At 39.5% G+C, this 64,485-nt stretch overlaps 3 protein-coding genes and 1 long non-coding RNA gene across 4 annotated transcripts; 2 read left to right on the forward strand and 2 right to left on the reverse strand.

Annotated features, from left to right (window-relative positions):
• Positions 1 to 11,506: 11,506 nt before the first annotated feature.
• LOC131683964 (uncharacterized) lies at positions 11,507 to 14,939 on the reverse strand. The gene is given in 4 exon segments (XM_058966390.1): positions 11,507 to 12,336; positions 12,399 to 13,890; positions 14,017 to 14,166; positions 14,243 to 14,939. Coding segments are annotated over 4 exon segments (2,556 nt in total). The 5' UTR covers positions 14,927 to 14,939; the 3' UTR covers positions 11,507 to 12,106.
• A 16,900-nt stretch (positions 14,940 to 31,839) lies between these two features.
• Positions 31,840 to 59,187, reverse strand: LOC131680598 (uncharacterized). The gene is made up of 14 exons (XM_058961311.1): positions 58,903 to 59,187; positions 58,114 to 58,839; positions 57,949 to 58,054; positions 57,558 to 57,745; positions 51,650 to 52,098; positions 51,423 to 51,591; positions 51,219 to 51,365; positions 51,024 to 51,155; positions 50,544 to 50,958; positions 33,001 to 33,475; positions 32,774 to 32,942; positions 32,570 to 32,716; positions 32,374 to 32,505; positions 31,840 to 32,308 (listed from the first exon to the last, which is right to left on the reverse strand). Exons 1-14 carry the CDS (start codon positions 59,113 to 59,115, stop codon positions 31,898 to 31,900), a joined length of 3,879 nt encoding a protein of 1,292 aa, XP_058817294.1. The 5' UTR covers positions 59,116 to 59,187; the 3' UTR covers positions 31,840 to 31,897.
• On the forward strand, positions 34,159 to 37,856 carry LOC131683965 (uncharacterized). The gene is made up of 3 exons (XM_058966391.1): positions 34,159 to 34,711; positions 34,768 to 34,852; positions 34,908 to 37,856. The coding sequence occupies exon 3, from the start codon at positions 35,532 to 35,534 to the stop codon at positions 37,803 to 37,805; it is 2,274 nt and encodes a 757-aa protein (XP_058822374.1). The 5' UTR covers positions 34,159 to 34,711; positions 34,768 to 34,852; positions 34,908 to 35,531; the 3' UTR covers positions 37,806 to 37,856.
• On the forward strand, positions 39,953 to 42,618 carry LOC131683966 (uncharacterized). Its single transcript, XR_009304590.1, has 3 exons — positions 39,953 to 42,038; positions 42,095 to 42,179; positions 42,235 to 42,618. It is a non-coding gene; the product is annotated as an uncharacterized LOC131683966 (long non-coding RNA).
• Positions 59,188 to 64,485: the final 5,298 nt, after the last annotated feature.

Below are 64,485 nucleotides of genomic sequence, written 5' to 3' on the forward strand. Positions count from 1 at the left end.
ATAATTGATTCCTGAAAATCAATTTTTCTTTATTCATGTAAATTATACATACTTACAAATCTAACAGAAGATTCCTGATCATATTTCTGAATCATTAGTGCGAACATTGTGTAATTTGGTTAAGTACAATGAAAGTTACAAACTTTCCAAACTCGACCTTCTGTTCCTTCAGAAATATTGAAATGGGGTGTCTATATTAAACCGTTAGTCGTGGTCACAATAAAAAAAGATGGGTGGGTAATGTCTGTCACATAACCGGAGCGTCGTGATTTCAATTCGAGACGTTAATTTAAATCTAATAATATTCAACAGAATCACGTTTGAATGGGAAATTTTCAAATAATTCTCTATGGTAATAATGGTGGTTCTGAAAAGAACCTTTGGTATCGGCGTTGGTGTTGATGGTGATGCGCTGGATCGTTGGATATTTTTGGCATGATAGTTACGTGCCTGGCGAACTGTTTTGTAGCCTCGAACAAAACGATAAGACTGGCTTCTTCGGGTACCATTACGGCTGAACTTTATAAGCTTAGCTCGACTTTGAAATCTTGCACAATCTCACGAATCAGACACTAGTAGGGCCATTTTGTTTGCTACTAGCACGGAGCTGCACAAAAAAACCATTTAATGCAGTTAGTTCACGGGGGCTGCCAAAAAGCTTGAATAGAAGCATGCGACTTCAACGTTTCTCTTAAACACATGCAACGACACATTCGTTTTGGTAATACTGATAATAACAGTAGAAAGGAATGGAAAAGCAGTGCACGAAACGAGCGAGAGGATAATTTAAATTTTTGTTCCGTGTGCAAGCTACTTCTTTCCACACAACGTATTATGTTGCTTGTTGAAAATTTGCTACACACCTTAAAATGAAAGTTTCAGTTTAACTCTCACTAGAACACAATTGATTGGTCCTGAAAAGAACCGTAACGGTTGCTTTTATTGTAATTTACGCCCACTCCCACAAACCGACCAAGTAGGCATCACTGGCTTCATTACGGCTGAGTTTTGTAAGCGTAGCTCGACTTTGAAGTAATACACAACCTTACGAACCAGACGCTGGAATGTTAGCCAGCGGATTAGTTGCTCCGTTGCCCTTTAGTTGGGGCGAAATACTAGCACGGCGACAGTTCCTGATCGGTAGTTGATTGCGATGGGCCACCAGTAGCTGGGGCACTTTTGCGGACCGTCATCATCGCCAACTGCTTTCCTCCGGTGGACTGGCTGCTTGCTAGTGCTTGAACGAATACGAATGATGAGAAAAACCGACCGACCAATATTCATATATGAAAACACGAGAAAGCACTACTATCGCTCTCTCGCTCGTTTTCGTGCCATTCCTGTGCCTTTCCTTTCCGTTCGGCTACCAATACTAGCATAACCAAAACGAATATTCTGTCTTTCCATCGCCTTCAATCTAGTGGCCAGTGCTAGCAAACTTGCATGTTCAGTTTTTCAATAACAACATTCAAACAATATTTTCAAAGAATGCTGCAGATTTGAAAAGAAGGAAATGATTTTCACAAATTTAAATTCTTTCGTGTTATTTGTTAGCGCTGATAAAGGCTATTTAGTTTGCTACTAGCAAGGAGCTGCACAAACAAATCGATTTATGCAGTTAATCAACGGAGGCTGCCAAAAAGTTCGAATAAAAGCATGCGACTAGTGTACTTTGCACGTTCTATATTTTATCAATACTAGAGAGGATCAATAAAATAATTCAAATTGTAATAGCGACATGCAATTGTGGCAACACTGGCCAAGAGATGGTGGGGGAACACGCACATTCGTTTTAGTTATGATGGTAGTAGCAGCAGAAAGGAAAGGAAAAGCAGTGCACGAAAACGAGCAAGACAGGATAATTTAAATTCTCTTTCTTTCTTTCCACACATCGTATTTTTTATATAGCTTTCTGAAAATTATTTGTTATACACCATAAAATGTAAATTTCAGTTTAACTCTTATTAGAACACAATTAATTGGTCCTGTAAAGAACCGTTTATTGTTTTATTGCGGGAGCATAATTCAGACGCACTCCCCGCGGACACGGTGAGCCACAAAGCACTATTTTGCATCCTCGAACAAACCGACCAAGTAGGCATCGTTGGCTTCTCGGGGCATCATTACGACTGAGCTTTGTAAGCGTGGCTCGATTTTGCAGTCCTGCACAATCTCACGACCCAGACGCTGGAACGATAGCCTACTCTGTTGCCCTTTAGTTGGGGCGAAATTCTTGCAGGTCGACAGTTCCTGATCGGGTTGCGATGAGTCACCAGTAGCTGGGGCACTTTTTCCGCCGTCGTCATTGCCAACTGCTTTCCTTCGGTGGACTGGCTGCTTGCTAGTGCTTGAACGAATACGAATGATGAGAAAAACCGACCGACAGATATTTATATAATCGCGCTAATATGCACTACTATCGCTTTCTCGCTCGTTCTCGTGCCGTGCATGAGCCTTTCCTTTCCGTCCGGCTTCTAATGGCCTAACCAAAGGAATATGCCGTCTTTCCCCCACCAACTGCTCTCGTCAAGCAACCCAATGCGAATAACCATAGGAACAAACATGTAGTGGACCTATATATAAACTTTTCATTATTTTATTGTTCGGTTGGTCCACCATTTTGACGGCTCTGTGCGGGATGGGCTGAAAATTTTCATTTTTCCGAGTCGTTTTCGAAAGATTTTTCAAAACACAATTTTTTGTTATTAGTGCATGTTATACATACTTCAAATTTTAATACAGCATAGAGGAACATATTTGCAACAAATTGGCCTAAAAATCAAATCATTCTGTTAGGTATGATAAAAGTTATTAACGTTCAAAATCTGACGCGGCGCCGCAGCCGATATTTTGAAACGGGACCCCTATATTGAAAGCTTAAATGTATTCTACATTAAAAATAGATTGAATAGTTATTGGAGTGCACTGTACTTACAAATACAACTATGTCAGGCGTGGATTGCGTATCAACTTTATATCTACAGTATCTGGCACCACCTTGGTACCAAATAACCGCTAAATTTAAAAGCATAAAACAAATTTTGTTCGAGAAGCAAACAGCTGGTCCCACGTAAGGTCCCAGCATCCCAGTTCTGATTGGTCAATTAAACATGCCAAAATCGAAACCTGGGGGGGGGGGGGGGGGTTTAGGGGTTCAAACTCCTCCCATAAGGATTTTGCGTTATTTTTAAAAATATATTAACTTCCTGTTCAGTAAAAAATATATTGCGGGCGGCGTTGACACATACTCTAGAAACAAGTCATTGAAAAAACCAAGGAAGAAACCTTGCGAGGGTGGCTGGAAATGGTTGTAAGTCAAGTTGGTCAGCTTCTTTGGATCGGTCCACGTTTCAACAATTTTCGATTTTAGCACACAGCAAAGGAAAATAAGCGCAATAAATTGTCAGATGACGTTTCTCTTTCTTACTCAATTAAACTATTTTTTAACCTTGATTCAATTTTCATGAAATTATATGTATTCTTGAATTGGAATATGCACGCAAAGAGATCGGTAAAAGGGGCCACTTACTACACGCACAGAAATAATGACACAACTTTCCTAAATACAGAATAATACTAAACAAACACAGTAGTTTTTTATCTCGTTTCAAGTACTGATTTGATCCAAGAATCGTATAGCTCACCAATGACATCAATTATACTATCACACTGTCTAGAACAATATTGATTATAACAACTATTGAATAGAATAAAAAAAATTGCATGTGTCCGTAAAAAAAATAAAATTTTCATTATTTTCATTAGACGCTTTGGTTGTAGTTAGGATACTAAGACTACGTAGTTAATGAGAATTGTCAAGAAAGATCCGGTATGCGGTTACATTTACTCTTTCCGCATCGCACGTCCTGTCCCAAGTTTTGCCTGGTGCCAGAATTTAAAAATTCTTGCATCAACAACTCTGGCAAAGACGCTGCACTTCTAAATAGTCACAATCTTGAGATTCAGAAGTCATTATTGTGCATTTTCGCTAGTGGCAGAATCCTAAACTATTCAGTGTATCACTTCGTAGGTTTTTATGTCTTGTGCAACTATATCCGGAATTCGAGATACAGAAGGCCAAAAATGGCATGCTCACTAGCGCCACTTAATAGCAAAATATCGAACTCTTTTTCATACCACCTCGTTGGTTTTGATCTCCGAAACAACATTGCCTAAGCCATATATTGGTCGGTGTTAAGTCAGACCGGACTAAGTGACAAAATATTGACATCAAGAAAAACGAGTTAAAAGTTTCAATCGCAGCATCCTTTACATTATGATTGGAAATTTATTCTTGCCATAATTCTTGTTTATTGTTACATATTTCAAATCTGCCAAAAGTCGAATGTAGCTGACGATATTCTTTATCCAGAGATATCATTATCTCAATTTTTGATGTTTTGCGACTTAGTCCGGTCTGACTTAACACCGACCATATCAGCTTAAGAATCAAAAACTTTAGATACAGCGGATCGAAAAAAATAATGCTCACTGGCGCCGCCTGGCAGCAGAACTCCGACATATTCATTAGCCCATCCAAAAGGCCATAATCTACTGTCCAAGTTTGCAGAAGAAAGACTATCTGTGTTGTACAAAGTACAACGCGCGAGTACTCGTGTCGCAAAATTTGGCGCGAGTGCCGGTGGGTTAAAACAAAAGAAGTTCAGCGTGGCCACCGACATTGTGGGAGACCTTTCTAGAGGTTCAATACAATTAAGCGGATAAAAAAGTAGTCAATTATGTTTGCCCTCTACACCAGCCGGCCCCCTTAATATGATATTTTAAACAACTTTTCTTATGGTACCAAGCCATTTACTATTTTTGAACAGTTAGTTCTCCATAATTACTTCTAGGAGAAATAATCACTAGAATTTATATATCAAAAGGTGCGCTGTTTTGTTGGAAAATTTCTTCGAAGTTGTTAAACCTTCAAAGTTGACGATTTTGAAATTATGTGATCTTGACAGTTGAGAAAGTTTTCGGAAATTTGTCCCCCTTTAAAAGTTCACATTCGTTGACATCATTGACATATTATACAAGAAATTAATCTATACCTAGAGGTTTGAAAAGCTCGATATTGGTTCTCTTTGTTCGTAGGCTAAAATTACATTAAACATATTAAACATTTTATATTTTTATTCCTCACTTACCAATTTTCAATAACTAAAAATCATAACGTTGCATAAAGAGTATTGGTTTTAGGGGCAAAACTAAACCAATTTTGAATATCGGTGCATGAAAATACATCTACACAATTCAATGAATTCGACCCGGAAAACATTTCGTAAATTTACTCAAAATTCAATGAACAATTTCTCAAAAATCAATATGGGTCATTCCACGCGAAGTGATCAAAGCACTTGTAATCGACCTTCACGGACTTTAACCAAATTTGGAGGAATTGTTCATCTAGGGCCAATATATAATAACCCACCGCGGTGCACCGATTTGGAAATTTGCCAAAACCCTTGATTTTCTTTTGATCATATTTCCGGTTTTATTTACTCTAGAATCAAACCGCAAGATGACTTTTGAAGAAAATTGTCTAGGATCTAGGTCTAGGAGTCTAGAAAAAATATTAATTTTTGGCGACAGTGCTGCCAACTATGCAATTTTTTCAGTTGAATATTAAAAGTTAATTTTTCTCTCAATTCATATATTTTAATTTTGAAAATTTTAATACCATCGTGTTTCTCAGACATTTTTACATAAAATACACTTATAATCTCAATATAATTTGAGCGAATCCTGAGATACACAGTTTTAAAGAGAAAAATCGCAATAGACCTTTCTCGTCCGACCTAACCCCCTTTTTTCTTATTTTTATTTAAAAGACTGCACATTTTTAAGAATATTGCCGTTGAAATGAGACTATTTGGAGCTATCGTGATTTTTTAATGATTTTTTGAAATTTGAAAAATGCAAGAATGTTGAGTATTTTTTTCACCTTTGCAAGAATGGTGGGACTCAAAATGTGTGTTTAGGCAACACTGTTTTGTATATTTTTGCTTGAGTTCCTGGCAACGCGGCAAATGAAGTGGTGAGTCGCGGTACAAAGTTCACTGGTTATGTAAACAAACTAAAGTGAACCTCTCGGTGGAGAACATTGCATGATAATGTTTAACCTCACTTTTTTGACAGTTCAGAGAGATTGTTTACATGGTCTTGGAATTTTTGTTGATTTGATCATAGTATGAGAAACTTGGTTTGGTTCGCTGCCAAATGTTAACACTTTCCAAACAAGGTCGCTCAGCTGTAATTTTTTATTTGATGACGGCATCGTACATTGTTCCGTTAAATTTAACATTTTTACTTTTCTTGTACATGATTCATTGTAGAAGTAAGGAATTTCTAGCCAAACATTTGAAAAAGGCCCACTGCCAAGTGCAAACAAATCGAATTTTCATGTTCTCTATTAAAATCCTGGGACAAAACCTGTGGATATATGTTTTTTTTTCTTTTTTTTCTGATCATTTGATCTCTTGTCTTACATAGCCACTCTTTCTTTCTCACATATTTTAAATGGACTGGCTACATTTGACAGTTCCCCCTGACTGCATTTGACGGTTCCCTTTGGCTGCAATTGACATTAGGTTTTTTCGTATACACGTCACGTCCCAGTTAAAAACTATCTATCTGGCCATGTGCATAAACATAACGTAACAATGGATTATGAAGAATTTAGATAATGATTTTATAACAAATTATAAAAGGGTCCGGCTGGTATAAAAGTCCTAACTAGCAATACGCATATTATAAAATGATTATAAAGGATTATTGTAACTGATTCCAAAAGGATTATAAAGGCAGTGAAATACGTACTCAACGAATTAAGGGAAGTTTCTCATGTAAACAATATGCGTAATCAAACTAAATAAAACAGTATTAAATTTTTAAATAGAATTATAATGAATTCGACCAAAACTTCTTTTGCCTTTTCCCAAGGTTTACGTTGGGCAGTTAGACCCTTTTTAAATGTTTCAAATGTTTGGGTAGAATTTAGATTATTTTATCGTTGTTGCGATCAATTTTATTTGGTTTGTTTTGTTCACAATGTTAGTCGCAGAGCATTTTGGTGATCTATGGCAATTGATGACCTTTACACCCCATACTAGGTCTGCTCCTGTTGCAGCTGTCTCGCCCCGTCCGGCACCGATTCAACCGATGGTCCAGCCTGCGCCGCACTCGTCTGTCACTATGCCAGTGGCAGGGACTTGGATTAAAGGCTAAAAGGTCAGCTACGGCTACGGTTTGCCTTCGGCCACGTTGGACATTCGGCTAGCGGGAATATTCAGCGATTCCGATTCGAAGGAAGCAGCGCCAGTAGCAGACTGCTTCGGTTCAGCAATACGCTCCGGTATCAGACGAAGCTAACACTCCGGCAGGACGAAGGTTTCAATGAGGGGCTCAGGCATAAGTAGCAGAGTCCTTGCACTTACTGCTTGTTGAGTGAATAATTCCGACGAAACCACTGCCACTCTCGCCAAGCTTGATCACCGTCATAAGTGCGACGTCAGCGGTATAGTGCCAGGAATAGTCGAGAAGAGTGCCAGGACTGACTTGCCGAGATCTACAAGATTAAATAGCAGGGCGTTTTTAAAGTGACCGTAGTATAACGTAGAGGCTTTAGGCAGATGATTTATTCAGCAGAATAAGATAGCAAAATTACCCAAAACATAAGAGCTGGCTGCCGAAGTGAATCCACACACATCATCACCTACAGAGGCAAGCAATACAATTTTCATAGTATAATTTAATCGACCGAAATTGTAGTCCTCAGTCGAGAGAGAGACTGAGAGTAGCAGCAGCTAGGAATTTTCTTTCGAAAGCTAGCAGCGGTTTCGCGTATCTTGCGCTAAGTAGAGAGCGTTGCTATCAGATGAGAAAATACCTCGCATCTATGACCAGTACGACAAGGACGGTCTGCTGACCAACGGTTCTGTCCGGTACCACCATAACACACGGCACCGGCGACACATATATTCACAACATACTAATTACTTGTCCTTCCGAAAAAGTAAATAAATTGACTATGAAATTTATCATTCGCTGCCTAGTTATTTCGTGCCAATTTGAACAAGACAGCAGATAGCTTTATTGCGGTGCCAAAATGATGGCTACTCGGGATATAATATAAATATATCTATCTATCTATCTATCTATCTATATATATATATATATATATATATATATATATATATATATATATATATATATATATATATATATATATATATATATATATATATATATATATATATATATATATATATATATATATATATATATATATATATATATATATATATATATATATATATATATATATATATATATATATATATATATATATATATATATATATATATATATATATATATATATATATATATATATATATATATATATATATATATATATATATATATATATATATATATATATATATATATATATATATATATATAAAAGTCAATGTTTGTATGTATATGATTTATAGGCTCCCAAACGACTTAAGCGATTGCCGTAAAAATTTGTACATAGTAGGCATTTGTTATGGAGCGTGTTTGCGTGCTATTGGTTGGGGATTATCTACCCGCCAGATGGCGCTTCGGAAAAATTGTGTTTTCCTCATATTTCGTTGAAAGTCGCAGCAACGCGCGATGGGTATTAGCTAGTTTACATATAATTTCTCCTCCCTGATATTCTACCAGAATGTATAATAATAATGCAGAGCACTGCATTATTATTATCACTCCAATCAAATCCTTCTTACTCCTTATCGTCAGTGCCGAGCGCTATTTTGCATTTGCCGGCCAAATCAACGACAATGCGATAATCGACGAAACTTTTGCTGTAATGGAACTTGAACACGAATAATAAATAATTGTTCCATTCGAAAGCGATAACCTTGTTGTCCTCATGTTTGCAGCTGGTAGGCATTCTGATCAATGGAAAGGTTCTTCGATATGGGCATTGAACGATCAAAATCATTTCAACAACTTATCATCGACCGAATTCGTTACCTATAAAGTTCAGATAAACTTCACCACCTAAAAATGAATAATCAATCGGATCATCTTGTTAGGAATTAACCCACGAGCAAACAAACAAATGTGTACAAATCCTTATCCATCATCCAGAAAGCAATCGTTTTATAGCCCAATGCTTGATCTTACGATTCAGCATATGCCACCGGGTTTTACATCCAGCGCCGATTGGTCAATGTATGAACCAGGTTACCATTGTTCCAATCCTCATCCCTCTTGAGTTGATATTCTTTCAAAGAGCATCGAAAGTATTCAAGTAATGTAAATTTTAAAAGTCCGTGTCAACAAGTCTTAGGTAAACAAGCACACCGAACTGTCAGAAAAGTGAGGTTATACATTTTTCATACAATGCTCTATATTATTGACAGGTATATGAATGGATCATTTCAGCATCAGTGATGCCAGGTCTATTTAAACAATAGCCTGCAGTAAAAATATAAAAGTCTGCCGATTGCTACAAAAATCTTCAATAAATGTATATAATTTAAATGATCAAAAATGTTGAAGGCTGGTGTATAAATTGGCTGGCATAGGCTTTGTTCTGCTAAATATTTGTAATCTGCAAAAGATCTGCAGTGAAAATGCAAAATCTGCAGATTTACTAATATATATGCAGATCTGGCATCCTTTTAGTATTCCCCACAGGAAATTCATCCAAATGGTGTAAAAATATGGGGAAACAAGGCAAGATAGGTATTCAGAATATGGGGTTAAATGAGCAGCTTGCACTATTTTTGATTTTTTCAATAGTTAGAGGTACCAAATCATCGGGGCAATAGGCAGTAACGAATTGGGGATAAAAAAGGAAGCATCCTATCATATAAAATTTTTTAACGAGAAACGTCTATTCCCCATATAAAATCGCAAGCCTACAACACTAAAAAACCAACTTGAGTATTCTGAGTTCAAACATAATTGTTCGTGAAGTAGATGAGAAATGATGAAAAACTACGTTTTTGGTTTGCTTCTAGGAGATCAGGGTCGATTTTTATGACCGTTTTAAGATTTTCTCTATTTTGGCCAATAAAAATGGGTTTTTATATAAGAAAATGCGGCTTTGAGAAGATAAATGTATTTTTTTGTGTAAAAATGTCTGAGGAACACGATGGCATTAGAATTTTCAAAATTAAAATATATGTATTGAGAGCAAAATTAACTTTTAATATTTGACTAAAAAAATCGCATGGTTGGCAGCACTGCCGCCAAAAAGTGATATTTTTTCTAAACTCCTTAAACAAATTTTCTTCAAAAGCCATCTTGCGGTTTGATTCTAGAGTAAATAGAACCGACATAAAATAATCAAAAGAAAATCAAGGGTTTTGGCAATTTTCCAAAACGGTGGGTGCTCCCATGACCCGAGGGGTGGTTCAATTGACACAAAAATTTCGGTTTTTATATATTGGTCCTAGATGAACAATACCTCCAAATTTGGTGCAAATCCGTGAAGGTCGATTTCAAGTTTGCATCTTTTTTATCACTTCGTGTGGAATGACCCATATGAAAGTTCGCTGCAAAGAAAAAAGCCATTTTTTCCTATAGTTAAGGTTTTTGACTCTTGTATTAGGCAATGCGCTCAACCGAGAGTTTGATGTTCCATGTTATATGAATACACAGATCGTCATATAATCCTCCTAGCAGTGTGGTAAAAGATTTTCCATATACATAGTTCATACAGTATTTTGACTCTATAACTTCTAGTGACAAATTAAAACATACATGATTCTTCCTACGGAAATAATCCTATTTTTGCCATGTTTTAGTCATCACCCTATTCACACGAAGCCGTTCACTAGAGCAGCATCAGCCATTTTTGTTCAACGCATTGACTTAAATGAGCGATCGAAAATAAAATCGCAAGGACAGAACATGCTTCGTAAAGCTCATTTCAAAAATATTAAATATAAAGATTGGAAATAAACTTCAAGCGTGAAAATCGAACTCAGCATAAGCATCTATTGAAAAAAAAATTCACCCGTAAAACTAGGTAAGGATGAACCTCCAGTATAGAGATACCGGTTAAAAATAAATAAATCTTTCGCAGGAGCATACGTATATCGCGATGTTCATGAACTACTAAACTGAAACAACTACTTTGTAAAAATCGAATATATTTTTACCGATATTTATGCTGAATGATTGTTTTATCCAACTCTTACAAAGAAAAGTACCAAGCCGGTTTTTATGCTTGTAACTTATATCCGTTTTTTGTATTCTAATATATTTGAAGCGGCTTTTACGATGCATGTAGGGTAGGGTTCCAACTAAGTTTATTTCCAAATGATTGACGAATTAAAAACATATTCATCACAATCCATATTGGATAAAGGGTGTCCCACATCAAATTGCATCACGGAAAAAAACGCTGTAGAAAATAACCCATTGGGTACTGTGTTTTGAAAATATGAGTAGAAGTAGTTTAGAGGGTATTGTTTACATTTTATTTTTATTGCTGTCAGGTATTCGAAAATTGTAAAAAATGGCGTCACCCGAAAAGCAACGTTGCGAATTGATTTTGGGCAATTACCTGGAAAATCCTCAACTGTTTCATCGAAAAACAACCTAGAATCAACTGTGAGTCGTCTGATTAAACGTTACTACCAAACTCGAAGCATCGATCTGAAGAAGAATTCGGTTAGAATGGATATTCTATTAGTGATCAGGATCACTAAAGTGTTTAAGCGGAATCCCAATGTATAGGTAGGTTATAGGAAATTAGTAAGTTTCTACTCAACTTCACACTTATTTTTTCTGCCCAATCTCATCTTTTTTCACATCTTTTTCCGAGATCTCAACAGCTGAGAGCTCAGTAAACAATTTTTTGGCTGAGATCTCAGTAAAAGTGACGTTTCATAACTGGTACTCGGAAAATATTTCACCGAAAATCAGCAAACAAATCTAAACTTTACTGAGATATCAGTTTCAAAATTTGCTGACAACACGGCTGTAGGGAAATTGCCGAGCCGAATTGAGTGTGTTCTCATTTTTATTTGTGAAACAGTTTATTTATAATGGCAGTTCGATTATTGGACAAACTTTACCCTTCCTTGTAGCAAAAGTTACGTTGTTTTCCGCTCAACTCTGCATATTTCTGCTTCCGGCTGGAATACCCCCCTTTTCGCCAAAAATGGCAGCAAACTTTTCATCGCCTCAACGTATCGCTCGTTACTGTACATTAGTTTACGGAATCGCCTGCCTGCTTCATTGTTTTGATGCAAAACCTCAAAACTCGTGTCCTCGGATGGATCCATGAGACATAGTGCCATCACACCGAAAATGGAGGACGCACCTGAAAAGTAGAGTTGTATTTTAAAACATTCTAGTTTCAATGCTAAGCGCGGGAAAACGAACCATAGACTAGTCTATCGTAGAAGTCAAACTGTAACTGCTTCAATGTGGGAAGACGTTTACCATAACCAAGTAATGCCAAATTGTACACAAGTTTTTCGTGGTAATAGCGAATGAAGTAACTGAGTTTGGACAGTTTAATATCGTTTCTGACGGTGGAAAATAGGAAGAAATTCAAATCAAGTACCGGTGATCCATAGAAACAAACTTGAAAGTCTATTAGTTTACTCTGCTTCAAAATGTTCTTGTTGTCGTACTGAAACATAACATTATTACACCAGAAGTCCCCGTGGTTCAGAACGTTAAATCCATTCGGATCTACCACAAGACAGTTCAATGTTCGACTGAACGCTACTGGCTGCAGGTTTCGTAGGTCGTCTACGTGATCCTTTGCGAACGGAAACGTTTCAAGGGCTTCCAAACAAGCATTGTATGCTGGAGAGAACATGGATTCCATCATGGGAAGGTTCTTCCTGCTGTACAGTCCTTCTTTGTACGCTTCTGAATAATCACCGTGCAGTTCTCTGTACACCGCTGATGCGGCGTGAAATTGCGCGAGCTTTTCGAGAATTGACTCTACATGGATTGAATCCAATCCATCTTGCCGCTTAGCTACTCTATAGTTGACACAGCATAGGTCTTCCATAACGATGATATCACCGGGAACTGCTTTGCAAATTTTCAGACACCTTGGTCCAATCTCAACATTAGCAGACTTCTTTCTGTACAGTTCTTCGAAAGCTGGAATAATTCGGGTGTACATATCGATCTCTTTATCGAAGGGTTCTAGCTGTTGGCTGAAATCTTCAGCCAATCCTGTTGGACGAGTTTTAACAATAACTGAAAATGTATCAACAGAGGATGTTACTCTGTTCTCCACTTCCAATTTAGCTCGATACATGGTCGATCCGAAGTTGTCTCCCTTTTTGGTAGCAATTTCAACCGATACTCGGCGAATACTGAATTGTCCGGTTCGCAATTGGAGTTTCATTTCGACAACCTCGTTGAAAAAATCCTTTCGGAACCAGCCAGGAAGCGTCAAGAAATCACTAATAATACCACTGGGTGTTTGATAACCGCTGTGTCGAATATCGAACGCTCCGTGATCGAGTAAATATGGGAGTATTTCCGTCATTTGCTTTACAAAGGCCGGATTTCCGTACATTTTTTCTCGGTAAATGCGACCCCCGTCACCATCTGACATAAGCGTATCTATGGAAGCATTTTCCGTTTTCTCCATCAAACAAATCGGTAGCACTCCCATGCAGGCACCGGACGCATACAGGATCCGATCGATGTAATCCAGGTGGAGGTCCTTCAGACTTGGCCCTCGTTTCGAATAGCCTAGCAGTTGAAGATTTTCGATCAGATGCTGGTGGTAGAACAGGATCATGTTGTCTAGCTGGGGAAATCTATCTTCTCCTCTTACAGATGTGAAAATGAAGTAAATCAGATCGAGTACGGGTGATGACCAGATTCCCATTTGATAGTCTACCTAAAGATAATATAAATATAAGGATTTTTGTTTATTTTCTTTGTCTAAAGGTAGCATGCATGTAAGATATAACAACGTTTTATCGTTCTTAACGTAACGTAATGAATAATTCTCCACTGTACTTACAAACAACAATTCCTTGATAGAATTATCAGCATCGTACTGAAACATCATATTGTTACACCAAGCATCTCCATGATTAAGCACATTGAATCCGCTGACAGAAGGTTGAGTCACTTTCAGTAACTCACCGAACATAGAGAGTCCAAAATCGAACTGCCAAATAAAAAAAACAAAAACTCGTTTTCAAATATGTACTCTAGCTAGTAAACAACCATTCGACCAAACGAACCATCAAATCAGCGTAAAAATCACCATTCGGTCATGTGCGAGTCATTTTGGTTATTGTTTCCATCTGCGTTCTGAAATGCGCTGAAAACATTTGTTCGGATCGTTTGGAATACATTCCTTCATCGAATTTATCACTATATTGCCCATTCTTCTCATGGTACAGAGCAGAAGCTGCATGAAATTGTGCCAACTTCTTCAAAAATACTTTAACATGGCTTTGGTCAAGCTGCTCCCTTCGGTTTACCATTTTGAACTGTTTCTCATTCAAATCCTCCAACACCAGAACATCCGTTGGCTCGCGGCTATGTTTAAAGCATTTTGGCCCAAATGTCACGTTTACCCCCTTAGCACTGTACAACTGCTCGAATCCAGGCAGCAGTTTGGAGTAAACTTCCATCTCTTTGGGGAATACGTTCAGAATTTGAACAATCTCCTCGGTCATGCCAAGATCTGGCAGTGCCTTCACAATCAACGGCAGCTTTTGTACCGTACCATCACAGCAGCTAACGTCGATCGTTACGCGATAGATTTTTGAGACAAAATTATCCCCTGCTTCGGTGGCAGCTTCAACGCCGAGATCGTTTATTTTGAACTCGTCTACACTAAGTCCAAATTTGGTAGCTACCACGTCCTCAAAATATTCCTTAGTCATCCATGACGGGATTACACTCGCGCCTCCAGCCATCGTCACCGGCGTTCGATGTCCAACTGATTTGTCGCGAAATGCTGCTTTGTGTCCCACATAAGACGTTGCCACAAGTTTGATTCCGGACAAGTGATTAGACTCTAATCTATTTGGCACCAGTCATCCAGTGGTGAATTCAGGGGTGGGTTAAAATTAAAAAGCTAAAACGGCTGCGATGTCGAGCGCGAAAAAATCAAATTTGTAAAAAAACAGACTTCATACACCTGGCAGTGAGATGAGACATTTCTCACACATATCGCTGTTGTTCATTAGTTTACAGAACTCATGCGAAGAAATCACCTAACTAGAGATGTGATGAACGCAGAACTGAATAAATCATAGAAAATCAATAAAGCGAATGAAATTTAAAAACACAGAAATCGCAAAAAAGGTAAAAAAATATCGAATTCTTAATATGAGTAGAATGATCAATTAAAATCAAAATAAAAAAATAAATAAATCTAATTAGTCCATCTCATTAAATGAAAAATTAGAAAAGTGAAAATCAAATTAATAAATTAGATAAAATGAATCAAGAAAATGACTGAATCGAATTTTATTAATAAAATAAAGAAACAGAACAAAATGCATGAACTGAAAAATGTAATAAGATGAATAAAATGTAGAATATCAATAAAATGATTTCATTAATTGAAATAATAATAGTAAAATTAATTTAATAAAATAAACAAGTTAAATTAATTAGTTGAAATAATGAATTTAATTAAATAAATGAATTATAAGAATTAAATTAATGAAATTAGTCAAATAAATATAATAAATAAAATTTATTAAAGTAATGAAACTTATGAAATTAATAAAAAATATAAAATGAACAATATGAATGAAAGGAACAAAAATAATAAAATTAATACGATGAATGAGGTTTGATAGTAAAACAGTTATTTTATTTTGTTATTGCGATTTACGTTGTTTCATTTATTTCCTAAATCTAGAAGAAATTAACATTAAGCTTTCTTAAAAAATAATCTCTTGTTCTTTAGCGCAAAATAATCCCCACGTTATTTTGACCGTTGCACAATCCCAAATAACATGTGACCTATTGATGCATGGAATTTTTTAAATATTTAAAGTTATGTTTTTGTATGAGCTGACTGGAATTTTTTAAAAACATTTTTTTATCATTTGAATTATGTATCCTGCAATAAGCAAAGCCAATTTGAAATCACTACGCTTTTAGTTGGAAGTATGATTTGGCATAAAACGTTATTAGAAGAAAATGATGCATTATTGCATGTATTTTAAAAATACATTGTGAGTTTTTGCGGTTCCTATTCCTCTCGAATGAAAATTTGAACTTTGAGCATGATACCTGCTATTAATTTCTGCATAAGCTGCTAGTTAACATCATCGGCTGCTTTTTTACAATATCTAGTTATTGGAATAGCTTCCTTAGCCAATGCCATGTCTCCATTCTATGTATTTATAGAGTGTATAGATATGGATTAGGTGGAATTCCTGTTTCCGTCAAACTTGACCGCAACAACAATTTTATACTCCTTGGGATTTTTTTTTCCTTTTTTATTTCGACTAACATAAGTCACATTTTCTTTTTTACATTTTAACGACATTCAATTAGCTAGAGATTACTGGGTAGGGAAAGTTATGAAAATTAGAGTCATAGTACTCAAGTGAGAGCAAGGATGTGAAGTAAACAGATCGGAAATCTAGAAGTGGCAGAGTCATTAGAACAGGCTTAATATCGTACGGGCTTAATCTTTGTCGTCTGTTAATTTAGGCAGTATAACTACGAATCACCCGAGCTCACTGACATGCGTCGTGGTATCGATAGACGTATCCATCTTTACCGTGACAACCGACAAAAATTAAGCCACGCAAGATCACCACTGAAAACCTGTCGACGATTAGCATCAATCTTAATGATGATTGCTGCTGTTTATCTCTGTTTGCCTTTGCCTCCTTGGGAATATTTCAGTGATCTTTGACAACATAAAGTTTCTGGTCCGGAAGCTGTTTAAAGCCAAATAAATTGAAATACGTCACATCAGCCTTTTATTGCATTTATTGAATTTGTTCAGATCCTGATCTTACCTTGAAGACCAGCGATTTTGGCCGTAATACTTTGCTTTACGGTCCAGTTCGATTGCTTGATAGACCGATACTTGAAGAAAACTTCCCACACCCATGCCCGAATGTCCTGGATTAGCTTTGAAAGTCGTCATGAAGTCCTGACGCAGTTTCCGGAATCGCTTCGACGACACGATGGCACCTTCTGGACAACAGACAAACATTACTTGAAATCTGCACATATAGAGGATTGGCCATTATGATCGATCATCATTCCCGGGTTTTCATTTCTTTTGGGTAGAATTAGTTCTCTCTTTTTCCAACGAGTGACAATTTATGAAAACATCAACTTTTTGCAAATTTTTTGCACAAGGTCTCAAGAGAGAGACATTGATCACAAAGAGCACTGTACCAGATAAGAAGAAGCATAACAATTCTACATTCGCATAGCTTCAAATGATTCTAACTTGGACTTTTTTTTAAAAATTTTAGAATTAAGTTGGGAAAATTTTGTTAAAAATCGGAGTGGATCTCAACATACGAGCTATTTCGTTTTTATTCCACCTAACATTGTGATGAGACATTTCTTATGACTCTCTTCGGATAATATATCGATTAAGAATATTTAGAACTTTATATTTCGCGATGTTTTTGATGCAGAGAACCGAGAACTGAAAGTGCAGTTCTTGATATCACGCTACCTCTGAGCAATTCGAGAAATCGTGCTCACCGCAAGCCATAAGAAATAAACCGCGTTGTGGAGCGACGGTCACTACTCCGTTTACTAAAGCTATTAATATTTCTCAAATACTTTTTAATTTTTACAACCTTACTGGTGAAAGTTGTTTAATAAGCTTTTGTAATATTGTGTAGGAAAAACCTGTTTTAATCCACCTAGCGGTGCAATTGTGCCTTTCTCATTTCTCTAAACTATGGCACGGAGGCTTTTTATGTTCAACATAATCGTGGAAATGTCCATTACATTCTTAGTACACTTTGCACTTATACACAATGGCATGCCAGCCACGAACTTGATGAGCTACGTGTCGACGGTGAAACACTTGAAACAAAAAAATATCATACTCCATTAGCCTAATCAGCATTAGATCAATGTTATCTGCTTGCTAACTCATTTTGTCATGCGGGGGTGGGTATGTGAACGAACGACTCCCCAGCTTAAATTGGTATGCTTTGTGATATAGTGGTGGTTTAAAGATGATGGGGTTGAAAGGGAGGGGTATGAGGGCTGGATGGGGTGGTGGTCTGAGGGGTGATTTAAGGAGATTTTTAAAGGAGGGGTGCGAACAGTAGAGGGGGGGTGTAACCCCTCTCCGTAAACCATCAACTACGCCCCTGTTCAAATCCAGAAACCCTAAACGAGTCGAAAAAAAAATTTGGCCGGGATTAGGTTGACGTTTTTCAGAGTGATTGCATAACCTTTCTATATGAGAAAGGCAAAAATGTGCCAAAATCCAAAAAAGTGAATAGTAGTAAAATTTTTTTTTCGAGTTTGCATCAAATCTCGACGTTTCATGCACCTTGAACACATTTAGCATCAAAATTAAAAATTCTATTTTTAATTTTTCCTATAGTTTATATGAGAAATTTCTGTGTGGCCGCACTCTGAAACCCGTAATTCCGGAACCAGAATTCCGATCGATCCAAAATTCAATAGCAGCCGATGGGAAGGTTGCACCTTTCATTTGAGACTAGGTTTGGGCAAATCGGTCCAGCCATCTCTGAGCAAAATGAGTGACATTATTTGACACATACGCACATACATACACACACACATACACACACACATACACACACACATACACACACATACATACACATACATACATACACACACATACAGACTTTTTCCGATCTCTACGAACTGAGTCGAATGGGATATGACACTCGGCCCTCCGGGCCGGGATTAGGTTGACGTTTTTCAGAGTGATTGCATAACCTTTCTATATGAGAAAGGCAAAAATGTGCCAAAATCCAAAAAAGTGAATAGTAGTAAAATTTTTTTTTCGAGTTTGCATCAAATCTCGACGTTTCATGCACCTTGAACACATTTAGCATCAAAAATAAAAATTCTATTTTTAATTTTTCCTATAGTTTATATGAGAAATTTCTGTGTGGCCGCACTCTGAAACCCGTAATTCCGGAACCAGAATTCCGATCGATCCAAAATTCAATAGCAGCCGATGGGAAGGTTGCACCTTTCATTTGAGACTAAGTTTGGGCAAATCGGTCCAGCCATCTCTGAGAAAAATGAGTGACATTATTTGACACATACGCACATACATACACACACACACACACATACACACACACATACACACACACATACATACATACACACACACATACAGACTTTTTCCGATCTCGACGAACTGAGTCGAATGGGATATGACACCCGGCCCTCCGGGCCGGGATTAGGTTGACGTTTTTCAGAGTGATTGCATAACCTTTCTATATGAGAAAGGCAAAAATGTGCCAAAATCCAAAAAAGTGAATCGTAGTCAAATTTTTTTTTCGAGTTTGCATCAAATCTCGACGTTTCATGCACCTTGAACACATATAGCATCAAAAATAAAAATTCTATTTTTAATTTTTCCTATAGTTTATATGAGAAATTTCTGTGTGGCCGTACTTTGAAACCCGTAATTCCGGAACCAGAATTCCGATCGATCCAAAATTCAATAGCAGCCGATGGGAAGGTTGCACCTTTCATTTGAGACTAAGTTTGGGCAAATCGGTCCAGCCATCTCTGAGAAAAATGAGTGACATTATTTGACACATACGCACATACATACACACACACACACATACACACACACATACACACACACATACATACATACACACACACATACAGACTTTTTCCGATCTCGACGAACTGAGTCGAATGGGATATGACACCCGGCCCTCCGGGCCGGGATTAGGTTGACGTTTTTCAGAGTGATTGCATAACCTTTCTATATGAGAAAGGCAAAAAGCTGAAAATTTCTGTGTTTTCTCAATCCGCAACATATAAGCCCTTACGTATACCAATTAATTTAAGAAGCCCTTTTAAGATAAACTATCGCACGAATGGGAACAGGTTTACCAAAATTTTGGAAGAAGTCGATTAAATAACTCCTTGAAAACTACCAAAATATCGTTGTAGTTCGATGCAATTGAAAAAATATCCTCAAAAATGGGATGTACCGTTTAATGTGGGACACAGTGAATGATGAATTCAGTAAAGACCCGTTTTTATCAGCCCATGCCGTATGTTAGGTTGACAATATGGGGACATTTACTAAATCGGGACATATTTGTTTCTTTCTTCATAATAAAATAAAGCTGTTAAAATATTCTTCCTTTCTTTGAGGTAGCCTGATAGCTATTTCTGATTATTTAATATAAATTTCTCTTAAGGGGGCCTTCTAGCGAAAATTTTAAAAACATGATTTTTCAATTTTTGCATATTTGCATCTTTTAGGTAAGAAAAATATGCTCAAGAAAGGATTTACTCGAATTCAGCCTTGTTCGTCTGCTAGAGCAAACATATTTTTATATGAGACTGACAAAATCGGGAGTAGACTAAATCGGAGGCTGATCAAAGAAGACCCATTTGATCAGCCTCCGATTTAGTCTACTCCCGATTTTGTCAGTCTCATATAAAAATATGTTTGCTCTAGCAGACGAACAAAGCTGAATTCGAGTAAATCCTTTCTTGAGCATATTTTTCTTACCTAAAAGATGCAAATATGCAAAAATTGAAAAATCATGTTTTTAAAATTTTCGCTGGAAGGCCCCCTGTATTATAATAGATAGATAGTATTCGAAGAAGTTTCTTGTGGACGAGTGTAGAACGACTTTACTTCTATTTAATTAGGATCAGCGGCGTAGCCAGAAATTCGGTATGGTTGGGGTTTAGTGAAAATCAAACTTAATGTCCAAATGGCATAATTCCGAAACCGTCATATTTGAAGTTTTAAAAATTGTGGAGAATTAATTTTTCAAAAAATAGTAACAGAGTCCGTTCTTTAGCGAATTTGTTGAGACTATCATTTAAAACAACTTTATTGCAGGAATGAATACTACATGTAGGAAGTATATCGAGTTCTAAAATGATATTTACGAAATGTTCCTTAATTTATTTTTTATCTTAAACAATTTTTATTGCGAGCTTCACAAATTCAAGCTTTGGATAAAATGTAAAATTTATTGCTTATAAATAGTACAAGATCATAAACAATAAAATCATGATAATTTACTCTACTTTCGGAAACTGCTATCCTCGTTATTAATCATATTACGTTTCCGTCTCAACTCTACGCATTCCCAAAATAAAGGCATGTTTAACAAATGTTGAATGCTGTGAAAAATTTTCGGCGAGCAGTTCTATATTTCATGTTTCTGTGTCGCTTTCCCTAATCCATGTTACAGTACATCCATTAAAAAGTGATTTCAATATGATAGGAAATCTGAGGATTATGATTGATTTCAGAAATCTAATATATGTGTATTGGAATGGGTTCAGGCAGGTATTTGATAATGATGTGATTAGACAACTTTTAGATTAAGACCAACAGATCTGTTACAGGTCAGGATCCCATTCCCACAACTTTTCAAAAGTCCTCATGATGTCCCTCTAGTGCCCAATTTTTTTTTGGTTTGAAAAAACTTTTGGAGATGGGCTTCGTAAAGAGAAAAATGAAAATAATGTTGAAAATTCTTGAAAGTAATGGATTTTTCATTAAAGCCTTAAAATAAGTAGCCCACCTAGAGGCGGTGTTGGGCACCTGGGCGAATAAAAACAAACACTTTTTTTTTCTTCTAGTTACTTCAACATAAGCAAATAGGGATCATCCATAAATGACGTAGCATTATATGGGGGAGGGGGGTGTTTTGTATTTTGTGATGATGTGTGACGACAGGGGGTAGGGGGTCTTGTCATGCTACGTAGCTTTTTAAAGGGGAGTAACTATCATCGTTTTTTAGTTTTTTTTTAAATTTTGCGGGGACAAGGGGGGGTAGAGTTACCGTCAAGCTACGTAATTACCAGGGGGGTATTTAGAAGTTTGTGACGAAATGCTACGATGGGGGAGGGGGGTGTTAAAAATCGATAAAAAAAATGCTACGTCATTTATGGATGGTCCCATACAGATGGTTGCTTATATTTTGGACTCCATCAGAACGCAAAATACCTAAAGTGTAAGGAGTATTTCTCTAGTTCTTTGGTTGTTTAATTATTGACTTCTAATTTATAGTAGGGGAGTCCAGGCGATGCACAGTGATCACCTTCCATACAAAAGTCGGACAAAACCTCAAAAGTGGCCCGAATTTGATGAAAACTTCACATTAGGGTAATTTTGTGACGCTGAATTCATATTTGATGTTTATTTTTTGTTTTTAATTTCCTCAAAATTTTGGCACTTAGGGTGGTTCGAAAATTCAACATTTACAAATATAAAGTGCACTATTTCCATAAAATTCATTTTCAAAAAATTAGGTGCGGTGAATTTTTTTGCAGAACACACATTTTTTCAATTGTTGATAATGATAAGACAAATCTATAAATTATATTGCGAGCTCTGGGTACTCAAAGGCTACCATGCGTCTCCTTCAGACGTATCATGAAAAATCACCTTTTTTCATACCTCGGGGCAGAAAGGGGTAAAACAAGACATTAATTTTCGGAAAGTGCACCAAATTTCAAGTATCGTGAACAACAAGCGATCTTTCCGAACCGTTTCAAAAAAAAGTACAGCCACTTTGAACATTATGACTTTAAACTATTGCTCGATTTATTATTTGTTTTTTATGTCTGAGCGAGAAGAAAGACTTGTATCGACTAAATCGAATGGCAGTTATAAGTCCAGCGAATAACCTTTCACATGAAATCAGTTTGACCCCAATCGGAATCTTAACTAAAAAGATATGTGCATTTGAATAACTTAGGTTTGAAAATAGTTTTCCTCGGAATTTATCATCTATTTCACCTTTGAAGTCATATAAAAAATCGAACTATCGTCCTTGAGTCTTAATATTTCGAAAAGACTCTATTCAACCTGTTAAAAAACAGAGAAAAATATTAGATCATGAAAAATCAAAAACAAAATTTTGAGGTTTTGTCCGGCTAGGCGACACTGTGCGATGGTTTCACTTATCATGTTTTATGTTTTTAATTTAAGGGACCGTTCATAAACCACGTAGACCGAAATTTGAGAATTTTTAACCCCCCCTCCCCCCTAGTAGACCTTAGTAGACTTTTACCAACCCCCCCCCCCCCACGCCAAAAGTCCACGCAGACTTTTATTTTTTTATTCGCGGGAAATGTACAATTAGCAAGAAGCACATAATGTTCAATTAAAAATTAGCGTTCCGATTTATTTCAAACTTTTAAAATATTAAAGAAAGGTTTTTCACATTGGTTTTTTGTCTATGACTGATCAAATCAATTAATAACAAATCAAGGTGCTTGTCAACGTTTGAGTAGCGGAATACTTCTTTTCAAGGTTAGTCACTCAAGTATATGAAAAAAGATTTATTGCTATAACTAGTTCAAGTTTTGGCCGAAGTGTAACCTACAGCAACAATGCAGAATTGCTAAACACTTTTTGAGCCTTACTGGTGCATTCAAAATTGTTAAATTAAAGGAAACAATTACAAAATAATACTGTCGATGTGTACTATTATCTAGACTAAAATAATATACCAACTATGCTCACAAACTTCACTTTTCGTGAACAAATATTTAAATCTTGCCAAAAATATTTATTTTTCTTATATAATTAATAGCCATATCATCTGAGAGTATTATCGCAAAGTATCAAAGCTTAACTCCGAATATTTTCGAAGATAAATATAGTAGAACCGGTTTGCACGGAGTTGCTTAGGGTCAAGACATAAAATTTAACGGATGTTTAAATATTTTGAAATCAGTGTAAATGATTGCAAGAGAAACTGATTAACTCGAGTCAACACTTTGTTGTAGAAGTTTCACTACACTACTGCTTTAACCACCGTTGTTGTTGTTACAACGGTGGTTTTATTGCTTAACTTTGACCATTTTTTAACTTTTTATGGTTCATGCATTTAATGGTCCATGCATGTCTGCTAACTAGTGGTGTCTCAGATGATTTCAAAGTCAAAATCTTCCGTCGAGAGGAATTTTGGTCAAACATCTTTAGAACTGTCATTTTGTATTATTCCTAGATCAAAACTATATCAAAATATACGCAAGAAACAACAATGTGTGAGGTTGCCCAAACAAAATCGTGGGTTCTGGGTTGAGTGGTCGCTTAACGAGTAGTTACCTCAATAGTGTACTAGCTTTGAAGTGCCTGCATAAATACACCTAGCTGAATAGACCGGTATTTTAAATACAACTCTCTTTAAATCCCATTTATAATTAGTAATACGAGAATAACAAAAAATAAGAGTCTACGTAGACTTTTTCAAAGAGCCCCCCTCCCCCCTCGTAGACAAACGTAGACTTTTGCTAGACCCCCCCATCCCCCCTATGAGTCTACGTGGTTTATGAACGGCCCCTAAGAAGATCTTGTAAAAGTGAATGCGTTGCATAAAAGAGCGGACTGTTAGCTGCATTACAGAATTTTAAAAATGTGACGCGGGAATCTCGCCAATTTACGACTATACTCACAATGATGCCACCTGGCCTTTTTTGATAATAAAGTATTGATCGCGTGAGATGTTTTTTGAATAAAACTGCCAATCAATCGATACTTACTATTGTTCAGCCTCAATGCTCCTGCATTTTAATTTCGGCGCACACTTTGTATTCAAAATTTTCGAAATTGTTCAGGTGAAATTCCGAAGTAAACAAGCAAAAAAAACAAATTTTACTTTTGGTACATATACGGCCAAGGAAAGTTGTTTTCGCGCGCTATCGAAAAATCTAGTCATTCGTGGAATAGCTTTGAACTCGCCCTAAATAACAAAAATGCTGAAATTTAAACATCAATTGTATTCCGAGTAATTAATGAAATGGTGAGGCATCCTCCCTTCTACGACTAAAGTAGGCTCTTCACTCTACTACGCTCGAAAACTCAATATCACTGACAACCTGTACGAAACAGAATTTAATGCAACATAAACACATTGGAGGATGGATTAAACAGTACTTGAAGTGCAGAACTAGAGACAGCGGCATATGTCTAATACAAAAGTAGAAAAAAAGATTCCGCCAACTAGCCCCAGACTCCCCTAAATATTATTAAATGATAAGAATATCCATATTCTAACAGCAACGTTCACCCAAAGTTTTTAAAACATACTTCTTTTCAGCTAAATTGCACATAATGCTAGTTTCGGTATGATAAGTAATCACTAAAGACTGAAAAAAAATTTCGCTCAGGTGCCCAACACCGCCTCTAGGCGGGCAAAGTATTTTACCAAAAAACCCAAATTTCCGAATTATTCCACTAAACCAATTCACATCTACAGTGAAATGCTAGTAACAGGCTACTCAAAAATATTTTTTTAGCTTTTGAAATTTCCAAAAATAGTTGCAATTTGTTTAATGAAGATTACCACTAAACACAAAATAGTTTTTTTCCATGTTTTCCTCGAATTTTCAACTTTGATCTTCAATTGCCTTTGACAGAAAGCTACGAATATTCAAATAATGTATGTGTATGAAAGGTGTGAGCGTTGGGAAGAAATGCTAGTGCGGATTACAACATACCATCATGTTTTAGTAGTTTTATTTAGATTTTATAGAGACCGCCTGGAGGCGGTGTTGGGAACTAGAGAGTTAAAACGACAGGTTATCAATGTACTGATTTGATAATTACAGCGTTCAACACATGATCGGGGAGCAGAACGAAACCGTCCCAGGAAACCCCTGGTGAAAAAATTTTTGAAAAAAAAAATTGGTATGCGGCTTCACAAATTAAAACCAAAGTTTGTATGGAGAACTAAGGTGGTTCTAAGGGGAGATATCAATGAAAATGGTGATCTTAAATTTTCGCATAAAGTCTTACATAAAATGCTTATTACATCGAAAGAGTAATTTATGCAAGTTTTTAGCTCAATCGGACATCATTAAGAAGGTGCGGCGTTTGAATATTTATTTCATAATATAAAAAAATCCAAAGCGTGAGGGGAGTACATGAAATGTTGAAAATCGATTTTTTTTTTGTCGAAATATGTCTAAAAATAGCATCTAGTGTCAAAACAAACGAAAACCGCTAAAAAGAATCTCATTTTTTTTTAATAATTTTTATTTCAATTTTTCATCAATTTTTTTCGTAAACCAGTGCTATTTGTAGCGACCGAACAATCCCGGTATTTGATGCAAACCGTGGTCATTTTCTGGAAGTCACTTTTTAGTCACGCTCCACACACATATTTTGCTCAATTGTATACCTCCAGCGAGAGCAACGTTTTCTCCAAAAGTCGACGACGCCTTGCAGGTTGTCTACTGATCGCTCTAGCGAGTCTCTCTCCTGCGCGCTACATGCCCAAAAGCTTCCCGACTTAAGCATGCGTGGGGTCATTTTCCATTTTCTTTTCTTCATCATAGTCAGTGTTGCCAATTCAGATTTAACTGGAATTTTTCCGGTTTTTTTCCAACTGAACAGATATTCGTTCAATTCAGACAATTTGCCAGTTTTTTTTTAAATTTTGCCAGATTTTTCCAGATAGTCTGAATTCTATGTTACATCTTAGCGGGGATACCATTATGCCAGATTTGTCAGAAACAACCCGAGTTTTTTAAGTTTCCAGTCAAAAGTCAAGTCTTTGATTCTATCAGATTTTTAAATTATGGAAGTTGTTACACACAAATTTTGGAAATCTTAGTCATAATCGATCAATACACGTTCCAAAGTGTATGTCAAATTTAGATGACTTTGATGTCGCTGTCAAGTGACAGATTTTGACAGATATTTTTAGCTAAACTTAGGGTGACCATACGTCCTGGTTTCCCAGGACATGTCCTGGTTTTTCAATGACTGTCCTGGTGTCCTGGGAAGTCGAGGAAAACGCTTGATTTGTCCTGGTTTTTGCCCTGTAAGCCTAAAATATTTTTCTTTATTGAGTCTTCGCTTTATTTCCTCAGGTTCAGATCGCAGTCTTTTTTAAACTCACAACTTTCTTCTCTTACGTGAAAATTGAAAAGGAAAAGATCAAGCCGTTCGTATGTACATAGCATATTAATGACCTGTAGTCCGTTTACAAGGAAACTTGACAGTCGAACAAATCGAAATGATTCCAGTTGTGGACCAAACTGGTCGCTATCAATAGCGATGAAACAGTTTGTCTTCACATCCCGCACAAGTGAAACAGTCAAATCTACCTACAAGCTGATTGGTGCCTATCGCACAATCAGTCCATATCGTATCAGTGCACAAACAATATTGTATTGTTGCGGAGTGAAATGAGTTTGCCAAATGAAACAAAAGTGCCCGTGCTACGGGATAACACGATTTCGATCAACTTTAATAAAACTCGTGTTAGACCCACAGTTCAGGAAGTGGAGCAATTAGTAAAAGTGAAAATGGAGCTTAATCTCGCTGAAGCTACGTACATTCAGCTACATCACGTTTAAAACTGTGTTTCGATCACGTTTAGAAGCTTAGCACAGGCCGAAAACTTAATTGCAAAGAACAACATGCAACACGAGGTCAAATTTAATAACACCAGAATAAAGATCCCCGTGCATATGGAAAACGGCATGGTGGACGTGCGTATCCACCATTTGTTCTCGCGCACTAAGAAAGATGACATCAAACAAATCATGTCGCAATATCGAGAAGTAGAATCCATTACGAATGACACCTGGAGAATTTTTTTCATCGGCATTCCAAACGCCGTTCGTATTGTGAGGATGCGAGTGACTAAACCAATACCTTCTTACATGACTATCGAATGCAAATCACCGAGGGACGGCGTAACCTATAAGCAAACAACGCTAATCACATATCCCAGGCAGACCCCAATATGCTAATTCTGTAACCATACAGCCCACTACGGAAAAACATGCGCCGAAGCAACTAGTCAAAACTCATCTACTACAGCCAACTCTAACAAGGAGCCAGCGACACCTTCAGATAAACCAAAAACAACGATCCAATTAACCAATAATGCAGGTACAACGACCACGACAACCGCTCCCAAACCAACAACTAACATCGCCAATAAAGAAGAAAATACCGATGAAGACGGATTTACAACAGCGAGCTGCAAGAACAAGAAACAAATAAGAACATCTGATCGTGAACAGCAAGAAAGCAGTACCGATGATGACATGGACGGGAACGATAACGCGAGAGAAGGCAGACTGAATGAACCCCAAGCGGATTCACCGCCAAGGAAAAGGATCTCAACACGCAGCAACAAACTGCGTCAACAAGATCTGAAAGACCGACATTCTTAGCATTTTATTTTATTATTTTTACTTATTGTAAAAAATTAAAAGAGAAACTGAGAAATTTGTAATCAACGGTAGTTTTTGCAGATGTTTCGATCCTTAATTTCAAATCGAGATATAATGGTTGTCATTAGAGATTGTCAGGTACTTATTTTTAAATCAGGAATAGCGTAGGGAGTTACTTGGGACCGTTTACGTTTCTAGCTTACTTCAATGACGTGTGTTTAGTGTTGATAACTCCTCGCCTGTCATGCACAGATGATTTCGTTTCATCCGCTAAATTCATAATTGCCGATTTCCCCAACAACATTATGTGGCCTTCCCTGATGGCTATGAAGCAAAAACTGTGTGTGTACAAATCTGAAGAAAAGAGCTCGGTGATCGAATTCTCATGAGACTTTTTGGCTGAGCTATGCCTGCCCGAGCCCAGAAATGTATTACTGCAGTAGCTCTGCCTGCCAGAACCTGGAACTTTTTACCTGTCGAAAATCTAGGGAGCAGGCACAATCGATTAAGAGGTGATGGATGTAGGTAGTTCCCTTTGAACTGTCCTGGTTTTTTACTCGCTTGATATGGTCACCCTAGCTAAACTGCCAGATTTTCTTCGAAAAATAGTTGCAATCCTGATCATAGTATTTAGTAGTAAAGCTTTAGTAGTGTTTAGTAGTAAAGCTTTTGTCAGAAATTATACTTAGTCATCTTTAACTAATATGTGATCGACGCCAATTCCAATGTCTTTCTTGAAATCAAGAAGCATGTGATTATGGTTTCGTTTCTTCGTACACTGTATCGAATCGTATTTTCGAGTGCATGCTTCAATTTATCTCTTAATCTGATTACCAGCCCGCAAGTAGTATTGTCATAAGGTAATGGTCCATCGTTTTTATTCTTGTAGCCTGCTGTCGTAATTACTGGCAAAATACCTGGCAGCATCCCATATCCGATAAAAATCCCTTGGTGATCGCAAATTATTTTTTGAGTTTAGATTCTGTAGATATTCATCAGCTAGGATAATCAGCCAATGATACTGGTGTTGGCTCCAGAAAATTTTTCTGGTCCACAAAATTTTTCTAAGCCCATGTAAACAGCACTAGTGAACTATCAAGCAAAGTGATGTTATTTGTATCAGTAAAGCACCTAATACTGCATTCCATTGCTTGGAAAATTTTAGTTCAATTCCGCCAAGACACTGCCTCCATCAGTATTGTCGTATACTTTACCAATTTCGTATTCCACCTCACTAGTTTGTGACGACACATCACTGTCGGATTCTGATTCTGAACATTCTGAACTGCTTTCCTCTTTGATTTCATTCACCAGCATGGATCTTTGGCTCTTAGGCTTACCACCGTCTCTTTTCCGAAATGATTTTTACCGTGACATCTGTGACACCGGTCAATGGTTTCGTTCGTAGATGTGACCACTTATTTGATGTGACCAACTTAAAAGTAGTCAAATCTGCAGTCAAATCACCGAACTCGGCAAGCCTGGCTATCATTTTCAAGCGAGAGGAAGAATCATCCTTGGATTCTTCTGACATTTGTACCGCTCTGAGAAAGTGTATACGGTTGACATTTACGTTTCGTTTCGGTACGTTTGCTTTGATAGCTTTCAAGGTCTCTTCCGGATACACTTTTTGTAGAACTGAGAGATCAAAATTGAAGAACTTTTTTCGATCTAGCTCACCGATTATGGACAAAAGAAAATTGACTTTCCTAGAATTATCCGTAACTGGTCACTGTTACATACCAATAGCACTCGCATATTACAACCAGCTCTTCTAAAAAAATCGAAATTTTCAGACATATCTCCCTCCACTGCTAAAGGTGCAGATAGTGCAACAGGTACCCCAGATGCACGTGGCTGCAGCGTGACCTCGTTTTCTCTTGCAACATTTATAGATTTGTACCAGAGTGCGGAATGTCTGAGCTTGATGCTCCATGAACGCTTTGAACTGATTCGGGTCCTTTTTTATAAAGACTTACGACAGATCAGCAAAACACCTTTTCAAAATGGCCGTCGTTGCGACGCAAGCCCGTACGTGAAACAAAATCTGTCTGCTATAACTTTTCGTGATTTTAACGATAAGGCCGGATAACTTTCCGAAGCACACATCAGCTTCTGACACCGTGTTATATTGTCCGTTAAAGAAACGATGATTGTTAAACTAAATTTTTTGGTTTGAACTTATTAACTTTTGCGATCTGTACCGCGAGATCTCAACTAAGAATGTCGGGAGTCTTTAATATGTAAGTGTATGTGTCGAAAGTGTAGTACATAACTGGTGGTGGACTGTGACATAAATAAGGGGTGCATCGACGTAATTTAGAATAACTGTCATTATTGTATGATTTAAAATTTGATTTCTGGGAAAAGTCGGGCGTGTTGGGCTTACCCACGGCGTTGGGTTTACAACCAGTTCCTCTATTAAAAGGATGATTTTCTCGTGAGATATTGACAAATTGACCAAAAGACAAAAAATCAATTTTCGAGAAAAAAAAACCGTTAAAGCTTCTTTGAAAAAATAATGAATACTCTTTTCATGCTCAGCGATCTAACATAAGCCTAGAAAATACTTTTCTCGCAACTTAACCCAGCAGATCTAGATTTTGAACGGATCGTAGCTTTTTTCCTTATAGTAATCTGTCGTTCGAATCCATCATTTTGAATATATGGCCTTCATTTAAAATCTACCATTTTGAATCCGTCGTTTTGTGTTTTGCACAAACGAATTAGTGATTAACGATCCCGAAAACTTCCAGATCCATATTTAACTTTATGTAGTCCACTTCTGCTTGTTTTTGCCTAATCTTCAATTACATAGTTATTGGCATATATATTTCGATAAATGTCTCGATACAGTAAAAGTAGTCGCTTTCTATTATATTGTATTGTTCTTGAAATAGTCGTTTGATCCAATCAAACAACACTCCCCATAGTCGGATGTTCAGAGTTGAAGTTGCTTTATTTGCAAACCTTTGCGAATTAATTTACGAAAACGAAAAATCTATCTTTAATTCTCAACAGCCGACTGCCCAGAGCAAAACCACATGATAACACTACTGAGAGTTGCATAGACCGCATCACTTATTAAAGTAAGTCCAGATTTGTGTCAGTCTTTTCCCATCCCTCTAACAAAAACTGGTTTTCGTAGGAAACGTGTATATGCATATGTCTTCATAGCAACGCTTGTTACGGAAATGTATACCATACCATACCATTTATACATTTCCAATACATCGAGTTTATACATTTCCAATACATCGAGTACAACGCTTGTTACACTAACATTCCTTTCATTTCCCGGTGATTGTAAAGACGAGCCAAGCTTCGGTGAAACCTGCACAAACACAAACCTAAATGAATATGAAATTTCAACGAAATCAAATTCTTTTCAATAAACATGTTAACATTTCATGACAGCTTACTATAAAGTAATATGTTATGCAAACAACAACACAGATAGATCATAGCCTTTTAAATTCGTTCTATATTTTAATAAATACATCATAAATGTTTAATATGTTCACCGCGTTTCATTCCGGAATTCTGAAAAACCCTCTATCCCACATGAAAGGGACAAGCTTTTCCATCATTAGCACAAAACTGTGACCACTGTAAAGTTTTCTCCGGTACTCCACTCCATCCGGAGTCTCCGAATCGAAAAGCTCCATGTCCAATTCCATCCGAGTAAACATCATCGGGAGGCTTTCCATCGCCAGAATACAAGCCAGGAATCCATGATCGGTGATATCTCGGTGTAGCTCCTGTAGCGTTGGAACAGTAACAACTGCATTCAGCTGCTGTAAATCGTTTACCAAATGTTGATAATAGTGATCGATTAGGTGATCAAACTTGTCAGTTCGAACATCGAGCTCTGCCGAGTTTATGATGAAATAGATTAAATCAAACGATGGCGACCCGTAGAATGCAACCTGAAAGTCGACCTAAAATAACGAACAAATTTCATAATCAATAATCTAAATAATGGCAAAGAAGAACCATTTTTTACCAATAGTAATTCATTTTCACTGAACTGAAGATTGTTGATCCAAACATCGCCATGATTGAGAACATTGAATTTCGTGTGGTCCGTCCGATATAATCTACTGAGCGTCAAATATGCCTTTCCCTTCCACGGACGCTATAGGTAAAGAAGAAAAATGAAAATGTTTTATCTGTTGTCTCAATTCCACAATAGCTCTAACCAGTGCGTCTAGTATATATGCTGGATAACCGAGATCTTCCAACGATTGTAAAAACGAGTTAAACAATGGAGCGTAATACTCTTCGAATTTTGAAACTAATCTATCAGAGAATATCCCATCGTTAAACTGATCTGAGTATGAACCGTTCTGAAATAATTACTCATTATATTACACATCTCCAAGAAAACAAATGAAACGTTAAACCTGCTCATAGTATACAACGGAAGCCGCATGGAACTTTGCCAATTTCTCCAGTACTCTCTCACAGTCCATCAGATTTAATCCTTTGCTACAATCTTTCATGCAGAAACCCAAAGGCTTCAAATCTTCCAATATAAGAACAGCATCGGATGAGGTCACAGTTTTAAACATTCTGAAATAGAGTGGGAATAGTTTGTAATCTAACAGATAAACTCCCCATCAGGGCTTACCTCGGTCCGAGTTTCACTGCATCGGTTTTCCACAACCGCTCGAAAGCCGGTAAAAACGTGTTGTAAACTTCAATCTCCTTAGGGAAAACAAACATACCGTCCACCATTTCGTGTCCGATAACCTGGTCTGACTTCTCCTTCACGATATAGCTTAAGTCTTGTTGTTGCCCATCGCCACGGAACTCGACGCGGACTGTCACCCGATGCATTAGCGACATAAAGCCGGCCGTCTTTGAGGTAGCATTCGCAATCCGAACATCCAAAATTCGGAACGCATCCACGGGAAGATTTAAATCCGCACCAACGACATCCATATAAAAGGCGGCATCCCTCCACGCTTTGGCGGTTCGCTCAATTTCGCAATGTTCCGTCATAGCAAAACGTGGTTGAAGCGGTTGAAGCCCCGCGCGTACACACTCAGGCGTACAATGCGACTGATAACTAAGCCGCTGTTGCGATGATAGTAGGTTCCATATTTAAAGCGCGGAGGAGGGTGGTTCTAACAATTTATTTGCATTATATTGTGTTTAGATTGCCATAGATTTTAGATTGACTATTCTCAACTGTGTCACAGTTTGTGTCAATCAGTGTTTGATTATTATGGCCATAATTAGGACAGAAGTTGCTGGATTAACCGGATGTTGAAGCTTACCACACATTTCCATTCAAGTTAAAAGCTAACATTGTTGTAGATCACCTATTATCAGCCTACTCATTTGACTTGGGTGTAATCAGTCCATCTCTTTTTTTTGCACTACAGCTACACCGGTGTAGCACAAAGGAAAAACGAAAACGCTATAAGAGAATGTAACTATTTTCGCTATTTTCAGACCATTTTTGTTATTGTGCTGGTTCTTAGTAACGGATCAGTGATGTTGATACCATTTTTTACACATTTCGTCGATTGAGGGTCGAAATAGTGCGGTAAAAAAATAAATACCTTTGATTCAAAACAGAATATAAAATATAAATCTTGAGCGTTTTTTCAAAACGTCATATCTGCAATGAGTTACTCTCTGTTTATACTTTCTCTTTTTGTTTACGAATGGAACAAAGAGAATCGCCTCTAGCGTTGTCAGATGCTTTCATATGAAATCGGTAGAACTTGAATAAAAAAAATTCGGTATTCATCGGATTTTGTATGCATGTTACGTTTATTTTGTTTAGTAACGTAATAAAATATAAGCCCTAAGATACAGTACAGAAACAAATGAAATGATTGTGAAATGAGAGGCAGATGTCGCCACGCACGTCAACAACAAAGCAACCCTGCATCAATCAGACAGTAGCAACTGTCACCGCAATACACACGCATACCACCCGTCGTCGAAGAAAATCTCGTTTGACGTGAGGAAGTAGCAACGGTGTCAGTCAGAAAAAGCAGACCGCGGAAGAGGCACTTTTTCGGAAAGAGGTTAGTGCGGAAAGTTTAAACGGCCGGAAGACAACCCGGAGTGGTTCGCTGTCGTGTCCAGTGAAGGGGACAGATCAGGCCAACAACGAACGATTGCGCGCGACTCGGTAAGCGTTGGCGAAATACTGGTGACGGGCCATCGAAGTCAGAAAGCCGCTCGAACGGTACGACATTGCCACGTGGGGGAGTTAACCTCAAAACGACGGTTCGCCGGCGACGCAACCGGTGGAGATTGGCGAACAAGGACCGATAAACTGATAAGGACTGAGGATTAGCGATCAACTATTTGCTCAAGCGGTAAGCTAGTGACAGTCCGCTCGAGACTAAACTAATATGCGACTTGTAATCGACAGGCATAAAAACGATTCACACAGATCGTCGGCAACAAGTGCAAAAGGTTGCGCGAACGCACCGCACGGAAAAGGCCTTCCAAAGGAAGTAGGTGGCAACAAGTTGAAGGACCAAATGGAGGCTAATTCCCCTGTTGCCTCAGGGCCTTTATTTTCAGGTCTGAATCAGAGCGTACGGACAGCAAGCGGGTTCGGTCAGCAACCTACGAGGAAAGACGGCAGTACAGAACGAATCGATCGGCTCTGAGTCTTCGACGACGACTATACGTCACACCAGCACGGGGGATGAGTTATCCGCGGGAGCATGACGGCACGGCCCATTGGTGTGAACTGCAGTATGCATCTCCGGGAAAAAACGGCGTGGCGGACATGGTAGGGGTGCACCCACAGCAAGCGTGAGTAAGAAGAAAAGAGAATAGGTAGAATAAGTAGATAGAGGAGAAGAGAGAACAGAAGGAGTAATGAGTAAAATAAAAAGCAGATAAAGCAGGGCAATGGAAGGAGAATAAAGTTTGTGTCGATGAAAATTTATGTTGTGGATTTTAGTTTCTTCAGTTTTGTGTGGCCTTTTACGAGCTTTCCGGGGCTGATCGAGGTTTTCGTTTCCCCCTCGACAGACACCCACGCAACATTGGCGCCCAACTGAAAATCCACAAAAGTATATTACCGTTTAGCGAAATATTTTTTGGTTTAAGATTTTGGTTTTGTGCATATTATTATCTGGCCTACGATAATTTTATTTTAACCCTTACGCATATTTATACGAAATGGATTACACATTATTAACAGACGAAGAAGTGACCTATGAGTTGGCTCTACGTCACGTCGTCAACTTAGGTCCCACCACACATAGAGGGAAGGTGATTCGTCTCAAGGCGGTTATTCAAGAAGAATCCTTGAGAGATTTTAAACCCACTAGTTCAGACCATGTAATGAGTCCACAGTCCAACATTGAACTGTGTGAATCTCAGGTTCAACAACTGCACCTTAGCACTGAATCGGCCATTCACACAGCCGATAGTGCAGCTTTGAACCAAATCATAACACGTCTTAACCATTACCGTGATCGATTAAGATTAATTCGGTGCACGGGTGAACTGCGGGACACGCACGCATTGCTCACCATGCATGTTGAGGTGTTGTTGCGAAAAATTAAAAAGTCGAGTGTAGTGAATGATGTGCAGGATGAAAATACAGTGAATCAATCAAGACCGACTGGTGCAATCAGACGGACCATCAGCGAAGTAGATGAAGCAGTTGGAGGGAAAGAAGACAGCACGATCCCGCTGGATGGTAACCAAAGTCAAGAAACCACACCAACTCCAGTACCACAACCTCTTATGGCGTCCTTCTCGGATGGACAAGGCAGAGGATGGCGGCCCCTCAGTTCGTTTGAAGCACGCGACGACGATGATAGAAGGCAAGCAGACACAGGACGAGGTAGCAACTCACCACCACCTCCCTACATTCCACGAGGACCGGGAAGGGGGTCGCTGCTTACCAGTTCGTTTAATGTACGTGATGAGAATTACAGAAAACACACAGATTCAGACGGGTGGAATAATTCACTACCACCACCCTATATTTCAAGTAGAGATGAAAGGGGATATCATCCCGCAAGGGAGGAGGCAGTATCAGAAGCTCGCTGGTTGGAGGAGAGGATAAGGGAGGTACAGGACAGAGAGGAACGGAATCGAGAAGAATTCTGCAGGATGCGAAACGAGTTGGAGCGTCTAATCCGTCGAGAAAGACCAACGCCAGAACGGGGAGAGGAACGTAGGATGCAGAAGGCCGTACACAATTGGCCATTCAAATTTCGAGGCGAGAAGGATACGACATCACTCAACGTTTTCCTGGACCGCGTAGAAACCTTTGCTAAGTCGGAAGGTATGAGCGATGCAATGCTTCTGAGCTCCATCAAGCATTTACTTCAAGAAGACGCAATCGATTGGTACGCACGAGCAACTTCACAGCGCCTGCTGCATACATGGAACGACTTCAAGCGTGAAATTCGAAGAGAGTTTCTGCCAAGTGGTTATTCACAGATCCTTCGTCTGGAAGCCAGCTTCAGATACCAAGGGAAAGATGAGACGTTTGCGAAATACTATCGTGACATTGCAGCGCTCTTTCGCTTCGTGGAACCTCCAATCCCGGACGACGAAAAGTTTTTCGTAGTGAAAAAGAATATGAACGAAAACTATGCTGCTATCGTAACGGCAGCAAGGCCACGAACATTAGAAGAAATGGTCGAAGTATGCACTGGATATGATGAGACGAGAATGCTTCACAACAGACAACGCAGGATTCCGATTCCCCACAGTGCGTTACTTGAACCGAGCTTCGCTACTCCTGTAACAACAAACAGACCGATGCCGGTACCACAACAACAGCAACCATACCGGGTCAACAGAGTTCATTCGGTGGAGGTTGAAGGTTTTCCCGAGAGTGAAGCAGGAGAAGAAGATGTTGAGGACAAATGGCAGCACAGCATCGACGAACTCGTCGAGCAAGTTAACGCGTTGAAAATGAACCTGGAGAGTAAAACAGTGCGGCCAAACTTCACAATGCATAAGGAGCCGCAGCATAGGTTCGCAAATAGGTTCAACCGACTCGGCATGGAGCAGCAGCATAGCAGAGAAGCAGATCAATCAGTCGTTCAGCATCAACAGTCGCAGGTAATGCACAGTCAACCGCGTCAATCGCAGCAGCAGATAGTTCAATCGAGAGTACAAGGCTGGCAACCAAGGCGGTGGACTCAAACCGCGATGGAAGAATCGAACGGTAACAACCAACGAAGTAACCGGTCGCAGCAAGCGCCAGAAAGGCAGAAAGAAATCCAATATGAAGAGAGGCAACTGAACAACCAACGATCATCAATCGTGTGCTGGAACTGTGACGAAGAGGGTCATCGGTTTATGGACTGTCCCAAACCACAGGCAATTCTTTTCTGTTACCGTTGCGGACGAAAGGGGTATTCGCTTCGCAGTTGTTTCACATGTCGCACAGACACGTCAAACTACCCAGCGGAGAACCAGCTATAGAGGGGAGCAGTTCTTCGCGCACTTTTGGACAACCCTTCGACATTCCTGAATTCAAAGACCTCAATTCTATCATGATGAACGAAGGCTACCCAATCCCACAGATTGCAGCGATCACCAACAATCTCCGAAGCAGCAAATACATTTCATCGATTGACCTGAAAGACGCCTTCTGGCAATTGCCACTTCAGCTCGAATCGAGGCCGCTGACGGCTTTCACCGTTCCGTCTAGAGGCCGCTTTCAGTTCAAGGTGGTGCCTTTCGGATTGTGCACAGCCAGCCAGGCCTTGGCGCGTCTCATGACGCACCTCTTCGCCGATCTGGAACCACTGGTATTCCATTACCTAGACGACATAATTATCTGCTCGGAAACTTTCGAAGAGCACATAGCCCTGCTCGAAGAAGTGGCCCGCCGGCTGCAACAGGCAAATCTCACGATTTCATCGGAGAAGTCGATGTTTTGCAGGAAGAGCATGAAATACCTCGGCTACGTAATCGATGAACAAGGTTGGCGAGTAGATGACGAAAAAATCCAGGCCATCGTACAGTTTCCAGCTCCGACTACACGGAAAGAAGTACAGCGTTTCCTAGGTGTTTGCAACTGGTACCGACGGTTTATCGCGGGATTCTCACAGCTAGCAGCTCCACTCACGAACCTGACATCGGGGAAGACAAAGTTCCGCTGGATACCCGCAGCTGAAGAAGCTTTCCTTAAGTTAAAAGCAGCTCTAGTTTCGGCCCCGGTATTAGCCATGCCGGACTACAGCAAACCGTTTGCCATTGCATGCGATGCCAGCGATACGGCGATCGGAGCAGTATTAACGCAGGAGATAAACGGTGAAGAACATCCGATCAGCTACTTCTCGCAGAAGTTGTCATCGTCTGAGCGAAAGTACTCGGTCACCGAGCGGGAGTGTCTCGCAGTCATTCGAGCGATCGAGAAGTTTAGGGGCTACGTGGAAGGAATCAAATTCATCGTTCACTGCGACCATGCAGCCCTCAGCTATTTGAAGTCGATGAAGCACCCAACGGCCTTGATGAGCCGATGGCTATTGCGGCTAAATGCTTTCGATTTTGAGATCCGGTACAGAAAAGGTTCCATCAACGTTGTTCCAGATGCGCTCTCCAGAACGGTTTCGGAAGCAGTGTTCGAGGCTGATCAAGTGCAGGATCCGTGGTACAGAAAGCTGATGAAGAACGTAATGAACGGAGGTGATCAATTTCCAGACTTTCGCATTGCGAACAACACGCTGTTCAAGAACTGCCGTTGCAAGGATGAGGTTGGTGCTGTCCATCACAAGTGGAAACTGGTCGTTCCAAAAGAAGAACGGTTGCAACTAATCCGCAGATTCCACGACGAGCCAGCAGCTGCGCATTTAGGTCTCTACAAAACATGGCACAAACTACAAGCCCACTACTACTGGCCGCAGATGCAGCAGGAGATAAATGCCTACGTAAGGAACTGTGCAACCTGCAAAGCATGCAAAGCACCGGCAACGAGAATGATGCCGCAAATGGGGAATCTCAAGCCGGCGAAAATTCCATGGGAGATGATATCGGTTGACTTTGTCGGCCCACTCACACGTTCCAAGCGAGGAAACACGGTGTTGTTGGTAGTAGTAGACTGGATCAGCAAGTACGTGATCGTCAAGCCAATGCGGCAAGCAGATTCGCAGAAAATGGTAGCGTTTTTAGAAGAAGAGGTATGCCTTAAGTTCTCACGCCCACGGCTAATATTATCCGACAATGGAAAGCAGTTTCAATCTATGGTTTTCAAATCCTGGCTTGCGAGACACAAGATCGGCCATATGAAAACAGCATTCTATTGTCCGCAGGTCAATAACACCGAACGCGTCAACCGAGTCGTAGTTACTTGCATCCGAGCGCTGCTGGACGGCGATCATCGAGAGTGGGATGAGAAGTTACCGGCAATCACGGCGGCAATAAACGCAGCAAGGCACGAAGCAACGGGCGTAAGTCCACACGAAGCGAATTTTGGACGGAACCTACTGTTGCATACAGACCTCTACACGCAGCAAGAACTGAACACTCCGGAGGATCCTAAGGTAGCGCAGGAAATGAGGCTATCGACCATTCGCCGAATTCAGGAGCTGATAACTGAACGCATCAAGAACAGCCACCAACGAGCAAAGCAGCGATACAACCTCCGCGCGAGATCTGTAGTATTCAAAGTCGGAGATCTGGTATGGAGGCGATCATTTGTACTCTCATCGAAAGCGGAACAGATCAGCAGCAAACTAGAGCCGAAATTCGTTCCGGCAATCGTCAAGGACATCCTTGGAACGAACCTGTACGTGTTAGAAGATATTTTGAGTGGGAAGAAAGGCAGGTATCACGCAAAGGATATCAAAGCCGACTGAAACGAACAAAGTCCAGCTATGTCGGCAGGTTCACCCTGCTAACCACGAGCATTGTGCCTCAAAAACACCGTTAGCCGATCGGGATAAATCGTGCCCTGTCATGGTGTGGCGAGCAATAACTTTTTTCAAACTACCTCCCCACCATGGCACACCAGCCAGCGTCAGTTGGATTCGAGGAGCTGTCTTGGAAGGCCCATGACAACTCGCAGTCGCAGCAAGGAGCTGTCGAGACGTGAGGGACGGGACAGGACTTCCAGCAACAAGGACAGAAACCTGCCAACCACAGGCGCGCTGTTAGCGAATCGGGAGAAAACGCATTTCGGGGAAGCAGAAGCCTTAGCAGGCGTTCCGTTCACGAATCGGGAGAAATCGTACCCTGCAGACTGTAAGCGGGTTGCAGGGAACTCAGCAGTACAGCATATAGTTTTCTGGATAGGAGGAGCGGAGACCCGGGGATCGACGACTGCAAATCGGTTCGGCGCGGAGTCGATGCTTACGGTCACTATCAGGCACAGGTGTGGTACTGATAGAGAAGAGAGCGGAAACAGAATGGGATAAGACTACGCACATCATAGAGCTATGAGTTGCATCAGCTACCAAAAATCAAAACACGATATCGGCACTACAAACACATCTACGACTGGATTGATGTACACAAACCCCCTCAGTGTTTCCAGTAAGATAGAATGCGTGGCCAAGGGTTAATGATCTGGGGATCGTCATGAAATCTTCAACCCAAAGCAACGCGAACCAGGGCGCGGTAAAACCCTATTTTCGGGCTCATGGCGATTTAGTCGCAGAAATGCTTCTTTTCTCAGTAATAAGCACAAACCAAAACAAACCAATTTTGTCCTTGTAAACATAGCACCTTATTGTTTCATGTGAGATTAAGTCTATTTTAGCCAATACAATAGACTAGAATCCGATTTGTATGTTTTGCCGTAGTTAGATCGGTTTTGAGAAAGGTGGACAAGGACTTTGGTCAGAGACAATTTGAGAGGTCGAAGATTCTGCCAGAGGAACCTGGCGTGATTATGTAACTATGGGATTAGGTTTAAGATAATGCAGTGTAGGCGACAGTCATGATTTGATTTGGCAAGCAACTAAGGCTTGCAGATAAAGATATATTGAGGTGATGAATAAGGATGAATAACTTGAGGTATGCTCAAGAGCTTAGTTGACCGATTTGTCTCTGACCATCATCCTAAGGGATGAGTTAAGATTTTGTGAATTTTTCATAAATCGTTCGATCACCGATTTATGAAAAATTCTTCCGCTACGGTAGAGTTGTGTTACGTTTATTTTGTTTAGTAACGTAATAAAATATAAGCCCTAAGATACAGTACAGAAACAAATGAAATGATTGTGAAATGAGAGGCAGATGTCGCCACGCACGTCAACAACAAAGCAACCCTGCATCAATCAGACAGTAGCAACTGTCACCGCAATACACACGCATACCACCCGTCGTCGAAGAAAATCTCGGTTGACGTGAGGAAGTAGCAACGGTGTCAGTCAGAAAAAGCAGACCGCGGAAGAGGCACTTTTTCGGAAAGAGGTTAGTGCGGAAAGGTTAAACGGCCGGAAGACAACCCGGAGTGGTTCGCTGTCGTGTCCAGTGAAGGGGACAGATCAGGCCAACAACGAACGATTGCGCGCGACTCGGTAAGCGTTGGCGAAATACTGGTGACGGGCCATCGAAGTCAGAAAGCCGCTCGAACGGTACGACATTGCCACGTGGGGGAGTTAACCTCAAAACGACGGTTCGCCGGCGACGCAACCGGTGGAGATTGGCGAACAAGGACCGATAAACTGATAAGGACTGAGGATTAGCGATCAACTATTTGCTCAAGCGGTAAGCTAGTGACAGTCCGCTCGAGACTAAACTAATATGCGACTTGTAATCGACAGGCATAAAAACGATTCACACAGATCGTCGGCAACAAGTGCAAAAGGTTGCGCGAACGCACCGCACGGAAAAGGCCTTCCAAAGGAAGTAGGTGGCAACAAGTTGAAGGACCAAATGGAGGCTAATTCCCCTGTTGCCTCAGGGCCTTTATTTTCAGGTCTGAATCAGAGCGTACGGACAGCAAGCGGGTTCGGTCAGCAACCTACGAGGAAAGACGGCAGTACAGAACGAATCGATCGGCTCTGAGTCTTCGACGACGACTATACGTCACACCAGCACGGGGGATGAGTTATCCGCGGGAGCATGACGGCACGGCCCATTGGTGTGAACTGCAGTATGCATCTCCGGGAAAAAACGGCGTGGCGGACATGGTAGGGGTGCACCCATAGCAAGCGTGAGTAAGAAGAAAAGAGAATAGGTAGAATAAGTAGATAGAGGAGAAGAGAGAACAGAAGGAGTAATGAGTAAAATAAAAAGCAGATAAAGCAGGGCAATGGAAGGAGAATAAAGTTTGTGTCGATGAAAATTTATGTTGTGGATTTTAGTTTCTTCAGTTTTGTGTGGCCTTTTACGAGCTTTCCGGGGCTGATCGAGGTTTTCGTTTCCCCCTCGACAGACACCCACGCAACATGCAAGCCAGCAATAACGTGCAAGTTACTAACAGAATTTGGATTCAATTCTAGAATTGTTTGATTTAGAATGGTGAGGGCACTTTTCAAAAGATTCTCTCTAATCACTTATGATCAATTTGCAATATATTATTTTGTATTATATTTTATTGCAATATATTATTTAAAAGAAAAAAATCGGTATTCATCGGTGCAAAAATATTAGTATTCTTTAGGCTTTATCGGTATATCGGTATTGAATATAAAAATCGGAATAAATACCGATAAATCAGTATATCTGGCATCACTGACCGGTTCAAACAGACCGAAAGAATAAAGCGAAAAACAAACACTTGACGTTTCTCGTCCCACTGGAAAAAATATATGCCAGTTGAAATATTATGTTACAGTGGGTTACTTGGTTTAGAACTTGACTGAACGTTACGGTCGATGAATGTGAAGGGACAAGTTACGAAAGTCGAAAAAAGTGAAATGCAGAAAAGAATTATTCCTGGAAAAAGAGTGGATAGATGAGAGTGAAGTGAAGCCTGTTTGATGTAGGAAGCAGGGTGGCCAGACCTACCGATTTATCGGTAGTCCTACCGATTTTGGTCTTCCCTACCGATTCACAGATGACGAAGGCAAAACTACCGATATTTTGTTATCCCTACAGAAAAAAACCAATTTATATTGATTTTGGACACATCCTACTCAACATTCATTTTTTGGGTTGGATTTGGTCTGAGATCTGTGTTTTCAGTATTTTACAATTCTATGTCAACGATTTCAACAATACGTTTTTGGGAGAACAACCCGGCCTACCGATAAACTTTTAGTGACCCTACCGATATTAAGGAATTCTATCTGGCCACCCTGGTAGGAAGACGACGCGAAAGAAACAGAGCGCATGTGAGGGTGCCAGGGTGGTTTTTATTCGCGAGAGAGACCATTCTGATGACGACTTTCAAAGCGAACAATTTGGTTTGATTTCGCGGCTACAAAAATACATATTGGGAGATGTCGGATTCAACGGATGAAAATCCCGGACCTTACAAGGGTCAAAATAGTCTCATTACCAAAAATAACAAACATATACTACCGTGTCCAAAAAGTAGGCGAATTTTCAATTTACGTTTCGCGAGATAATCGATTCATCGAAATTTTATTTTTATGTTGGTATGTTTATGTAGGGTGACCATATCAAGTGAGTGAAAAACCAGGACAGTCAAAAAGGGACTACCACTCTCCATTACCTCTTAATCGATTGTGCCTTCTCCCCACTTGTTCGGCAGCTAAAACGTTCTATTCGACAGGAAAATAGTTCTGGGGTCTTACAGGCATAGCTCAGCCAAAAAGTCTTGCATGAGAATTCGATCACCGAGATCTTTTTTCGGATTTACACACACGCAGTTCTTGTTACATTACAAAGGTAACATGATGTTGGATACATCGGTTATCATCAATTTAGCGGATGATACGAATTATTCTGAAATCATCTGTGCAGCACCGGCGTGGGGTAGTTGAAGTAAAGTAGAAACATCAACGGTCTAAAGTAACTTCCCTACACCATTCTTGATTTTAAGTTAAGTAGCTGGCAATCTCCAATGACAATCATCATGTCTCGATCTGAGAACTATGATCGAAACAGCTGCAAAAACTACCATTGATTAGAAATTCCTCCAGTTTATCAATTGTTATTTGAAAAATAGCGGATTGGTTGGTGTAAAGAATATCAGTTTGAGCGCGACCTTCATACTCCCTGTGATGTAGGATGCTAGACTCGGCAGGATAGTCGCTGTTCAGCGTCTAGTGAAGCCATGTCAATCGTGGATTAAGTACTGCTAACATTGAAGTGGTTCCACAATCACTAGCTAGAGAAAGCACTCAATGAAATTATCCCACTATAGTTATTGATGTTTCGTCATTTCCCTTTTCATGGATTGGAAAAATGTTCACGGATTTCCAGTAAGACGAAAAAATGCCACTGGAAAGAGAACCCAAGTAAAAGCAAAGTCACCTAAACGTCTTCTATTTATATTCTCAGAGGCGCCAAAAGGTATTCTTAGGATCCTGGATTGAAAGGCAATTTAAGCCGGGAAGAAACTCTAGTTATCATTGTTTCATCGGCCAGAGATTGGTCCACAACTGGAACCATTTCGATTTATTCGGCTGCCAAATTTCCTTGAAAACGGATCACACTGCCGTGATACGCAAAAGAGTCCCATTTACTATCGATTTTCTATACATATGGGACTGTTAGACTTATCACGGTAGTACAGGTTATTCACATGTTATGTACGAACGCCTCATGCTTTTTCTTTTCATTTTCCACGCAATAGAAGAAAGTTGAGAGATTAAAAAAGACATCGGATGGTACAATTGAGGGATTCGAGCATTTAAAATTTTGTTTGCCGTATTTTGCTTGAGGGTGAATTTACGTTGCAATTATGATTGCGATCGGTCATAACAGCGATCTGAACTAGAGAAAATAAAGCGAAGACTCAGTAAAGAAAATTATTTTAGGCTTACGGGACAAAAACCAGGACAAATCAAGCATTTTCCTTAACTTCCCAGGACGCCAGGACAGTCAGTGAAAAAACAGGACATGTCCTGGGAAACCAGGACGTATGGTCACCCTAGTTTATGTAACTGACATCTGTGCCAAGTTCCATGTCAATGTCGTTGTTATTTATAAACTAAACCTTAGGGTGAGTTGGGGCAAATCCGACAATGTGGGTAAATCCGACCTCCCGCTCTTATCGAAAATCTGAAGCACTACGCAATCTAATATCAGTGTGTGGCATGGCATAACATTTTAGTAGTCTACATTGAGATGCTCAAACTACAACAAGTGTGTTTTTACAATTTTGGATTTAATTTTAGTGCATAATTGACTATAGTATATTTCTTTTTGTTAACCCATTCATGCCCATGTTGTTTGTGAACAACAACGTTTTTAAGCAGCTTAAATTTTTGATTGAGAAAAGATTTGCTCACAAAAACAAGTAAAGCAAATAAGTGACTATTGCCTTTCATTTGAGAATTAACAGTTACAAGCATCAGCTCTAGAACTGAAGTTATTGCAATTAGTCTGATTGGATTCCGATGGAGCAGTGCTGCCAGGAAACGTTTACGTTGATGACGGAAAATGAATTTTTCATATGTCTTCGTTATGTTGCAATATTATTGAAAACTGATAAAACTTATCAATTCAGACTATCTTTTGCTAAGTTTTCCATGCAATTGGACTAATGTAAATATTCTAGGAGAAATGTATTGAGCATTGGAAGCTAAAAATTGAGCAGCTTCTAGCACTGCAAGAGAAGCACCTAACCTTATGAAAAAATGCTTTTCGAGTTTCTTGACCCAACTGTTTTTAAGGAAAAATAGTGTTGAAACCCTACATTCACTAGTAAAAAGTTGGGCATGAAATTTAACCCTTGCTCGCATAAAAAGGTAAGTGGTTAGATCCTACATAGATCCTACGCATAGATGAATTTGGTTCCATTTTTTTCATAATTTTTTATCGTAATGAAAAGTGAGGCGGTGGGGCAAACTCGACCTCTGAATAGTGAGGTACACACATACATGCACACATACACACTCACCTACTGAGAGTTGGGGAATCTTGCTAGTATATGATGGTGTTTGGATTGGGCTCTGCTAAATCTAAAAAAGCCACAGCTCCGAAAGCAGCTCCGACGAAGCAAGCCTGTGCCACCTCTGCTAAGGTCCTAAGATTACAGTAATCTAAAATCTTAGCAATAAAAGCACCCTGGCCCAACCTGTGTGCCAATCGGCACATCAGGATCGACGTCAGTAATATCGTGATTATGGCATATGACATAATTGGAGGGCGACTTTGGGCTGACAGGCATGCTGTTTTACTCCCTAAGTAAGGAAGGATAACACCAACTTGAAATTGCGAGTGGGCTAACAGAACGGCTGCCGACGGCTCGACAAAACCTTGGCAGGTCTCCGGGTACGTTCAAAACTCGTCATCATTTTGTTGGTGGGCACTAGGTTTGGTTGGAGCATTCCCGAATTTACGCCGATCCGGCTCTGAATACTACTCCCTGAAGGATAATGTCAAGCATAGCATGACCTCTTTGCTTCATAGATAATCATGGGATCACAAGAAGCAACTATATATGAGATAGCGGCCCGGAGTTGGGACCAAATAAAATTGAGAAGAGCAAAGAAACACACATACGGAGCAGGCACGGTGAATCCGTTCGCCGGTAGTGGTTTGGTGAGGTAACCACCACCAGCAGCAGCTGAAGCTAGTCAGCAAGAACAAGAGGAGGGGAAGCAGTAGCAGTAACATCAGCGGGAGCAGAGCGGAATGAATCACACCCCACAGAAGCAAAAAATAGTGGCTGCGAAGTACTTGGTAAAGGAGATCCACAAGTTTGTGGAAGCGAGAAACAATGTCCATAAGGACATTAAGGAGATGGTTCTCAGAATCCGAAGAGCGCTACTGTCAGCGGTGTATGACACGGCAACGCGGAGGGCTTATGTAGCTAAGCGAGCATTGGCGTCGGCTAAGGCTACTATCTTCCTAGCCCTTCCGAACAAGGGTAAGGAGAAGCAGATTGGAGTGGAGAATGTAGGAATACTAAAGGGCGGATTTACAGAAATAAAACAAATAATATAATTGAGTATAAATTAGATCATTTACCCTAACTTCCTGTGTGTAAGCGTTGAAACGATACACGATTAACGTTATGGTAACGGCTAAAACAAAAATGTAAATGTGGAATACTTTCAATCACAGTAGGTTGATGAAAAAAGTGATTGCATTCGAAGAAATATTGTAGCGACGAACAGTCGCACGTGCAGTGAATTTAATTATAAAATTCTATAGTCGCACGTTCAGTGAAATCAATTAAAAGATAGAAGATTCCGACAGAGAACACACTAGTTTCAGTGACTCCAAAGCGGACAAGAACCTCGCCAGGAGACGGAAGTCCAGACGGGCCCAAAAGGCGTACGCTCGAGGATGCTGTTGCTGTTGCTGAAGGACGGCATCCAACTGGAAAGCTGGAATACCGTTGTAGGTCGGAAGGAGAAACACGGGAAACAACAGAAACAGAAGGAAGAGCAGAAAAGAGAGAAGAAAAACGGAAAACCTTCGGCTCGTCAGAAGGTGCCAAAGGAAGATGTACTGATCATCGAAGCGAACGATACGACGCACAGTGGCGGATCTTCAAACAAAAGTCGGACAAAACCTTAAATGTTACCTAATTTGGCTGAAAATCACAATTTAAGCTAATTTTGAGGTGCTGAGCTCATTTTTGATGTCAAAAGTCGTAAAATATTAAATGCATTTTTCCATACGGAGTCATCGAACCTTTCTTATAACTATGATCCCGTTTTCATGATAGATTGTCCGTTACTATTCACCAATGTCAGCAATATCATAAAAAATTAAGAACACTACTTTAAATCCATTGTGTAACATGTTGGTTTACTATAGATTGTCTAACTATTTTAAACAAAACACCATGCGCCTCCATATCTGCAACAAAGCTTCAAAATCTCCTCAAATCTTTTTGTGCACCTAGGCCAACGACACGACTAGACACTGGCATTCTAAAACTGTATCGCAAATCTGACTACCCCTCAGTGACTCAGGTAACTCGTACTGTCAAATATGACTTTTGGTTAGAGAATATTTGAAACTAGCAACACTGAATAGTCTTATTTTTTCCAAATAACCCATGGTTACGCGGGAAAAAACAAATTGGCAAGAAAACAAATCGTTTGCTTTTTAAAGTAGATAATAATAGTTAAAACTATTTGTTTTTGGTTACATCGTATGTTTCCTTTTTATTGCTGGTCGAAGTTGGTGAAATATCGCCTTATTCTGTTCACGAATGCGAAAATTGTAAACTCTGGTAAGGGATGCTGCGATTTAAACTTTAAACTCGTTTTTTTCGAAATCAGTTTATTGTCACTTAGTCCGGTCTGACTTAACACCGACCAATTGATGAAGGTAAATTAGATGGTAAATTTTCGGATGACACAGGATGTGTTACAAATGTTGTTTTCAAAAATATGTAATGAACAAACTGTTATATTAAAAGCACTGGTTATTATCGATAAAACTATCGCAACGAAACTCATTCTCTAACTTTGCATTTGATTCTGATTTGATGTAGTCAGAGTCGTGGCGAGCTACCACCGACTCGCTCTTGCGTTGTTGGTCCAAGCGTGCCGTGGCGACCAGCGACTGTTTCACTCACGCGTTGTTTTTCGCATGCCGGGTAACACAAAAATCAAATATTTTAAAAACCTTATGCTTGCTCAATTTTTTTCTTCTTGGAATTAAAAGCTGATAATATATGTAACATTTTACAACTTAAACGGCATGAATATCGCGTGAAGAAACCATTAAAAACTGCATTTTATTGAAAAATTGTTTAAAAAATAGTAGAAACAGTTAACATTTGTTAAACTTTTTTTCGACATTTTCAAGACTAAACATTTGTTAAACCACCGGTGAAGTTTGGTGCAATTCGAAATTAAACTTTGGCTGTAAAAAATATTATAATAAAAAGGTGCATAAATTTTCAATTAACTAAAACTATTATAAATATTTCGAATATCGACAAAATATTTCATGAAGATATTTAGGGGCACCTAAGCAATAAAATTAAAACATGTTTTGCAAAATTCACCACTTTGTGAAAAATGGGGGAAATTTTTACTCACTATATATTTTTGAAAACGACATACCAATACCTTTCGTACTGATCATTGATTGTATTAAAAGGATGATTTTCTCACAAAATATTTGAAAAATTCTTTTTTTTGTCTTTTAGCTTCTTTGAAAAAAATAATGAATACAAAATACTTTTTCTGGCAACTTTATTTTTTTGTGTAAATAGTGTAATTAGCGATCCCAAAAACCCCCAGATCTAGATTTTTAACGAATCGTAGCTTTTTTGATCATTGTAATATGTCGTTCAAATCCATCATTTTGAATATTTACCCTACATTTGAAATCCACCACCATTTTGAATCCGCCGTTTTAAATTTTGCAAATCTGAGAACAAATTAGTGACCCCGAAAACTCCCAGATCTACATTTAACTTTCTGTGGCCCACTTCTGTTTGCATTAATCTACTTGTTTTACCTAACTTTCAATTACATAGTTATTGGAATACCTATTTCGGAAAATGTCTCGATACAGCAAAGGTAGTTGCTTCCTATGTTCTTGGAACGTGGTGATTCGCAGGAATAAATAAACAAGGAATGATAAAATCGATCACAAGCCATTTGATTCAATTAAGCATAAGCAACACACCCCATAGTCGGGTGTTCGGAGTTGAAGTTGCTTTTTTGCAAACCTGTACGAATTAATTCAAGAAACGAAAAATCTATCAATTCTCGATAACCAGCTGCCCAAAGCAAAAAACACATGATAACAATACTGAGAGTTGCATAGACCGCATCACTTATCAAAGTGAATCCAGATTTGTGTGACTCTTTTCCCAACCCCACTAACAAAAACTGCTTTCTGTGGCAAACGTGCATATGTCTCCATAACAACGCTTGTTACACTAACATTCCTTTCCTTCCCCGATGACTGTAACGACGAGCCAAGCTTTGACCAAACCCGCACGAAACAAACCTAGATGAATATCAAATTCCAACAAAAGCAATTCATTTTCATTAAACATGTGCTCATTTCATGACAGCTAATTACATAGCGAAACTTAAAACTAATGTGTTATGTAAGCAACATCCTATTGTTAGGTGGATCATGGCGATTTACATTCGTTCTATATTTTAATAAACACATCATAAATGTTTAGTATTTTCCCTGCGCTTTAACATTCCGGAATTTTAAAAAGCCCTCTATCCCACATAAAAGGGACAAGCTTTTCCATCATGAGTACAAAACTGTGACCACTGTAAAGTTTTCTCCGGTACTCCACTCCATCCGGAGCCACCGCCTCCAAAAGCTCCATATCCAATTCGAGCTCCGGCAGGGCCAGCATCATTGCGAGGCTTTCCATCGATAGAATGCAAGCCAGGAATCCATGATCGGTGATATCCTGGTGTAGTTGCTGCAGCGTTGGAACAGTAGTAACGGCGTTCAGCTGCTGTAAATCTTTTACCAAATGTTGATAATAGTGATCAATCAGGTGATCAAACTTGTCAGTTCGAACATCGAGCTCTGCCGAGGTTATGATGAAATAGATTAAATCAAAGGATGGCGACCCGTAGAATGCAACCTGAAAGTCGACCTAAAATGAAGAAAAAATTTGATGATTAATAATCTAAATGATGTCAAAGAAGAATAATTTTTTACCAATAGTAACTCATTTTCGCTGAACTGAAGATTGTTGATCCAAACATCACCATGATTGAGAACATTGAATTTTGTGTAATCCGTCTGATATAATCTACTGAGCGTCGAATAAGCCTTCCCCTTCCACGGACGCTATACGTAAAGAAAAAAATGAAAATGTTTTATGTATTGTATCAATTCCACAATAGCTCTAACCAGCGCGTCTAGTATATATGCCGGATAACCGAGATCTTCCAACGATTGTGAATACGAGTTAAACAACGGAGTGTAATACTCTTCGAATTGTGGAACTAATCTATCAGAGAATATCCCATCGTTAAACTGTTCTGAGTACGAACCGTTCTGAAATAATTACTCATTATATCACACATCTCCAAGCAAGCAAATGAAACGTTAAACCTTCTCATAGTATACAACGGAAGCCGCGTGGAATTTTGCCAACTTCTCCAGCACTCTCTCACAGTCCATCAGATTCAATCCTTTGCTGCAATCTTTCATGCAGAAACCCAAAGGTTTCAAATCTTCCAATATAAGAACAGTATCGGATGAGGTCACAGCTTTAAACATTCTGAAATAGAGGGAGAATAGTTTGTGATCTAACAGATAAACTCCCCATCAGGGCTCACCGCGGTCCGAGTTTCACTGCATCGGTTTTCCACAACCGCTCGAAAGCCGGTAAAAACGTGCTGTAAACTTCAATCTCCTTAGGGAAAGCAAACATACCGTCCACCATTTCGCGTCCGAAAACCTGGTCCGACTTCTCCTTCACGATATAGGTCAAGTCTCGTTGTTGCCCATCGCCACGGAACTCGACGCGGACTGTCACCCGATGCATTAGCGACATGTAACCGGCCGTCTTCGAGGTAGCATTCGCAATCTGAACATCCAAAATTCGGCACGCATCTACGGGAAGATTTAAATCCACACCAACGACATCCACATAAAAGGCGGCATTCCTCCACACGTTGGAGGTTCGCTCAATTTCGCAATGTTCCGTCATAGCAAAACGTGGTTGAAGCGGTTGAAGGCCCGCGCTCACACACTGGGGTGTACAATGCGACTGATAAGTAAGCCCCTGTTGCGATGATTGTGGATGCTTCCATATTTAAAGCGCGAAGGAGGGTGGCTCTAACAATTCATTTGCATTATATTGTGTTTAGATTACCGTAGATTTTAGATTGACTATTCTCCACTGCGTCACGGCTTGTGTCAATCAGTGTTTGATTATTATGGTCATAATTATGACAGAAGTTGCTGATGGATTATCCCGATGTTGAAGCTTACCACACACAGATAAAAAAATGCATGTAAAATTATACTACCCTTACTGCACATACAGGGAACACGACCAAAAGTTAAAAATTATGCGTGTGCATAATTTTACATTGGCCACAAATCGTGCTGTAAATAACTTACGTATGTGTTGGTTACCGTAACGACAACAAACAAAAAAATACCCGACTTGAACCGACAATCATTCACTCACCAACGACACCCTCTTACTCACTGAGCTAAAGCGACACCTAACAACGTGACTACAAAGTGGCGTACATAAGTTTCGCTTGAGTGTGAACGATCCGAGCGCATTGAGCTGCGGCTCATGCATGTATGTGTGTAACGAAATTGAATGAATAGCGCGCAAGTCTCGAGCAGAATAATTTAAGGTTGGACAGAGAATGCGCAAAATTCGCAAACGAAAAAGCAGTTTTTTTCCACACCGTATGTCAGATCTTCATAAAAATCAATCAACGTATGTAGAATGTTGTTACAGTACTGTGATTGATTTTTATGAAGATCTGACATACGGTGTGGAAAAAAACTGCTTTTTTCGTTTGCGAATTTTACCCTTTCTCTGTCCAACCTTAAATTTCCTTAGGAACATGATTTTCAGAGTTCGTTTTATGTGCGTGATATATAGCGTAAATTTATTCTTGAAACATAATTACACGAATAGTATTTCCGTAAATTAGGTATTTGTATTTTAGTAAATTAATTTTGATATTTTTTTGCTGTGCACATTTTCATTCGAGTTAAAAGTTGTTGTAAATTACTTAGGGTATTTAGCGTCTTTTCGCCTTATTGCCATTATCAGCCTACCCATTTGACGCCATTGGTTAGAGCAGTAGCTGTCATCTTTGTTCAATGCCCAACGGATTGGCTCAAATGGTAAAGTGAAATCAGAGCACTCGATTTGTGTTTTCGTTGTACTCAAGCAAGAGAATGTCACTATTTTCAAACCCTTCTTGTTATTGTGCTGGTTCTTAGTTACGAAACAATGATATGTATACCAATTTATACACATTGAAAGCGGACTGATTAACGAAATTGTGCGGCTTCCTCTCTAATAGGGCCAAAATGGTCTCATAACCCCAAAATAAGAAACTACCGTGTCCAAAAGGTAAGTGAACTGTTTTGGCAGTCTATGACAGAAACTATGTGCTATTTCGCTTTGATTGCAGAGCCTATCAAGTCCCCCTGATAACGTTAACTGGGTGGCGAATAGATCGGGAACGGCTGTGATACAAATTATAGGCAGATTCCCCATTCAAGAAGTGGTAGAACGCTCATACGAGGGCTTCGTGATCGCCAAAATAAATGGCGTCTCCGTGTGCAGCTGTTACGATTCCCCCAGGGTCGGCAGTGCAGCAGTTCAGCATAATGCTGGATCAGTTAACCAAGCAGTTGATCAGTCGGAAGCCGGTAGTCATCGGTGGTGACTTCAACACCTGGGCTGTGGAGTGGGGCAGTAAATTTACCAACACAAGAGAAGGTGCTGTTAACACATTTCGGAGAGACGGAAGGTAGTCTATCATCGACGTTACATTCGGTAGTGCTTCATTGACGGCGAAAACGGATTGGAGTATGCGAAACATATGCGTATAGAAACCATGGTCTCTATACGCATATGTTTCGCATACTCCAATCCGTTTTCGCCGTCAATGAAGCACTACCGAATGTGACGTCGATGATAGACTACCTTCCGTCAACCTTCTTTTGTGTTGGTAAATCTACTGCCCCTGCAGGCTACCGTATGGGTCAACGGAACCCTGCTGAAGCACAGAGAAGAATGACCTCTTCGTTGAGACACTTCGACCGAACGGCGGGACCGGACCGGACGTGGATGCGGCTGACCTAACAAGAAATATTGTGGCGGCTTGTGACGCCCCTAGCCGCTAAAACTGGAACCTGGAATAGACGGTGTCCAGTTTACTGGTAGAACGTGACGCTTAGTACGCTACGCGCTGCTTGTCACAGAACCAGAGCGGACTCAGAGAGCAATATCCGAGTCAAATAGAGAAGAGCGCAAGGCAGCGTTTCGGGAAGCTTTTAAAACGGCAGATCAGGCTTAACAAGTCAGATTGCCACAAGGAGCAGTGCCGAGAAGTAGACGCCGTACGCGTACCGAGTCGTGATAGCGAAAATGAAGGGATCGACGACAGTAGCCGAAATGTGTCCGGGTAAGCTGAAGATAATCGTTCAGGGTCTCTTTCCGAAGCACGATCCAACTATCTAGCCACCGAAACTGTACGGAGAGGAAGAAGAAGCTAACATGGACGATCGGCAAGTGACTAACGATGTGCTCGCACAAGCATCGAAGCGCCTCAAATAAAAAAATAGAGTACCAAACGTGGTGCTGAAAGCTGCGATCCTAGCATATCCGGACATGTTCAGGATGATTCGGCATAATTGATTAAATGAAGGCATTTTCCCCGAAATGTGGAAGGTACAAAAGTTGGTGCTGCTGCCGAATCCAGGAAAGCCAGCGGGCAATCCAACCGCGTACTGGCCCTTACATCTGCTGGATACACTCGGCAAACTCCTGGAAAGCATCATCCTTAACAGGTTGACTTAATGCACGAAGGATGAGCGCGGACTGTCCAAGATGCAGTTCGGATTCTGCAAAGGAGCATCGACAGTGAATACAATTGGGGCAGTGCTCTATAGTACTGAAAAGTCATCTAAACAGAAGCGAAGAGAGATCGATACTGCGCTGTGGTCACGATAAATGTGCATTCAATAGCGCCAGCTGCAGCGCTGCACAGAATGAGGGTTCCTAACTATCTATGCCAGATCCTGAAGAACTCCTTCCAGAGCAGAGTGCTGCTGTATGAGACGAGCGAAGGACAGAAGTCAATGCAAATCATAGCGGGCGTTCTTCAGGGCTTCATTCTCGGTCCAACTCTTTGGAATGGAATGTACGATAGGGTCTTAACACTGCGGCTGCACAGGAAAGTGAATATCATGGGTTTCGCGGACGGTGATGGGTGAGAAACTTGAAGAAGTGGAGATGTCGGTGACGGAGATAATAGACGGGATCGAGAGCTAGATGAACGGGGTCAAGCTGCAAATAGCTCACCACAACCCGGAGGTGTTGTTGGTCAGCAATTGGGAGTGATAATCGATGACCGGTTGAGCTTCAACAACCACGTGGACTATGCCTGCGAAAAGTCGGCGCAATAGCGAAAATCAGGCAAACGTCAGCGGTATGTATGCGAAGCAGCACGAGACATCTGCTATCTACTGTTTCGTCATCGATACTCCGATATGGGGTTCCTCACTGGGATGGCACGGTGAAAAAGCGGAACCGTGAAAGCAACGGTAAAAGGCTGAACCAGACATTGATGGCCGTACGAGTTGCGAGTGCTTACAGAACAGTATCGTCGAAGACAGAATGCGTTATCGCCGGGATGATCCCCATCTGCATCACAATAGCTGAGGACGTGGAATGCTACCAACGGTCAAATGCACTTAATGGTCCGAGCGCACTCGTTGGCTAAGTGGCAGCAGAAGTAGAACAACGCGGAGAAAGGAAGGTGGACCCACCGACTCATTCCAAATGTGTCTGCTTGGGTATATAGGAAGCATGGAGAGGTGAACTTCTATTTGACGAAGTTTTTGTCCGGGTATGGATGCTTCCGGAAATTCCTGGACATGCGTCGTCACCCCTTTGTCCGGAGTGTGTGAACGTGCAAGAGACACCGAAATACGTGGTCTTCGAATGCCCTAGGTTCGAAGAAATTCGTAGGGATATGCCTGGTGTGACAGTGGACAATATAATCTAAGAGATGTGCCACGACGAATATATCTGGGACGCTGGCAACAGAGGGGTACAAGTATACTCTCCGAGTTGCAGAGGAAGTGGCGAAGGGACCAACAAAGTAGCGCCGCCGGCTAGAAAGTCGACCAGTTGAGTAGTACGCGACGAAGCACTGGGTTCGGGTCGTCGGGGCATCAGTGAACCGGGCGTCAGGCTTCACCGGAATCGCCGGACCGACCTCAACACCCTACCGGGTAGCTTGTAAATAGGCTAAATCTACCGCTGGGGATTAGACCGAGTAGACCGCCTCGAATAGCTAGCAGTGTCAGTGAACCGGATGCTACGCTCCACCCGGAATCGCTGAATGAACCTCAGTACCTACTGGCTGGCCCGTTACCCTCTGCTAGGTCCACTGCCGGGGACTAGATCGAGTAGATCGGGACGAATCGGAGAACTAAATGGATCACGGGAACGCTATCGGGAGAAATATTCCACTGAGGAATTCACAGTAGTGTAGATTCGCCGCTGTCGACTATCCGACAAAATCATGACGAAAATAGGAGCTAGTTGGCTCACGAAACAAACACCGGTACCAAGAGGAATTCCGTTGCCGAGGAACTCTAAATCGGAGTAGAGTAGTTCACTGCCAGATATAATCCGAGTAGATCTAGATGAAACTAGGAGCAAAATGACTGAAAAAGCGGGTATCGATGTCGGTAGAAATCAATACCTGGTACTATCGGTCAGAGTAGGGCGAGTTCACCATCGGGGACTATCTGAGTAGATAGTTCTAATGCCGCGAGCTGAATGACTCACGGATACAGGAGCTAAATGGTTCATAGAATCAGCATCTAATATCCTCACGAGGACGAGAGCTAAAATGGTGACGTAATAGATGGAGGCAAGAAGCAGGAGAAGAGTCGAGAATGAAATCAAAACTCAAAGGTCAAGCCATTTCATGAACCAAGTTTGTTCGATAAACGAAATGAAATCGTGCGACTGACGAAATATTCGTGCTATATACAAACATTTAATAAAATAGCGAAAAATTTCGTAACGATTACGGAAAATAGTTCCGTTTTCGACTATTAATTTCGCGCAACGTACACAAAATATTCAAAATTACGAAAAATTTCGTTGTTCAAGTCACCATTTTTTCAGTTCGTGAAATGAACGAAATCAATTATTTACAATGCACGAAAATGTTTCATTTCAGAACAACATGAATGAATTCGTGCATTGTATAATCATGTTCGTTTTATTTACAAAATTTATTATATCAGTGGTATTATTGTTCATGGATATCGGATAAATGTATTAATCAAAGGTTTCGTATTATCGACATTATTGTTCCACGTTCTCATTTCTCTCTTTCTCGTTGTACTTTTTACAAATATGCTAGCTTAATGGTGATTTATTAAGTCATTGTTTATCGTAGACCTTCAATTCAAAGGCTTGCTCAGCCAACGTTGTTTGCTGGGCTGTTTTGAACCCTAGTCGAGATAGCCCAGAAGATCAAATTCAATCAGTGCCTCCTTAAGAATTGGCTCATACCTCGGATTGGAAAATATTTGCTGGCGGAACGCCTCTCCGGCATCACTGTCCTGCAGAAACACGTCCATTTCGGCATTCTCCGTGTTTTCCATCATTGCCAGCGGCAGCAAGCAGAACACCGCATTGGTACCTGATAAAAAAGCACATACAGCTTAAATAATAAACAACGATGATACATATATCATCAGACATTTATCTTATCGCACATATGTTTCATCCTCCGCTTCCCTTAGCAATAAGAAGGCAGCTGAGCAGAATTGGACAATTCAATTTGGCTTAGTAGAAAGACGCACAATCAGAACTCATACGATATGATGTGATACTTAAACTTACTGTGATATCCTGTTCGCATAATTTCGACGTGAATTTCTTGGAGGGATGGGATGGGACCTTCGAACCTTAGCTTCTGTAATGTGTCCTTGAGAATGTCGTAGTACTCCTGTAATTAGTTACTTTGGTTACAGCATTGAAATATTTGCATCATTGTGCAATACTAACTCTTATAAACTCTAACCAACAACGTTTTCGAAGCTCTGGCTCAACTGACCCATACAGAAAATAGTTCAGGTCCACTCCAGGAGATCCAAAGTATGCCAACTGGTAGTCAAGCAGTAGAACATCATCAGCAATACCGTCTGTGTATTTGAACATCATATTGCTAGTCCACACGTCATCGTGGTTCAAAACGTTGAAAACCGAGTCATCCCGCGTGTAGACTTGGCATCCTTTGGCGATCGTGGTTTCAGGCAGATTACGAAGTTTCTCCAGAATGGGTTCAAATTTCGTTTCCTTCCAGCCGTCAACAAGCTTCACCACCTGCCGGGCACACATCTTATAGAAAACTAGAAAATCTTGCCGATTCGGATTAGTACTGATTGCACCCTCGAGGACGGGTTCCATTATTTCAGGGTACTCCTTGTGCACGACCGCAGAGCAAGCATGTAATTTCGCTAATTTTCTTAGAACCAATATGGTTTGATCTTTGTCCAAACCACGCTTTCGATCTACCATTTGGTATGCATTTTCCTTTAAATCTTCAAATACCAGCATGACTTTTGGATGATCCGTTGTCAATGTGCACTTTGGAGAGATCACCGTTAGATCCCCTATACTCTTCAATAACCGGTGAATCCTGGGCAGAATATCTTTGTAAACAGCAATCTCCCTTGGAAAAATGTTATTCTTCTCCATCACAATTCGTTGAATGTCTCCAGATGGTATGACCTGTCAATATTCATTGGCGTGAGACAGTTGCTTAGCAATTTCCGCACTTATTGCATCACCTACCTTCAGAATTCGAGTGCACTTTCTTTGCTCATTATCCATCACATACTCTATGGTAGCTCTAAACATTTCACTAGCATAATTGTCACCTTTTTTCGTGGCTGCACAAACACTATATTTAAGTATTTCCAAGCTCTGATTCTCACTGGAAGCATGCTCGGCTTTTAAGAGCTGCTGCAAAAGCTCTCCATTAATCCAATCACTACCGCTGGCCATTTTTGAATTTCACAACAGTGCTCTCGACGAGCCATACAACAAATGAAACGATAATTCGGAGTCGCGCATTTCAGGAAACAACACGCGGCGGCATGTTTCAATGATTTACACTGTTCAGTTTATATGATATATCGTCGCCGGTTGAGTGCCGCGTGATAGGGTGGTTACATTACAGAAAAATACACTGTGCTATGGTAATTTTGAACTTTTCAAGTGACTTGGTATGGGTTGTAGGTCTCGTTAAATGCAACACAACGTAATGTTTGAAAATTGTTGTACATCCTCAAAATCCTGATTCATTATAAAAACCGATTTCATCCATCTAACAGTGAGATAAGGCAATTGTTACACATATCACTGTTGGATTATTGATTGGTTTGAAGAACTCACCCAAAGTTGGCAATTATAGGCGAGATGAACACAGTTTTGAGTCATGCACGAATAAAACCTCAAACAAAATGAATATACAGGTATACCTCGATTTAACATACATTTTCCGATTCAATCTTGTACGTTAAATTGAATTTTATGTAAAATCGAAACACAAAAGAAACATTTGTTTTCGAATAGAATTATTTTTTTTATTCATGACACGAAATATTTACGAGGATATTACTCATTGTATCCACCTAACAGTGACATAGAAACCACATATTCACAAATAAACAATTAGATTGCTCTTCTGAACATAAACAACATATTTATCTTAACCTTGCCAAGTATTCGCCAATTCTAACAGATATTCATTTCATAAAGTTCGTCGCAAAATTTTCTCAGAATTCAGGATAACTTATAAAAATAGTGTTATTATCAGTGCAGTATTAGTTAATTTTTTTTCACGAGATTTCAACAATGTTGGATTAACCATTGTGTGCATGAAGAGTACAATGCCTAACTTTAGTAAGTAGTTTAGAGTGTTTCTGTTTTGTCTCATCATTATCTTGGTAGACCAACCTGTCCGTCAGATAAATCGCAGAATTCAAAAAGAGAACACTATTTAAGTTCACGAGCAAACGACTAGTCACGAAGTTTTGAAAGCGCAAGAGTTCTACTTGCAGAAAAAAAACAACCAAATCGAGCCATTGTAGCGTTATAGTTCTCCTTAAGGAAAAAGTTGGATTAAATCATTTTGTGCACGACAGATACAATACCTCAGTTTAAAAGTCGAAATCATCAGAATGAATAAGACATTTTAATTACAATACAAAAATATTTAAACAAAAAAAGTTTAAACCTTATGAACGACGAGGAGGTGGAATTCACTATAATTTTGATGTCACTATTATCGATCTCCAAAGTAGCCGCGTAGCATGTGATGTCTAAAACCAAGAATTGATCCACTGGTTTCCTGCTCCCACGTTGTAACAGGCGACAAAGACGGAAATCTTCTTTTCATTTTTTTGGATCGATCATCTTTTTTATTTATTGGATCTATCTCCTAGATTTCTATTTAAACGTGAACATTTATTATGTTAGTCTTGGGGGCCAAGTATCCAGAGTCTTCGATCATCTTAAATCGTACGCAAATGCCAGTACAGTTTTTTCGAATCCCAATCTCTACTAACGACCATTCTTTACCCGTTGCAGTTGTTGAGAGTAATATACAGATATACAGAATACGCAGTAATATATTAAGAATATAATCACAATCAGTGTCGGACTAACATTGCTTTTGTGTGCTTTCTCTGTTTACATTAAGTAATGACCGACACCGGTATTGATATATAAACACCGTGAGCTTACCAGGAATCGTACATTGAAGGAAGACTTGTGTGTTCCATCATTATCGTCTATTGCATTTTTTTGCAAGAACGAAGTTTTTTTTTGAAAAATGTCCACATGCACTGAGAAATTCACCTGTTCAATAAAGCCTGAGAAAAGATATTATCTTTAGCAGGAATCGAGCTTACGTTCTTTCAAGCTCTAGTTGGGTGCGTTAACATCGAGGAACTGTCTTGACTTCATTACAAATTTCCAACAGTTTCGTAATAACCGTTACAGCCCCAATGCCTATTAGTGGGACTCACCGTCCGCCAATTTCTCGTCACCGCGCTATACCTTCCATCAACCATATCTTTCCAGTTCTCTATTTTTAGCTTACACATAAAAACCCATAAAACTATCATCAGGAAATAACTTGAACCATAAATTCGTGTATTCATTTTGTTGTGCGGTATCAAAATAATAAAGTTTTCGTATCTCAGAATCTTAAACATAATCTAGCGAAAAAACGAAAATAAATTATGTTTCTTTAAGCATTGTAAGTGCATCATAAAATAAAATTGATATTGATTCTTAACATTTCGTTTTAGTAACATTGACATTAAAAAAAGTTAAATTTTTTTGCATGTATGTTAAATCGAGGTAAAAATTACGTTAAATCGAAATATGTTAAATCGAGAAGATGTTAAATCGTGAGTATGTTAAATCGAGGTATACCTGTATTATAGAAAACCAATTAAACAAATAAAAATCGAAAAGAAAGAAAGAAAAATAATTTTAAAAAGTTCTCAATTTCTTAAAAGGGGTAGAATGATTGATTTAATCAAATTAATAAAATAAACAAATCTAATTAGTTAAGCTCAAATGAAATGAGCAAAAGGGTTATAAAATTATTAGATAAATTAAATTGTTTGGATTTGATGAAATAAATATACATAATGACAGACGGGAGTTAATCAAATTATTAAAATAAGGAATTTCATAAAATATATGAACTGGAAAAAATAAGAAAATAATAAAATGAATAATATGGATGATATTAGCTCTTGAGCTTATGCAACCATCCCTAGCTGCTACTCCGTTATCGATCTGGACTAGCTGAAGTTGCACATGGAATCAGTAGACAACTATGCTTGGGAGTAGCGAAACATCTTTCAATGTACAACTCCTGATAAATGATAGTATTGCTGCCTAAGCTCGACTCCTGCCAGTAGAAGACAAAGAATAAGTCTATAAGATTTTAAGCCTGTTTCTAATAACTTTTCCACTTCTAGTTTTCCGATCTGTATATTTCACATCCTTGCTCCCCCTTGAGTACTATCACTATAAATTTTCATAACTTTCCCTACTCAGTAATCTTTCGGTAATTGAATGTCGTTAATAAGTCAACAATGCACTTTTAATAAAATTTGATTGAAGAATATTACGTAAAAATCATTAATTTTAATATAAATGACGAAATGCCCTACAGCCTCAACTTTTTGTATTTTGACAAAGGTCGCAAAAGTTTCGTTCGATTTCTGAGACTTTTTTACATTTGAAAATCAGCAAAAAATATGTGCGATTTGCAACATAAACAGAATGGTTATCAGGAACAAGGATTTTTTTTGGACAAAAAGCTCCAAAACTCCAGCTTCCTCTATTTTTGGGAAGAAGACAATTGCATTAAAATGAGTTTTTTCTTCAATAAATGTATAAATTATAATTATCGGATGGCGACTTTAAAAATTATAGCATTTAATGTATTTTTCCTCATATTTTTCCAAAGTGCCAACGTCAAAAACTTCAAGTGAAGTGGGCGGAGGTCTAAAATTGTCCAAATGATGTGAAATTTTACATCTCAGTTAACTTTGACATTTGTCACAATATGAAAGAGGAGGCTCTATTCATTAAAAAAATTCAAAAAAAATGCAATGCCCTAGCGCACGCAGATTTCCAAAAACCGTTTTTGCTTAAAAATGTTGGAGTAATGAAAAACGAAAAACCTGTTTTGATCAAGATAGGTGCTTTTCTTGCAGTGCAAGAAGCTGCTCCATTTTTACTTTCTGATACTCAATACACATCTTCTGCGAAGTTTCAGTTGAGGTTGTCGAAGACAATCTAAATTGATAAGAATTAGCAGTTTTCAAAAATATTTTAAGATAACGAAGATATATCAAAATAAATTTTTCTCCCTGTTAACGTCTCTGGCAGCACTGCTCCAGTGGAATTCAATCAGAACAATTGCAATAACTTTAGTGCTACGGGTAATTCTTGTAACTGTGAGCGCTGAAATGAAAGGGACTAGTCACAGTTATATATTTGTTTTTGTGAAGAAAACTCTAATGTTATAGCTGTTACGTCTCTGGAAAAAACATGATTTGCGGTGTTACCTGTCATTCCAAAACTACTTAACTGATTTCTTTCAAACTTTGCATACGCATTCTATGTAAAAACACCTAACTCCTACGTTGAGTTTTTGGGATAAATTTAGATTTGTGTTGATATCATAAACACAAAATACGTATTCGGCATATTTGCCTCACAATGAACAATCATCTTCTGATGATTTCAAAAGGGTTGTATCATACTGTGGCAGAGATGGGTTCCCCTTCATAATCGGCGGCGATGCAAATGCCCACCACATAATTTGGGACAGCTCAGATATCAATTTGAGGAGAGGCACCGAATTGATGGAATACTAAAGCAGCCCAAATCTGCACATACTTAATGTAGGAAATCGCCCACTATTTGCACGAGCTGGCAGAGATAAGGTGTTAGATGTAATTCTCTGCCCTGACATTATTACGCATGAGTTGGCAAACTGGTTCGTACCAAACGAGCTCGAACCGTCATTATCTAATCATTTTTTTTTCTTTTTTTTAATAACGACTAAGAGTGAGTCAATTTTCCTTTTATGTTTTTAACGACATTCAATGAGCAGGGGACTGGAAAGTGAAGTATATTTTTCAATATTAAGAGCCAAGGGAGAGCAATGAATTGAAGGAAGAAAGTTAAGAAAAGCGTGGGAAGGGTCATATGAGCAAACTTAGAGTTTACCGGCGACTTAACCCTTTGTCTGTTACCGCAGGAGTCAGGATCTTTTGACATTAGAAATGCGAATCAACTGATTCTGCGGCATGTCCGGACGAGCGTAAAGTAACTTGTTGCTTCATGCTGTCGGAACCGACGAATCTAATCATAAGTACATTGTCTAGCTGGATGGAGTGACAACTTTAAGAATATGTAATTTGATATACAGTTCTTTGTTGGAGGTCCGAGCCGGTGCTGGAGTCTATTGTCGTGAAATGAGATTAAACCAGTCTCATTCGCTTGGTAAGTACTATATCGTATTCCAAGCAGCTCTCTTCGCGATTCTGTATGGCGTATAATCGGCACTTCAACAGGGGACTTTCAGTAAAAGAATCCTTTTTTTGTTCTGGTAATCAGACGGCCCTGAAGGCACTTAGTTCGACAGATTCAAGATCGAAATTACTAGAGCGCTAGAGCGGGCGCTGTGACTGACTTCGTTGGTCGCTCTTGGGCTGCATCCAAACATGCCAACCCTTGGCGTAGCTTGCAAACTTGCGTTCAACAAAGACTTTTCTGCCGGATGTGAGTCCGAAAATGGCAAAGAATTTACTGCATTTTTTCAAGCACAATTGAAGT

The sequence above is a fragment of the Topomyia yanbarensis genome, chromosome 2, assembly GCF_030247195.1.
Source record: "Topomyia yanbarensis strain Yona2022 chromosome 2, ASM3024719v1, whole genome shotgun sequence".
Classification (NCBI taxonomy): Eukaryota; Metazoa; Arthropoda; class Insecta; order Diptera; family Culicidae; genus Topomyia; species Topomyia yanbarensis.

Coding starts and splice junctions, on each gene's coding strand:
- LOC131683965 (XM_058966391.1), top strand. CDS start 35,532: ATGGATTACACATTATTAACAGACGAAGAAGTGACCTATGAGTTGGCT.
- LOC131680598 (XM_058961311.1), bottom strand. CDS start 59,115: ATGGCCAGCGGTAGTGATTGGATTAATGGAGAGCTTTTGCAGCAGCTC. Junction 58,840..58,902: donor AGTGCACTCGAATTCTGAAG/GTAGGTGATGCA, acceptor GAATATTGACAG/GTCATACCATCTGGAGACAT. Junction 32,717..32,773: donor CCGTTGTATACTATGAGCAG/GTTTAACGTTTC, acceptor TAATTATTTCAG/AACGGTTCATACTCAGATCA.